General features: G+C 35.3%; 4 protein-coding genes across 5 annotated transcripts; 3 read left to right on the top strand and 1 right to left on the bottom strand.

Moving 5' to 3' along the window:
- The first annotated feature begins 3,021 nt into the window (after nucleotides 1–3,021).
- Nucleotides 3,022–10,075, top strand: LOC114274110 (DNA topoisomerase 1 alpha). Of its 2 annotated transcripts, XM_082883804.1 has the most exons (6): nucleotides 3,022–3,261; nucleotides 3,808–3,963; nucleotides 4,702–5,622; nucleotides 7,865–8,002; nucleotides 9,475–9,567; nucleotides 9,795–10,075. In XM_082883804.1, the coding sequence occupies exons 3-6, from the start codon at nucleotides 5,437–5,439 to the stop codon at nucleotides 9,816–9,818; spliced, it is 441 nt and encodes a 146-aa protein (XP_082739930.1). In that variant the 5' UTR covers nucleotides 3,022–3,261; nucleotides 3,808–3,963; nucleotides 4,702–5,436; the 3' UTR covers nucleotides 9,819–10,075. The 2 variants fall into 2 exon arrangements, with proteins under 2 accessions (XP_082739930.1, XP_028071773.2); XM_028215972.2 differs by lacking the exons at nucleotides 3,022–3,261; nucleotides 3,808–3,963 and adding an exon at nucleotides 6,576–6,715 and having other exon boundaries at nucleotides 4,866–5,622.
- A 26,243-nt stretch (nucleotides 10,076–36,318) lies between these two features.
- LOC114274046 (ethylene-responsive transcription factor ERF054) lies at nucleotides 36,319–39,065 on the top strand. The gene has a single exon (XM_028215907.2). It carries the CDS (start codon nucleotides 36,893–36,895, stop codon nucleotides 38,234–38,236), a length of 1,344 nt encoding a protein of 447 aa, XP_028071708.1. The 5' UTR covers nucleotides 36,319–36,892; the 3' UTR covers nucleotides 38,237–39,065.
- An 8,189-nt stretch (nucleotides 39,066–47,254) lies between these two features.
- Nucleotides 47,255–53,116, top strand: LOC114274045 (protochlorophyllide reductase). The gene is made up of 5 exons (XM_028215906.2): nucleotides 47,255–47,532; nucleotides 47,622–47,720; nucleotides 49,988–50,519; nucleotides 52,316–52,674; nucleotides 52,760–53,116. Exons 1-5 carry the CDS (start codon nucleotides 47,479–47,481, stop codon nucleotides 52,913–52,915), a joined length of 1,200 nt encoding a protein of 399 aa, XP_028071707.2. The 5' UTR covers nucleotides 47,255–47,478; the 3' UTR covers nucleotides 52,916–53,116.
- Nucleotides 53,117–58,317: 5,201 nt separating this feature from the next.
- On the bottom strand, nucleotides 58,318–61,819 carry EMB2770 (pre-mRNA splicing factor-like protein). The gene has a single exon (XM_028215905.2). It carries the CDS (start codon nucleotides 61,611–61,613, stop codon nucleotides 58,542–58,544), a length of 3,072 nt encoding a protein of 1,023 aa, XP_028071706.2. The 5' UTR covers nucleotides 61,614–61,819; the 3' UTR covers nucleotides 58,318–58,541.
- Nucleotides 61,820–72,089: the final 10,270 nt, after the last annotated feature.

Here is a 72,089-nt window from a genome sequence, read left to right as displayed (position 1 = left end):
TTTATCACTCCATTCAAACAAAGATGATTAATGTGTTGTGACAAATAGATTTGAAAGAGGCTCGCATGCAACTATGTGACTTATTCATGCATTTTGTTATCATTGACTAATGTGTAAGAGAGATGCCAAACGGAGTTGTTGAGTAAAATATGGTGGAAGGGTCAAAAACAATGACTCCGATGACTTTGTCACCATGCAATTGATTGGCATCATAAGCGTGAAGTTTTTTAAAATATATACATGTCTGTTACGATGAGGTTGAGCTCATGTAATTATTGTTGAGCATATATATTTTTCAAATGATTTCTTTTTTGGCAATAAAATATTACAAGAAAGGAAAAAAAAAAAAAAAAAAAAAAAAAAAAAAAACCACGAATATGCATCAATTAAGGAAAGTCAAAAAGCTTTTATACCCAATGCGATGCGTGGAACATGCTCATGCTATAGAGCAGTTAGTACTAAGAAACCAACCAACAAAAGCAAAACTCCCAAAATAGCATAAACTCATAAGCCAAAAATTCATTCGACAATGCTAGGTAACTCAAATTTTTGTGGCTCAAATGGCTCAAATCTGTCAAAACGACGTCGTTTTGACAGATTTTGAGTGTAAAACGACGTCGTTTTGATAGATTTGAGCCATTTGAGCCACAAAAATTTGAGCTACCAAACATTTTCCAAATTCATTTATGCTGTGTTTAGTTGTGTTTGGTTGGGGAATTTGAGGAGGAATTTGGAAAGAAAAATAGAAAAGGTAGGTGAAATGTGAATAAAATATACTTATATTTCACTTACTTTCACACACCTTTTTCCTTTCCCTTTCCAAATCCCTCTCCAAATCTCCCAACCAAACACAACGTCAGATTCTTTTTTCCAAAACATATTTAAGCTTTGTTTGGCATTGACTAATATAGTCAATTTTTTTGTGTTGGAACTTTTTTAGTCTGACTTTTTTAGTCTCTTTTGGTTTGAATTTTTTGACTTTTTAAACTGTTGCGAGAGAAAAGTATAATGATTATAGGTTAGATGTGATATTTTGTCTTATTAACTTATTTTGTCATTTTGTACTTTTTTAACCCCAAAATAATAGCTAAGCCGGAGCTTAGATTCTTCAAAACACTTGCACTTGAAAGAGAAAATTTGAAATAATTGCGCCTGTAAATGGAAATGGAAAAACATATGTCCTTTTACCATCAGGTTAATTTGGTTCAGCTAACTCACTACAAGAATTTACATATTTTGCGACCACTTTTGCCGACCAAAAAAATTTTAATCACAAAAAAATGACATTTGGCGACCAAATATTAATTAGTCGCGAATGATCATTATTTTTGGCGACCAAATATTATTGGTCGCAGAAAGTTATATTTTGGCGACCAAAAAATGAGTTGGTCGCAGAAATTGGTATACTTTTGCCGACCAACTACAAATTTGGTCGCGAAAGGTCACATATTTTTTGGCGACCAAAAATTTGATCGCCAAACACTTATTTTCAGCAACCAAAAAAAATTAGTCGCCAAATTAGTACTTTTAGCGACTAATATTTTAGTCGCCGTTGATTGAGATTTGGCGACTAAAAAGTTTGTCGGCGAAGGTACCTTTTTTGCGACTAATCTGGTCATTTGGTCGCGAAAAATTTGGGAGGGAAATTTGAAACATGAGGAGGAAAATGAATACCAATTCGTAAGAAATGAGATTATCCATTCCCGCCACTGCCATACGGGAATGAGATTATACATTTAACTCTTGGGCTTTTTATAATCAAAAGAACTAGGGTTCGTCAAAAGGCACATAAAAGAGAGAGAGAGAGAGAGAGAGAGAGAGAGAGAGGGGTGGAGGGGAGAGGGAGAGTGGCTGACCATAACCCTTGCTCCACCATTATTGCTCTTTCTGTAGTAAGAAACAAAGGCAAAGGCAAAATCAAAAGCCCCATCACTATTTTGAACCATTGAATTGCCTTCCTCTAAATCCCTCAAATGCGTCCATCAATCACTTACTCTGCAATTTTTCCAGTCGACAAGACGACCGAATCGACATGTCGAAGTATCGAGAAGCTTTCGCGAAGAGGATAGCCACAGCTGGTCTCAAACCTCATCCCCGTATCGGTCTCTCTCACCATACTCTCCTTTATTCGTTTGAGTAAATATTTGAATTTGTTGAGTTTATTTGTTTTCGTTTTCATGGATGAATTGGATTCTGGACTGTTAAATTTCACCAATCGTTGGGCTTAGGGCTACGGCTACAGTTTCTCTGTTGTTGTATCTGTGTTGTCTAGGCTGTCTCCGCACTGTGCTGCCTCTGTGTTTGTTGAATTGGCCTTTTGTGGCTTGTTTCTCTCATTTGCTGGTTGCAGTTTTCTTTTTGTTGTTGGCTTTTTTGTGTAAGACCCCTATCCTCTACTGGACATGGTTCTTGAACAATATTTTGTTCGGTTTGCTCTGTGTGGTGCCTATGCTCAATGAAGATGGTTGAAGGCAGGTTTTGTTAGTTAGTTTGTTAATTTTTTTTCCTTCTTTTAGATGTTTTTTTTGTTGGCTGTTGTTGTGTGGCTTTGCTTCAGTGGTTTCGTTACATGTGGCTTCTTAGCTGTTGTGTTGTGTGGGTAGGGCCTAGGGCATGCCCCCTATAAACTTGTAAATTTTTTTGTTCTATTTTATGTCTTATTCACCCAAAAAAAAAAAATCACCAACCGAAGCCAATTAGTTGTTCGCATTAGGCAATACCAGTGAGATTTTACTTCATTCTTTCCAAATGACCTAAATTTGAGCAAATATCAAAATGAGGAATCATTAAAAAGTGAGTATTTTCCTTAGCTACTTTATTTGGTAATTGGGAAACAGAGGATAGTCTATAAAAACCAAATCTTGAATCTTTTTTTTCTTCTATATTTTCTGAAATAATTTTTAGCTTTCACTCTGAATATTTCTTCTCCTCCTAAGTAGTTGCAACCTGCAAGGCAGTTCTATTATATTGAACAATTCTTAACCAAGATGAAATCATATTTTCAAATTCTAACTGCTCTAAATTTTTCTTGTTAGGTGAATATGAGCATTGCAATACTTCCATTTTCACAAGAGTTTAACTGGAACGGTGCAACAGCTGGTCTCATTTAGTCTTCCTTTCTGGGGCTATCTCCCCACTCAGCTTGACTCAAACATTGGCAGTTTTACTGCAATACTTCCAATGTCACAAGAGTTTAACTAGAACAGTGCAACAGTTGGTCTCATTCACTTTTCCTTTTTCTGGGGCTATCTCCTCACTCGGGTTGACTCAAACAATGGCAGTTTTTGCTTTTTAGAAAAGGCAATTTTAGAATTTATGTAAAACTCCATAAAAGTGCTTTTTCTGACTTCCACCACCCGCATATATGGTTCTAAGGGGTTTAAAATTGTTTTTTTTTTTTTTCACTAACTCAGAACTAGCAATTGGTTCTAATCTTCAAATGTCATTTATATGTTGTATCAACCCTAATACTTGGACTTTTAGAATTGTAATGCAAATATATCTAGCGTGCACACACATACTCACACAACCCTTCTTGTTTATCACCTGTAGTGGGTCTTGGTCCTTTTATCTGGAAACAATTAACAGTCACGATTTTGAATCTGTATGTCTCTGGCTGTCATCATCTAAGCCAGTGGTTGAAATTGTAATCCACATACTTTGGTGATTGTACATTTGAAATAGTGATCAACTCTTCATTGCTCTTGATGAGATATTGTCCTTCCATGTAATTTTTTTTTTTATTGAATAATTCTTGCCATCCTTCTTTACTAACTAGATTTTTTTTTATATTTCTTTAGCAAATAGATTCTTGGAGGTATCTGGGCAAATAAAATTAGTGGGAAACTAGTATTGGGTTTTGGAGTGATCTGGTCGTCAGCTACAACAGTTTTGACACCTATTGCTGCCAAAGTTGGGCTTCCTTTCTTGATTGTCATGTGTGCCTTTATGGGGATTGGTGAGGTTAGCCTATTCTTATGCTCCTTTGAGGTGCTTTTATGGTTTACTGAACTAGATGGATTTACCTTATGAAATTATTTGATGATTCATTTTTTTCTTTATTTTTTGAAATTCAGAAATAATATTGCCCATATCCAATTTGAATCTAGTCTACCTTTAGAGGGTGTTAATTGTTGTAGTTTGGCTTCTAAAATGAATAATGAAAACTACACTTGGTTTCCCTATGAAATGGGGCATCCAAATGATAAAACACCAGCGAGGTATACATAAAAGGTTTGCGCATATTATATTAAGGACTATTAAGTTTGATTGTGTTAAGTAGCACATTGTTTTCAGTGGTCACACCAATCCCCTGAACCTAGACAAGAAACAAAGAAAATTAAAATTTTGATAAAATGAAAACCAATTTAAAATAAATAAATAAATAACAATCATAAAATGCACCTTTTATTAATTGAGAATCAAATTATAGAATTTGATACGGAGGATCCCAATATGTAAGCTTTATTTAGTTCACCATCTACCAAGAGCTGCTCAAGAATTGAACCCTTTGCTGAAAGTAGACATGTATAATTTCCTACTCTGAGTTTGAGAATAGCTGCGTTTCAAAAAATGTAATTTCTTGTAGTGAGTGCCCTCACTTCCAATCGTACGCACCACCACTTCACGTCTCTATTTCTCTACACTTGTCAACTCTCTCAGCATCTCATTACAATGACGACTATCACTTTGTTTTTGCAGATGTTCTGGTTGCACTCAAGAGTACAATCTCCACCGTCCGATCATCCTCGACGAGGCCACCGACTTCTTCAACAAACACGGCGTATCTGACTTCACCTTCGATACTTGTAGACTCGTATGTCCTCCTCCTTGTTTACTTTCTCAATTGGGTTTTTTCGTAATTAGGGTTTTGATAACATTTTCGCCCTTTACAATGGGGATGGAGGTGTCGTGCAAAACTCGCAGTTCAGGGCTCATCCACCGACCCTCTCATTGGGCTCTATCAAGAGGGTACTCATAATGTAGTTGATATTCCTGATTGTAAACGTCCGATACTCGAGTTTTTATGTGATTGTGTACTGAAATGTTTTTTGGTTTGTCTTTGAATTATATTCTAAGGTTCGTGTTCTTGGCTGTACAACTCACCATCCAAACAAAAAATATGTTTTGAGAGGAGATATTGGGTAATTCGGTTAACTGGGTTTTGATTTCGTCTTTTCATAACAACTAAATGATTTGGGGTTTTACGATGGTTTTAGGATTTATGTATATATATATATATATGTATGTTTTGTATTGCAGCAATAGGTTTCTCTCTTTCTTAATCTTTTCTGACTCTTAATCGTAATGTATAGCTTATTTGTTTCTATTCATTAATTCAGTTTTCACTGTTATTGCATTCATTTTGGAAGTTCTCTTCCTCATAGTTATCCACATTGTCTGTTTTATTTATGAATTTTTTTGCAGGTTGCAACAATGTATGTAGTGATGTTAGATACTGATTATATGAACAAACCTACATTCAAAGAGAATTTTATGAATGACTGGAGAAAAATACTTGGGAAAAACCATGTAATTCAGAAGTTGGAAGATTACGATTTCACCCCAATATATGAATGGCATCAAAGGGAAAAGGAGAAGAAGAAGCAAATGAGTTCAGAAGTAAGTTTATTGCCTACAAACTTTCTGGCTTTGTGATGCAAATTGATACTGGAACTCTAGAGGCTTGATGAGTTTATAAATCTTTAACCAAACAATATTCCCTTACTTTTACTCTGTTTTTGTTTCCAAAAGTTACCATTAACCAATTCTGTTTTTGAATCCATATAATTTTGCTGCCTCTTGTGCTGATTATTATTATTTTTTCTTTCTAATATATATTCCTGTATAAACATAATCGTGACTTTTTAGTTTCTTATCCCATTGTATAAATTATATGAATACATGCATATTGTTATTACTCATGTAATGGCCAAATGTTACTGTCTTGTACTTTATGATTGATATACGTAGATATAGATACCCTTTCCCGAGGCCCTGAATAAATTGAAAAGATATGATCTTAATATAAATAAGTTTGGGCCCTCTGTTTGCACAACTACTAGTGGTGGTTGGGGTTGAGCAGTTGAACTTTGCTATGAATATTGCTCAACCCATATTTAGATTTCACCACTTGAGCTATGAATCTAGATCACATTGGCCATCCAAATATACCCTCATAACTCCAAATTCAATTCATCAAAAACTGCCGACGGTTTTGCTTTCATCACTTATCCTTATAAAACACCTTGTATGTTGTGTTTCTGGTTCGTAGGACAGTGACTAAGCCACAGTAGTTAATATGTACCATATAAGAATAGAAGAGAATGGTTGTGTGACATGGACACCAGCTCAACTCAGTATTGGATACTGTTGTAACTTTAAACCATGAATTAGTAGCATCTAGTTTTTGTGGAAATCTTATTTTGTATAATCTACCACAATAGTTTATTTATCCTAAAACTTTGGGACTTTCATCCTTTTATGAAAGTAACAATCAATTTCTGTTATCCATCCATGTTGAAAAGTTAGCATCTGGTCACAGACATGAAACTGATCCTTTCTTCTGTCCTAAGTATATGATGGTAAGGGGACCCTTGAGGAAGGGGAAACAGCCAAAGCTCGATTCATCAAGATTCAAGCAGCTTATGAACTGCTCATGAATGTGGAGAAGCGAAGGCAATATGATATTGATAATCGAGTCAACCCCATGAAGGTGAAATTTTGATTATTTTAACAGTTAATATCATATTTTATTATGAGTTGCAAAGTTTCGATTTTGAATTTTGTTGGGGAAAATGTAGGGATTTTTTGACACTAGCCGTTTGTGTCTATTTGTGAAAATTGTATGCCAAAATAAAAAATGAAATTGAAAAAGGAATAAGACGAAATGAAGCATGACACAAAGGGTGCTGCAAAATCAATTCTCACTTTGAAAATCTTTATATACCATCCACTCTATGATAATATTTTTTCTTTGGTACGAAAGGATATCAACTACCTCTATATTAACATGGACAAAAAAATAAACAAATAAACAAAAACAAGACGAACAAAGAATGACCAACAAATAAATGGAACAACAAGAAATGCCAATGATTTTCTCAAATAGATTTATGATGCGAAATATGAGATTTTCTCTGGCAACTCATACTAATTCAAAATGTGTATAAAGATCAAATTTATGCCAAAACCTTAATTACTCAAAGACAAAGTCCACAGTGTGCTTGTAAAATTCCTAATTTGTTCCTTTTGTGTTGCAAAGCTTTCCGTAAATAGGTGTTTGTGCTTTGATATAATTAAATGCAAGATGCAGCATCTTCCATTTGGTGTCATCTGTACAAATTCTTTCTTCATGTTCTTTTTAATTTCAAGTTCTTGATGGTTGTGTTCTCTGAATATTATGGTGGCATGTTTTCAATTGAAACAGTTGCTGCTTTCAATATTTTATTTGATTCACTTTAAGCTGTGAGATTATTATGGAGCTGGGAGTCGTGATGCAAGGCCCTGTCATAGTTTGTTATCTTATTTCTTTCTCCTCTAGGCACCTCACTTCACATAGATCTGGTATTGCTTGAAGGTCATATGATAAGTTGAGATCTTGACTGAAGTGATTTGAGTTATTTATTTTTACACTGAACCTGTACATTTAGTTTTTCTTTGTTGCCTCTATTTAGTCAAAAGTTTGTTGATTTCAGATCATAATTTTAAGTTTAACAAAACACATACGTCTAACTCCCACACATTTGAAGTGTAGATTCTTTGGAGGAATGAATTTCTTCTTGTAGAAAACTTTCTTAAATTAAATGTTCCTTCATCTCTTAGTAGTTTCTCATTTTGTTGTGTTTATGGCTATGTTTGTCAGGCATCTCAAGCATGGATGGAGTGGCTTATGAAAAAGCGCAAAGCTTTTGACCAGCGGGGTGATATGGTTGTTGCAGCTTGGGCTGCGCAGCAGCAGCGTGAGATGAATCTCCGTGTGCGCCATCTTTCTCGTTCAAAGGTGTTGAATTATTCTCAATATTTCTACAATGATTCGTATATTGCTCTTCAACTCTATAATGATCAATGGAAAGTCCATTACCTAATATAATCCGACTCATTGTGCATAATTATTTTCCAGAATTTGTATATACTGAAATTATGACATAATACAGATAGACTGGGTCCATTACCTAATATAGAGTGATAGTAATCACTCTGTTTGATTAAGTTTTCATTTTTTTGAAATTAAAAAAAAAATGTTCCATTTTTTATTTTTGTTTTCGGAAAACAAAGGTGGGTTGTTTTAAGAAAATTTTCTTGAAAACAATTTTAAGTAACAATTTTCAAATGTTTATTTTAAACATGGTTTCTTGAATGTTGAGTCATTCAGTGGTTCTTGGGTGAATCTGCTTACTGATGATGATTAACTAGTGAGCAACTGCTTTCTGCTTGGCCGTTTCACTACTGGCCTCAAGCCTTTGAGTTCGTTCCTTCAATTCAAGCACAGTATCTAATATTTGGGTTATTTTTCAAGTGATACCTATATTTTAGCATTTTGTGGTTTATGGTAGGATACTATTGAACTTGTTAAGAATTCAAAAGCTAATTACTGTTAGTTTTTCTGTCCATAACAAAAAGAATTGTAGGAATTTGTAAATTAGCAAACTAGTTGCAACCTTGCAATTCTACCAATGTAAATCATCTGTTCCTGTCAAAATGAAATTTGTTGACTCTTTTTTTTTTACAAGACTAATGGAATGTAGCATTTGAAGAGTCTGAAGAAGCTTCAGTAGTAGTCCAGATAGTAACATTGGGAAGCAATCCAAAATTGGGAAGTCAATTTGATCTATCAAACCTTAGTCAGAAGCTCGAGTTTTCCCCCCTATGAAATCCCAATACTGTAACTGATATATGTAACTTGTTGTCATAGTCTGATTCCACTGTGCAATTCACTGCATTGTGTAACAAATTTGATGACATAAGAAAGGGTAGCTTGGATCTATTTAAAATTTTGTTCTCTATTTTTTCTGCTGCTGTTAACAATTTTCAACGGACTTCTCGCACATGCTTGGCTCACAGGCTTGTGAAACTATGAATATTGTGTATACCACTTTATATTCTTTTTTTGATAAGTAATCTCTCTTTTATGTTCATACACAAGATGATCCATTCTTGATGTGCTATTGCATTTTTTTTACAAGTAAAAACTATTATATAAAAAGGCACCAAGGGGGCACCACCCAATTCTTGATGTGCTACTGCATTATGAGAAGTTTAATTTCTAGCAAGTGATCAAGTTTGATCATAAACTTTTTAAGCATAATTTTTTTAAACCAAGTTATAGAGAAATTCCTGTCATTATTCTTTTTCTTTTATTGAAAACTATTAGTCTATTATATTTCTACGCATCCTTGATCATGTTAAATTTATTTCCTCATCTTCAAATTCTTCAAATTCCTCACTAGCTTTTGGCCTTTTATCATTCTGCAGGTTACAAACAGTCGACGAGATGTTCTCCAATGTAGTCATTACATGCCTATTGTTCGTCCAGAAGGAAAGGCTTTGCCTTGTGTATTAATACAGGTTAGAAAATAAATGTAGATGAGTAGAGATTGTTCTTATAGAAAAAGTAAGGATAGTATATGGAATATCAAAGGTCTGTCTAATAATTTTTCTAAAAATATAGGTCCTTCACTTGCTTTCTGCCATAGTATGGATGAGTATTAAGCTGGTAGATAATTGAATTAGCTTTAACAAATTCATTCTATAAATCTGTTTTACTAACAAGTTGTCTGTATTGATTTTACCAGTGGATGCAGGGCAGATGCCAGTGAAGCGGCTATAATATTGTTGCCTTCAAACATTACTGTTTTCACCCTTGATTTCTCAGGGTCTGGACTATCTGGAGGAGAGCATGTCATATTAGGGTGGAATGAAGTAAATGGCTGAGCAAACTTAGAATAGTTAGAATGAAGTAAATGGCTGAGCATGTCACAAGTTATGTTTCAAATTGTTATGCTAGATGGATGTGACTTGTGAATGAAAACTTAGAATAGTTGTATTGTGTCGAATGTTAATGAATTATGTATTGTGTCGATTGTTAATGATTCAGTTAATTTGAATGATGCTTTAAAATTTTAGGTTTATTATGGATTGAATGAATTATTAGGAATTACAGGTGTATTGTTTTCCTGCTTTGGCGATCAATTTATTAGTCGCAACATCCAAAATAATTTTTTTTCACAAAAAATGACAATTGCCGACCAAGAGTTTTGGTCGCAAAAAACACATCTATTGCCGACCAAAATAGTTCTTGGTCGTGGAAACTCACTTTTGCCGACCAAAAGTTTTGGTCGCGAAAAATAACAAATGGCGACCACCTTTTTTGGTCGTGGAATGTCACAATTGGCGACCAAACTTTTTGGTCGTTGAATGTGATAATTGGCGATCAAACTTTTTGGTCGCGAAATGTGTCAATTGGCGACTAAGATATTTGGTCGGGAAAATATCACTTTTCGCGACCAAAGTGTTTTAGCGACAAAATGAATTAGTCGCGGTAATTAAATATTTAGCGATCAAAAATTTAGTCGGCAAATCTAACTTTTGCCGACCAACCAAAATTTTGGCCGCGAATTACTTTTGCCGACCCTCAATTGGCGACCAAAGTAGCGACCAAAAAAATTGGTCGCGGATAACTTTTGCCGACCAAAAATAGACTTTTAGCGACCAATTTTTTTGTTGCCAAAAGTGTTAATTATTGTAGTGACTCCATCAAATTGAAGGGGGGGAAATATATATATATATATATATATATGTATAATGTATTTATAAATTTTAGGTAAAATTTCTTGTGTGACCCTATCGAACTGAACAAACATATATATATAAAAAGTAAGTCTTTGGAATGAGGTTAATGTAATCTTTTTGTTTCTTAGTTTAGGTCAATCTATTTTTTGGTTACTAATTTGGAGTCAATATATTAAACAAACAAACAAAATTACAAATTAAATTTGGAGAAATTGAATCAAGTTGCCATTAATCAGTTTATATATATATAGATATATATAAATCATTTAGTAGAAGTTGGTTTGATGTAATTTAATTTGCGGAAAAAATTAATGACCGTGTTGATAATTAATTTGTGAAAGACCTATTTGTATAATTTTTTGATTGAAGATATTTGTATAAGCTTCAATTGCTTCCCTAGTCCAGAGGTCTCCTATGTGAACCATTAAATCTATATTCATAGGGTTTTTTTCTGATAATTTTTGCAAAAGCTTTAAATCACTTCCCTGGTCTAGAGGACCCCATGTAAACCATCAGCGAAATTGAGCCTTTATCGATTGGAATATGGTGAAAAAACAAAAAAAAAAAAAAAAAAAAAAAAAAAAAAAAAAAAAAAAAACTTTTAGCAAGAAGGGATGTGTTAAATACACTTAGAAATTTCCCGTAAAAAGAAATTTCTTTCATTAAAAAAATTATTAAAAAAAAAAACCTCAATATATATGTAAGATTGTTTAGCATAAGATTGGCATCATTGGAAACTTACCCTTTTTTTTTTCTTTTTTTTTTTTGTTACAAGAAAATCCTCCTTACCCTCCCGCAGGTCCAAGGCAGCGCCACTTACAGAGATCACCAGGCAGCGCCACTTACAGAGATCACCAGGGTGTCCTGTTAGCCGTTCCGAGCGAGAAGACTATAACATGAGGACTTGCCTCGACCTCCTAAGACAAGTTCCGCTTAAGTCAGAACTCGTACAGCGGGGGAATATTGAACCCACACCAAGTGTTGATTAAACAACTTGAGGTCTAACCTCCTAACCAACTGTACTTCACCCAGAAAATTGGCCTAAAATAAAGGAAATTGAACCTATAACCTTAAAATTTAAACCCCAAATCTTAACTACAATGCCACCTAACCCTGAATTGGAAACTTACCTCTTGCCATAGGGATATCTATAAAAGCAACTAGAATGCAAGGATTGAGGACAAGTGTCTACCAAAAAGTGAGAGAGGAAGTTGTTGATGTGCGATATTTGTTGACAAAAGTTATACATTAGCGTCTTAATTGGACTTTTTTTTTTTTCCTTGGCACAGCTTCGTAAGGCTTTGAACTTACATAAATATTAATAATGATTGGACCCTCACAAAATATCAATACTTATAAAAGCAACTGGAATGCAGGGATGGAGGACAAGTGTCTACCAAAAAGTGAGAGAGGAAGTTGTTGATGTGTGATATTTGTTGACAAAAGTTATACATTAGCGTCTTAATTGGACTTTTTTTTTCCCTTGGTACAACTTCGTAGGACTTTGAAACCATATAAATATCAATAATGATTCAGATTCTCACAAAATATTATTTTTATAATCTTTATTTACTTATGATTGATCTAAATAAAATAAAAAAAAAATACAAATACATTATTAATCCACATAATTGTAGGGGTAGTGGGGATCTCTCCAAAAAGAAGTCCCAAATATTATTCTATAAATATATGGGCGGCAGAGATTCTCAAGTTCACAAAGTAAATTAGATGGTATTGTTTGGATTCATAAGGTTTATGACAAATTTTAATTTAGTAATTTGAACGTTTATTTTTTAAATCCCAATACATAAATTATTCATAAAAAATTCAGATCAATTTAATGATTATAACTATGTTAATTAATGATATTTATTTGTAAAAAAAAAATATGTATATATATATATATATCTAAATAATGATGCGGTTGAAGGTGACCCCTTCTGTTGTGGACCACCGACTCGTGCCGATTTTCACCGACCTTTTCTACCAACACCGTTTTGCTGTTGACTTTTTCTTCCAACGACCCCAACAACAACAATAATATATGTGACTATTTTTAATTTCTCCACCGAAAGTGCTACTCCATCCATGATACTTCACGTTGGATCTCGAATTTGTAGTAATTATCTCGTCTTACAGTAATACATCAGCGTTTTATAACAAAAAATTACATGAATAGATGACACTCAAAACAAAAACATATTAGATAAATTATAAATTATTATTGAATAAGTATATAGACACGTAATGTTCTAAAGTTACTAGATAATTTCTGCTTATTATAACTGTTTCATTGATATTTGATTAAAGATTAAATAATGATGAAAATATTATAATTTTAATATATTGAAATACATTTTTTTATATATATTAACATATGAAAAGTGTTAGGGACACTAATACATTTACTAACAATTTTACTAACACACTCACAAATTAATATGGGTCTCATACCAAATAATAGTTGATTGATCTTATCAAAATGTGTTAGTAAGATTGTTAGTAAATGTGTTAGTATCGAAAAACTATTTAATGTTTTTGGAGCACCACATATTCATACTCTTTCACTAGTCATCATATACCATGTTCCTCATATTTCTTAATCACCCGATACAAAATCATAATCATACCTTATTCACCAATCACAATACCTTAAAATATCACGTGGTCGTACTCTAAAAGCATGTAATAACCACTCGTATCCCTAGCATTGTTGTTCACATATATTATCACCAAACATTTTCCTTTTTCAAAAATTATTTACTAAATCTGATTTATACAACTGTCATTTTTTTGTGAATATAAGATTATATTGCTTTTATTTATGAACAAGATGCTAAATGATGTGCTATATAATATAATGGGTATATAGTAATGTCAAACTTTATTCTATATTTGGTATAAGGTTTGGTATTGGAAATTTTTTTAACTCACACACTTCCTTTCTATTTTACGTATGGCATTTGTATTTAAAATTAGGATTTTGCCTTTTTTCCGCCTTATCATCTCAATTTGAGAGATCTTTGGTTTTGTAAGTCAGTTCTGAGACCGATTTCAGTGATACAAACCATTCATTTTTTAAAAATTATTGAATTAAATATTACTATTAAACAAATAAGATGATTGGATATTAGTAACTATATATTTAAATCATATTTGTTTTAAAAAATAAACAACAAATATAATTTGAATAATAGCCATCTATTTTTTGTAATACATATCTAATTCAAATATATAACTATCAATATTTGATCATCTTAATTTTTTACATGAATATTTTACATAATGAGTTCTAAAAGTTCCCAATTGAAATTACTGAAATTGGTTTTAAAATAGATCTATCAAGCCTAAACGTTCTCTCAACTTGAGAGAAGTCGAACCCTTAAAATTATTTATGGAAAAATAGAAAATACGACATTATTGGAATAACATTGTTAAATTTTAACATTTTGTCAAATAACAATATTAGAGATCTCAAAAAATTATAATTAAAAAAAAATGAAACACATAAACCAAATTCATTTTCAATGTAACCCTATTGTATTAAGTTTGAGTTTATGGTGTGAGAGGGTAATTTTTGTGAAAGTTGGGCCGAGCTATGAGATGGTCATTATGGCCCAAAGTATGAAGGGCTGGGTAAAAAGGTCGTAAAGTTACTCCGGCCTAAAAGAGGTACAGAATTACTCCGGCTCGAGATGAATGCAATGTTACTCCGGTCTGGAAGCTGCTTGGAGTTAGGCCGGTCACAGAAGTTAGTCCGGTCATGGCATGTTGTGGTTAGAACGGTCAGAACCTTGTGTCACGAACCAAACCCGGCCCTATGGGTTTAGCACCGTAACCGGCCAGTAATCCGAGATTACCGAAGGCCTGCCTAACAGTAATCCAGTAAAACAGAGTACAGGGCCTGGCGGAAGCCAATACAGTAAATAAACAATGTCCAATGAGCTGTGACAGTCTACACATACAAGTACAATCATTCAGAACAGGGATCTAATCCCTAATAAACGGTACAGTAATAGTCTATACAGTCTATACAGTAACAAAACAGTTACAGGGACAGACGGGGAATATTAAAACACCCCAAAGCCGAAGCTTGAACGGCTTAGAACCTCACAGTGAGGCACAGTGGTTGGCTGACAAAACAAAAGCTTGCCTGACGCTCCTAGCAGCGGTCCAGTGCCTGAACACCTACATATATATATGAGCAGTGAGCTAAAGCCCAGTGAATAACATAATGCGTAAAGAGGTTTAGGATGAATGTCTTTTCAAAATTTAAACAGTTCATTGATTCAGTATATCGGTCAGTCAGTTTGTGGCTCATATTGATGCCGTAACAGTCATTTAGAAATCATAGTAATCGTACATGGCACATCCGTTAGCAGTACAGTAGCAGTAACGGTAACAGTACAGTAGCAGTACAGTAGCAGTAACAGTAACAGTACAGTAGCAGTAACAGTAACAGTAACAGTAACAGTACAGTAGCAGTAACAGTAACAGTACAGTAACAGTAACAGTAACAGTACAGTAACATTTCAGAAAACAGTACAGTTCTTATGAACTCAAGAGGTGTCTCGCACAGATTCTAGAGGTGGCTCACTCTGTAGCACTTAGTTCCGTGCAGCACTTTGCTCCAAGTTTCACAGATTATAACAGTCATATGTGGTACATCCAGTAGCTAAACAGTACAGTAGGTCTTAATAGACCGGGTCTTAATGGACCAAACAGTGAATGATGGCCATCATATCAGTAAATAGTAGTGGTTCCAACATGGGAACCGACAGAGATCTCTGTAACAGTAACAGTAAACAGTAGGTGCTAAGGATGCCACAATACAGTTCAGAATATAGGTCATACATTCATTCATTCAGTTAGCAATACCGTTCAGAAACAGTTCAGTTTAATCGTTCAGAAGATAATCATTTTGAACATATCTTTACACAAATGTTACTCACAGAGTTCTGGGCTATAGTAAGCTAGAGCGTCTCCTCGGAAGTCAACCCTACACAATCAACAGATCGAACACACACTAAGCTACACAGTTGGGAAAGATAATAACTTAACCCCTAATTTGCCTTGGTGTGTTCTACATCTATGTCCTCATTAAGATGTCTTAAACTGGGCCTAAGAATGCCTAGAATGGGAAGAGGATGCAAAGATGCACATTTAAAAGCATTTTCAGGAAAACAGAGTCCCGTTCGAGCGCAAGTTTCCCCGCTCGAGCGGTCATACAACAAAGGTACACGCTCGAGCGTAAACTTTCCCGCTCGAGCGTACTGTAAAAGTACTGGATGGGTGAAATCTCCGCTCGACGCCCGCTCGAGCTTGAGACATGACTCCGCTCGAGCGCCCAGTTCTCCGCTCGAGCGGACTGTAAAACAGTGCAGGAAGATGCTGGATGCACGGATTCCACGCTCGAGCGGCATTTCCCCCGCTCGAGCGGAAGTGCAGAATCTGGAAATTCCAAATTGCACCTCCAAGCTCAAAACCAAGTTGTTAACAACTCAAAACCGATCCTCTTGGGCTCATTTTCTGGAAAACTCTTATAAACACATGGAATAATATGATTCAAAGCTCAATTTTGAGAAATCAAGGCCCAAGGGTGGTTAATTCAAATCCAATTTCAAACCATTTTCCAAGAACATGGAGAACATGCAAACATGCATGATCTTAAATCATTTTCAAAGCTTTAATGCTGTTTCAAAAGAGCTCAAACCTTCAAAAACAAGATGAACTCATGGAGTATGACCAAAAGATGGACATGCATGTGAGGAAACATGGATTACAACCTCAAAACTTCAATATATGTACATGCATGCAACAATTAAGCCACAATTCAACATCTAAACCATGTTTTGGCTCTACACTCCATCAATATGACATGAACCATGCAAGAATCAACTTAAAACATGAACAAGAAGACAATGGAGCTACCTTTAGTCGTGTAGTTCAAGAAGGGAGCTCAAATATGCAATCTACCCTTCAAATCTTCAAGTTCTCTAAGCCAATTCACAATGAAATCAAGTTATCTCCTCTCTCTCTCTCTCTCTCTCTCTAGTTCGGTTATGCTCTCAAAAATGAGCTGAGGAAATGTTTTGAATGAAGTGTAATATGATTCAAAGATGGTCCATATAGTGGGCCACTAAGTGGTAGAATAGTAAATAAGTCCAACTCTTGTAATTGACCACTATTTAATCTAATTTAGTCATACTAAATCACATTTTAGATAAATATGCCAAAAAAATCATATAAATTCCAATGGTCACAAACATCAATTAATTTCAGATTCGGCCGCCGATAAGGCCTTCAATCTGTAGTTTAATGCATATGACATAAACAGATAATTTGGCAGTCAAACAGATAGACAATGCTTTTAAACAGATACAGTCAGTCAGTTAGTTCTGGATTTCAGTCAGTTCGATTACCAATAGTAATCAGTCTCAGTTTAGCAATAATCAGCGGCTAATCAGTAGTCAGTGACGAGGGTTGTTACAGTCTCCCCTCCTTACAAAGAGTTTGGTCCTCCAAACTCGAATTAACATATGACAACAGAGATGATGCCTATCATAAAGGTAACTTTCGCTCTATAACAGGAGCATATGACCCAATCTCAATCTCGACAATGCACAGAAGCAGGATCATAAATCATATACAGAGATTAGGGTCTGCATTAAAACAAAGTCTTATACCTAGTCAGATTTTAGAGTCAGGAACAGATTCAGATACATGTTCATTTTTATATTCTTGTCTAGATCGTACATAGATGCCACAATCCTTACTTAAGCATACATGGTACATTCATTAGCACTACCAAAGCAATTATAGAACAGATACTGACATGGCAAATATAGTACAGATACAGATAGTTACAAATATAGCAGACATAGTACATATACAGATGTGGCAGATACAGAACAGATACATGATGGCCATGAATGACCAGTTCCATAAAGGAATCCCAAATCCGAGTAACAGAACAGAACAGATGCTGAGCCCCCATGACAAGGCCTCCAGTATGGGTAACAGAGTGCAGACAGATATAAGTTCCATAAGGAACCTCCAATACCGGGCAGCTAACATATACCTCATAATATTAAGAGTCACGGATAGATATCAGGAATCAAACAATCATTCAGTAAACAGCATATAGCATTTCCGAGACAAAACTTATTTCATGACACAGAACATGAATACGGTTGCACACAACTTTACTGTGGTAGTAATCACACTACTTATACCAAGTACTTATCGGGGTTATAGATTGCACTGGCCTCATTTCATAAGTAATTTCCCCCGTTAAGTTACAGAGATTCGATTCATTCACTTCTGAGTCATTCATCTGGTCTTTGTTCAATTTGTCCTTAATTCGGTAATCCATCACAGTCCGTCCAGTTCATTCGGGAGTTATTGGAAACATAAGGCGAATTTGTACATTACTTCCATAGCAGTAGGCAGAGTTCTGAAGTAATCATTCACGTACTATTCATCAGTTTCAGTCCTTACAGATTCGATCATACGACGTATCAATACGGAAGCAGTCATACTGACTACATATACTTCCAGATAGTGAGGGTTCATAATCAAAACCAGTCTGTTGTCAATAAATCCCATCAGTTCTGAAGCACGGTAATCACCAAAACAATCATTCCCTAGTCAAACAAGTTCATAATCATAACGGTAATACCGGGTAAGTAATCACATGTCATGTACCCAGTTTCCCCATATTGTAAGTAAATCAGGTAATAGCTCTCAATAAGAGTTTTCTCAAGTCAAATCGATGAAAGTTAGACTAGGTCATTTCAGATGCCGGTTCTGCCCAATCATAATAAGTAAGAGTTCGAAGCACAAGCATCAAACAGAAGTTCTATTAGTTACACAAAGGGTTTCATCAACCCATGGTTCTATCAGATCAGATCAGGTAGCAGTTTCATACTCCAGTCATTTCAGTACATAGTCAGTAGTTTCGTAATTAGTCTGAGTCCATTTATTGTCAAACTTACATCAGGGTCTGGTATCATTATAATTCATATCGAAGCAGTACAGATCACATACAACGTGTTCCTCCCATTAAGTTTACAGGCAATGCAGTTATTCACATCGAGGGGTAAACATCACAGTTAGTATAGCAACTTCCAAATAAATCTTTCATATAGGCATATAGCATACAGTAATACATTACGCGAGATTCTCGGACACATAATAGGGAGTTGCCCTACGAGGGTTCCAAATCAGTCATACAGTCACTAGAGCATAGGCTCGCAGGTCTATTCAAACAGTCATGTCAATTTTCCACGATCACGATTCACAGTCAAGAGTTTATTAGTCGGGGTCTTTATTCAGTCACACAATTCTGGAGTCATAGTCCCAACGGTTAAGTTATCAACAAATTATATACCAATCAGTCCGAGCAAAGGTACAGTCATATATGTGCACTCTCAGAGTCCACTAATATTCCCAATACGGATGCATAAGTTTAATGTACAATACAAAATAGTTTTCCCTAGATACGATAGTTAAGGTAGCAAGTCATGAGTCTACCCAGTCTAGCAACATCCTTAAGCAAAAGTATACGAACATGTACATGAGTCCAAACAGTTTTCATAGCATAGGTAATTGTTAACATAAGGCGTTACGGTGTTGTACATAGTCCGCATCAAATAGTAAATCTCGAAGGATTCATTAACCACAGTCCATACCTGACAGTCCTAATAGTATTACAAGCATGGGAACATATGTACAGGTGTGAGTCTAAAATCAATTAGCATGTGAGCATTCGTTCGCAAATTCATACGCAGTAGTTCATCTTTACAAGCTAATATGGGTTCTTAATTTCAGAAGTCCCACACACAAACAGTTCACGTATATAATTCGAGTTCAAGGGTCCGATCATTTAATGATGTCCGTCAATATATAATAGTTCAGTCCGAATCATAGCTGCACAGATTTCTCGAATTACAGTCAGTCATAAGGTGTTCCCACGTTCAACAGTTCTAGCACAGTTCAAAAGGTCATGCTTAATAGTTCACATTCAGTTGTTGCAATACGATACAAGGACCTAACTCAGCAAGTTCTCGTTGTTCACAAGTCCTAACAATTCTCATAGCATAGGGTTCATAATTTCAGTAATTCAGTTGGTTCCGTCAGTATGTTCACAGTCTTATCGGATTAAGGAATGTACGATTCCCACACAAATGTTCGTATAGGCAATTACACATAGTTAAGGTAATACCCGCGTCAGTCATTTCAGTGTTCCGAGCATTCTCTGGAGCTAGGGTCTAGATTTAGACTTAATGTCGTTCGGTTGAGTTCGTGGGCAAGATTTAGGCAAGTGTCCTTCCTGTCCACGTCTAAAACGAGTTTTAGACAGGCGGTGGCAACGCCCCAATGTTATTTCCCACAATCGGTACAGATAGGTGTATCATTGGTCAAGGCTATTGCCCGGGGTTTTCCATTCGCAGTGGTCATTTTCACTTTCTGTTACTTCCGTTTCATTCTTTCTGATTCGGTTGACGATGTTGATTTGGATATTTCAATGCTGCTACGTTGTCTCAGGCATTAATACTCTATCCAGGACATCTACATGCTTTGTTGGGTTTTAGCACGTCAATTCAGTCAAACACATCTAGGTCACGCCCACCTTCAATTCTTTTGTAGACAGTATCTAACATGTGGGGTGCCTATCGAATTAGCTGGGTAAATTTTACCTTGTATTCGACCACAGTCTTATCACCTTACTCGAGTTGTTCAACTCGGATACTTCCCTATCTTGGATGCATTGGGGGAAAGTATTTTTCGAAGAACACTTCACCTATTTTCTTAGTTACTGAACCCAAGCCTCAGTTTTTAGTGGTTCAGTACTTCCCAGAAATTCCGGTGGTTTCAGTTTGTTGGGTTTCTGTATCAGTGTCATCAGTTCATATTCAGTTGGTTCAGGCACGTATGTCTGCCTTTATTATCTCAGATTTTCGATTAAGCCTTCAATCATTCATTCTAGCCTATTAATCCTCGGACCAGAAGATTCAGTTTCGTTCACAATCCTCGCCCTTTCCCTTGTTTACTCACAACGGGGTGATTATCAATCCAGGAGAGGTTCTTACTGATTTCACGTTTTATTTCATATCAGACGTGTGTATGCTTTCAATTCAACTCAGGTACGGTCACATGACCCTTTACTACCACGCGTCCATAATCACATAGATTCCATATTCGGCATTAACATTCACATTACATGTTATACCACTTAACTTCTTTAAGTATGCATATAGGTTGCGTTCATTTCACCATAGACAGTACAGTAATCATAAGCGTAGACAGTTGCATACTTAAACACATTAACACATTTATTCAAATCATGGCCACACACACTGCTCAAGTTCATGCAATGCCCTAATTACTTTTCTAGGACATCCAATAGCTCATTTGGACACATGTGTGCAGTATAACTCGTGGTTAAGTATCGCTCTGATACCACTCTGTCACGACCCAAACCCGGCCCTATGGGTTTAGCACCGTAACCGGCCAGTAATCCGAGATTACCGAAGGCCTGCCTAACAGTAATCCAGTAAAACAGAGTACAGGGCCTGGCGGAAGCCAATACAGTAAATAAACAATGTCCAATGAGCTGTGACAGTCTACACATACAAGTACAATCATTCAGAACAGGGATCTAATCCCTAATAAACGGTACAGTAATAGTCTATACAGTCTATACAGTAACAAAACAGTTACAGGGACAGACGGGGAATATTAAAACACCCCAAAGCCGAAGCTTGAACGGCTTAGAACCTCACAATGAGGCACAGTGGTTGGCTGACAAAACAAAAGCTTGCCTGACGCTCCAAGCAGCGGTCCAGTGCCTGAACACCTACATATATATATGAGCAGTGAGCTAAAGCCCAGTGAATAACATAATGCGTAAAGAGGTTTAGGATGAATGTCTTTTCAAAATTTAAACAGTTCATTGATTCAGTATATCGGTCAGTCAGTTTGTGGCTCATATTGATGCTGTAACAGTCATTTAGAAATCATAGTAATCGTACGTGGCACATCCGTTAGCAGTACTAGTAGCAGTGTCAGTACAGTAGCAGTAACGGTAACAGTAACAGTACAGTAGCAGTAACAGTAACAGTAACAGTACATTAGCAGTAACAGTAACAGTAACAGTACAGTAGCAGTAACAGTAACAGTACAGTAGCAGTAACAGTAACAGTAACAGTAACAGTAACAGTACAGTAGCAGTAACAGTAACAGTACAGTAGCAGTAACAGTAACAGTAACAGTAACAGTACAGTAACATTTCAGAAAATAGTACAGTTCTTATGGACTCAAGAGGTGTCTCGCACAGATTCTAGAGGTGGCTCACTCTGTAGCACTTAGTTCCGTGCAGCACTTTGCTCCAAGTTTCATAGATTATAACAGTCATATGTGGTACATCCAGTAGCTAAACAGTACAGTAGGTCTTAATAGACCGGGTCTTAATGGACCAAAACAGTGAATGATGGCCATCATATCAGTAAACAGTAGTGGTTCCAACATGGGAACCGACAGAGATCTCTGTAACAGTAACAGTAAACAGTAGGTGCTAAGGATGCCACAATACAATTCAGAATATAGGTCATACATTCATTCATTCAGTTAGCAATACCGTTCAGAAACAGTTCAGTTTAATCGTTCAGAAGATAATCATTTTGAACATATCTTTACACAAATGTTACTCACAGAGTTCTGGGCTATAGTAAGCTAGAGCGTCTCCTCGGAAGTCAACCCTACACAATCAACAGATCGAACACACACTAAGTTACACAGTTGGGAAAGATAATAACTTAACCCCTAATTTGCCTTGGTGTGTTCTACATCTATGTCCTCATTAAGATGTCTTAAACTAGGCCTAAAAATGCCTAGAATGGGAAGAGGATGCAAAGATGCACATTTAAAAGCATTTTCAGGAAAACAGAGTCCCGCTCGAGCGCAAGTTTCCCCGCTCGAGCGGTCATACAACAAAGGTACACGCTCGAGCGTAAACTTTCCCGCTCGAGCGTACTGTAAAAGTACTGGATGGGTGAAATCTCCGCTCGACGCCCGCTCGAGCTTGAGACATGACTCCGCTCGAGCGCCCAGTTCTCCGCTCGAGCGGACTGTAAAACAGTGCAGGAAGATACTGGATGCTCGGATTCCACGCTCGAGCGGCATTTCCCCTGCTCAAGCGGAAGTGCAGAATCTGGAAATTCCAGATTGCACCTCCAAGCTCAAAACCAAGTTGTTAACAACTCAAAACCGATCCTCTTGGGCTCATTTTCTGGAAAACTCTTATAAACACATGGAATAATATGATTCAAAGCTCAATTTTGAGAAATCAAGGCCCAAGGGTGGTTAATTCAAATCCAATTTCAAACCATTTTCCAAGAACATGAAGAACATGCAAACATGCATGATCTTAAATCATTTTCAAAGCTTTAATGCTGTTTCAAAAGAGCTCAAACCTTCAAAAACAAGATGAACTCATGGAGTATGACCAAAAGATGGACATGCATGTGAGGAAACATGGATTACAACCTCAAAACTTCATTATATGTACATGCATGCAACAATTAAGCCACAATTCAACATCTAAACCATGTTTTGGCTCTACACTCCATCAATATGACATGAACCATGCAAGAATCAACTTAAAACATGAACAAGAAGACAATGGAGCTACCTTTAGTCGTGTAGTTCAAGAAGGGAGCTCAAATATGCAATCTACCCTTCAAATCTTCAAGTTCTCTAAGCCAATTCACAATGAAATCAAGTTATCTCCTCTCTCTCTCTCTCTCTCTCTCTCTCTAGTTCGGTTATGCTCTCAAAAATGAGCTGAGGAAATGTTTTGAATGAAGTGTAATATGATTCAAAGATGGTCCATATAGTGGGCCACTAAGTGGTAGAATAGTAAATAAGTCCAACTCTTGTAATTGACCACTATTTAATCTAATTTAGTCATACTAAATCACATTTTAGATAAATATGCCAAAAAATCATATAAATTCCAATGGTCACAAACATCAATTAATTTCAGATTCGGCCGCCGATAAGGCCTTCAATCTGTAGTTTAATGCATATGACATAAACAGATAATTTGGCAGTCAAACAGATAAACAATGCTTTTAAACAGATACAGTCAGTCAGTTAGTTCTGGATTTCAGTCAGTTCGATTACCAATAGTAATCAGTCTCAGTTTAGCAGTAATCAGCGGCTAATCAGTAGTCAGTGACGAGGGTTGTTACACCTTGCTACTCGGTAGCTCGGTCTAAACACACCATGATTTGTACATGAGAGAACCGAGATAAGGAGGAGTAAAAGGAAGAACCGAACCAAGGATAGTTCGGCCTACTCTGTGGCTCAGCATAGCCATGATTACTTCGGTCATGTTGGAGTTCGGCCATGATAAAAACCATCTCACTTGGTTTAAGCAGTGAGGGGGGTGTTGAAGGATAAACATTATCTTTTAGGAGTATGAATCCTAAGAGGACTCTGCATGGAGGAGTAGAAGTCCTACGATGATTATGCCACACGAAACCTATAAAAGCTCATAAACATCACCTTTGGAGAGGTAACACACATAATTTTGCTTTCTGAATACACAGAGCTTTGTCTATTTGTTAAGCTTACTGACTTAGGCATCGGAGAGGTTTCCGGCACACACCCGCCGGCTAGCTCACGTTTGTGTTTTCAGGTGATAAAGCGACGACGTACGGAGGAGAGTAAACTTGGTTAACAGGATTATACGAGAAGGTTTATTTCTTTTCCGTACATGGTGGATGAATTTGAGTACGTATTTAGCTTTAATATTAGAGAAAAACTATGATAGGATGGAGATCACATACTATGGGTCCTCCTTGTTGCAATTTTGTGATTAGAAATATATCTTTTACATTATTTTTTAGGATCTACTCACAATGAGGATAGGACCCGCACAATATAAAAGTATGTGTTCACTCCTATTGTGAGTAGACAATAAAAACTACTGTGTTCATAACAGGATTGTATTTGTAAGCCTACACGCCATTAATTGTTCAGCTAAAATGAAAGCTAAAAAAATTATAAGAATTAATAATTTGAGTCCCACAATGACATAATAAGAGAGTTCAACCTTACCTGATTGAAATTATGACAAGTCAAAATTTAATACACAACTTGGCATTAGGGGTGCAACTTGAGCAGGCTCAATCCGAATAACCGGAACTCAACCCGAATTCTTTTAGGACTTGGACAAGATATTTTCAAATTCAATACAGATTTGGACAAAAATTCAGAAACCTGAATTAAATTTGGACGGGCTTAGGCAATGACATCAAATAACCTGAGCAACCCGAAACCCGAATTATACATATATGTATAAATTATTAGTTATTACATGATATTAAAGTAATTTAAATTATTAAATCATATTGAATATATATTATATATACAAAGAACATAAAATCTTACTCTTTTTTAAAAAAAAAATTCACTCAGAAATTGTAAAGACTACTATAGCGGTATCTCTCTTACATTATATAAATTATTTGTTTTGATGGTATTAATGATTTTCTATATATAAAAAAAATGTAAATAGAGTCAAATTTTAATAATTTGTTTGGAATGTTCTAAATAAGTGCACTTTTTGATTTTTTATAAAATATGAGTTGAGTTTGAAGTGATGTGGTAGAGAGGTGATGTGACTTAAATAAGATGATGTGACTTAAATAGGATATTGACTTTTGGCTTTTAGAAGGGATGCCAAACCTAGCCTTAATAATGTAGCTGCAAAAAAAAATAAAAATAAAAATAAAAATTACAATTCGGGCAATTCGAGTTTAACTCGGGTCGAGCTTGGGCAGACAATCTCGAGTTATAATTCGGACTTGGACGAGCCTAGGCGGATCTCAACACAACTTAAATTAAGCTTAGACCACCTCTTAACCTGACCGAACCCATCCTAATTGCACCCTAGGTGTCATATCATTGTGGATTTCAATCTTTTTCCTTGTTTTCATTTATGCAAAGGGAGTTCAGTCCATTTTTTATTATTATCTTTTTTTGCATTCCACTCTGAATATTTTTTTGTATATATTTCTTCGGTAGGGGAATCCAGTTCTGGTATATAACGATGGATGCTTTGATTCTCATTGCAACATCTCCTTTGTTAAAATAATATGAGAGAGAGAGAGAGAGAAATTTGATAAGAAAATTGTGACGAAATAGAGAGCTAAACTACTCATGCACCTCCGGTCGTAGCTTGTCCATGGCTGGAACGGTTGATGAGTTTTACTGGTGCCTTGGTGATAGGTCCCTTTCTATGGGTTAAATTAAACCAGACCTGCAACTGATTATCCCAGGATCTGGGCCTGAGGAGGTCGTGATGCCCTCACAGAACCTCCTTCTTCTGTGTTCAAAAAAAAAAAAAAAAACTACTCATGCACCTGCTTTAACATTTCACAAATAATTTTGGCTTATCATGTGCGTTGGTCACATGGCCTTAGGTGAAATCTCAATGACATCACTTTTTACTCTTAAATAATATTTTGTAACTTTTATATTACAATTTTATAATGTATTATTCATTTTTGTCTTCTATTCTTATAATTAAGATTCAGGTTTTTCATAACTTTTAGTATTTGGACTTTTAGGAAAAAGAACCCTTTTTTTATTACAAAGAAAAATGGGTCTTTGCATAAAGAAATTTATGGGTTTTTCTTAATTTTTTGCATAAAGAATAAATAAAGACAAAAAAAAGGGGGTCTTTGCATAAATAAATTTTGTTTTTAATGGATTTTTGGAGGGGTTTGTTTTTGTTACTTTTAACAAAGATTTTACTAGATGTTTTATTTATTTTTATTTTTTTTGGCCCGATATATTTAGACTAGTAACTTAAAAATTTAGGTCTTTTGAAAATTTTAGACTTTAAGCAACCACCTAAATAGCATAGTTGGGGGAAGCACCAGTTATGGCAATGGGTTTAGTGCTGCTTTTTATTATTGTTATGATTATTATTATTATTTCTTCCCCTTGTAACTAGAAAAGGGAACAACAACCTATACATGTTGCTCAGTAGGAGTGTAAAAATATCTTGCAGTTCGTAGGCAGTCCAAAATCCAACTGCAGCCTAGGAATGGGCCTGGCCCATTTAGGCCTGGGCCCGAGCCTAGTCTAAGACCCTAGGCTAGGGCTTAGGCCATCATTTTGAAACCCGACCCGACCCCGTTAGCCTAGCCCGCCTGTCCCGGCCCGTGACTCGACCCATCGACCAACTTAAGGCCCACTCAAGGCTCGGCCCGCATGAGACTCAGTGTTGTTTTTAATGAAAAAAAATAAAATTTTAATAGAAAAAATAAAAAAAAAAAATTTGTTCAGGCCCGTCCGAGCTTGCCCTAAGCCCGAGCCCAGACCCAGGCCCACTAACCCACCCAAGGCCCGAATACCCTTGGGTCTGGGCCTGAGCCTAATTTTCTAGGCCATGGGGCGGCTCAGCCCGGCCCGAATTTTGGCGAGAACCCACGAGACCCGACATGGGTCAGGCCGAGCCGAGCTAAATTTACACCCCTATCGCTCAGTGATTAAGCAAACTGATAACGAGTTGTAAATTCAAACATTATGAATTGATTATTATTGATGTCTTTCGAGCTTGAGTGTTACTTGTACTTTGTTGTGATTCCTTAGAACTGATAACAAGTTGTAAATTCAAACATTATGAATTGATTATTATTGATGTCTTTCGAGCTTGAGTGTTACTTGTACTTTGTTGTGATTCCTTAGAAAGGTTCTCAGCCGTAGAAATAAAAGCAATAAGAAGTTTGATAACACCTATCATTACTCTTTTTGTGCAAAAATTGTTTTCAATAGTTAAGAAAATGTTAAAATGTTCTGCTTTCATAAAATCAAAAAACAATTTTTACAATATAAGTATTTTCAATAAATTTTAGAGAAAATTAATCTAAGTTCCCTCTCTTATTTTTAATAATAAAAGAGATCCACAATATTTTTTATGATGTCTAAGATCCCACAACCTCCGGCACCCATATCACCGAGAAATTTTGGTTGCGTTTGGTAAAATTTTCTAAATATGATTTGAGAATAGAGTTGTATTTTGAATTTGTGAGTTTTGGAATTATGATTTGAGTGTGAAAAATTTGTTTTGTGAATGAGTTTTGAAAAGAGTTTTTGGGAAATTTTTAATATGACATATGATATTTGATACAAAAACTTACAACTTATAAACAAACACACAACTCAAAATTCTATTCAAAGCTCATAAAAAAAATTTAAAAATTTTGATTTTTTTTTATTTAAAATATAAAAAATAATAGATGACATTTGTATTAAAAAAAAATGCACTGTTCCAGTCAACCGGCCAGACGTTCGGGAGGACGACCGATTAACCCAAATTTTTCCGCATTGGACAGAGTTTTCAAAAGTAAGTGTGGAATTAATTTTTGAAAATCGTAAACAAACACCACACTCAAATATAATGGTAGAATTAAGTTTAGAGAGCTCTACCCAACAGAGCCTTTGTCCCCTCAAATCATCTCTCTCTCTTTCTTTCTTTTTCTCTCTCTCTCTCTCTCTCTCTCTCTCTCTCAAAATGGACATTGTTCCTATAACATATGTTGAAAACATCAAGAGCTACTGGAGGAAAAGGAGCTACCAACAACTCGACGAAGGAACTCATAGCAAAAGGAATCTGAATAACAAAAGGCTTGGCAGCAAAACTTGTCGGGCTTGGAAGATCAGCCGAAAAGTCCCAAAACTCCGATTGAAGATTGTTTCGCCAATAAAGCTTCTGGCAAAGTTTCACGATGCTTATCTCTATATGATGATTTGTTTTGTTTGGGATCATTACACGTCCCCGAACGCAAACAAAAGTACTCTCTCTTTCTCCTTCTCTCTCTCTCTCTCTCTCTCTCTCTCTCTCTCTCTCTCTCTCTTAATTCATACATACAAACATCTATATATATAATATGAAGTTAAATTGTTTGACAAAATGTTTCTTAGAACTCCAAAACACATAACTGAGAGATTTGATTTGACAAAACTCTTCTTAGAACTGTAAAACATATAGCTTTGAGCTTTGAAACTAACCTGATTGATAAAATGTTTCTTAGAAAAATAATCACAATTTTCTCTGGTTTGTTTAAGACACAGAGAAAATTGTGATTGTTTTTTGGTTTCTAAGTAGCCCAATTTTCTCTGAGTTGTTCAAAACACAAAGAAAATTGTGATTATTTTTTGGTTTCTTAGTAGCCCAATTTTCTTTGATTTGTTTAAAACACAGAGAAAATTGCGATTGTTTTTAGTTTCTAAGTAGGCCAATTTTCTTTAGTTTGTTCACCCAAAGACTTTGGAGTTTATGCAAATTATATGCGAATTTTCTCTAAATTTAGTCACTGTATGAATTTTCTCTGGTTTTGGTTGTTATGTGAATTTTCTCTAGTTTTGGTTGTTATGTGAATTTTCTCTGGATTTTGGCCACTGTGTGAATTTTCTCTAGATATAGCCACTGTATGAATTTTCTGTGGATTTTGGCCACTGTGTGAATTTTCTCTAGATATAGCCACTGTATGAATTTTCTGTGGATTTTGGCCACTGTGTGAATTTTCTCTGGTTGTTCACTGTGAATTTTTTCTAGAAAAGAGAGAGAGTTTGGAGATGATGAGAGTAGTGATTGTTCACTCAAAGGCTCTGGGGTTTATGCAGATTATATGTGAATTTTCTCTAGATTTAGTTACTGTGTGAATTTTCTCTGAATTTTGGCCATTGTGTGAATTTTCTTTGGTTATTCACTATGAATTTTTTTCTGGAAAACTCAGGGATATGTTGGTTCCTTTTTGATATTTGGTTGCTTCAGTTTCTCTATTAATTTGTTTACTTGCTTAGATATTGAAAGGAAAAAAAATGAAAAATGTGATTTTGAATGGGTTTTCTCTGGTTTGATGATGATTAAGTATATATTGATCTTGAGGTTTCTTTTTGATCAATTTTCTCTGGTTGAGTCAAAACACAATTTTATTTGATTTGACCAAAACACGGAGAAAATTATAAGCAAACCAGAGAATTTGGGAAGATGAGGAATGAAGTTAGACGAGAAGAGAGAACTGCCACTTAACACTCTCGTGTGTGTAATTTTCTTTAACAATTTTACGTTTCTTTGCCATGTGTTATTTCTCTAGCATGTTTAATTTTCTTTGCCTTTTTTAATTTTCTCTATGATGTTTAATTTTCTCTGCATTTCTCTTATTTAACGAGGTAAACCTCATTTGCTCTATTTGTATGTGCAAAAATTGATGTTTACACTAGAAGCAAGATCTCTTTGATCAACATTGGTGCACATGTTGTTTGAATGTCTTACAGTCCAGAGAAATTGGTCAAAATCGTGGTTATTCAATTTTTTCTGATTTGTTGTTGTCTAAATGGCTTACAGTCTGGTTTGATAAAAAAACACAGAGAAAATTATGAGCAAACCAGAAAAAATTGGTTAAAAACACAGAGAAATTCTCTGGGAAGTCTAGAGAAATTAGAATTTCTCTAAAGAGAAATTAGAATTTCTCTAAAGAGAAAATCTCTGAGAGGTCCAGAGAAATTCGCTGGGAAGTGCAAAGAAATTTCCAGAATTTCTCTGCAGATAAAATCTCTGGAAAGTCCAGAGAAATTCTCTGGGAAGTGCAGAGAGAATTTATCTAGAGAGAAAATCTCTGGAAAGTCCAAGAGAGATTTTCTCTGGAGAGAAAATCTTTAGAAAGTCTAGAGAAATTCTCTGGGTCGAATTTTCTCTAGATCGATGTTGAGGGATCTTAGACATTATGAAAATATTAAGTGTCTTTTATGCTATAAAATCTTCAAACCAAGGACCTTAAAAAAAAATTCCCTAAATTTTACCATAAATAAATTTTAAAAAAATAGTTTACCAAACAAATTTTATGTCCTAGTTTTCATTTTTTTTCTATTTATAAAAAACAAAAATAAAAATTAAGAAGAAGAATAAACGAAAATGATAGCAAACATAATCTACATTCTACAAATCCTATAGAATTACTCAATATATATATATATAAACAATAACATAAGACAATGGTGTGTGAACCCAATAGAGGGATGGATAGCAATACTCAAAACTTTAGGATTTATTTTCTAAAAATTTAAAATTTTTTATTTTCTATATTTTTTTGTTTCACTGAATTTTTAATATTTTAAGTAATTTTTTAAATTTTTAGATACACCTTACATAAATACACTTAAAAAGTACAATATTTGTAAAAAAAAAAATTAAAAATTCACTAAATAACAAAAATATAAAAATTTAATACATTTTTGTATTCTTGTATATTTATTGATTTTTTACAAATATTTTACATTTTTATATTCTTGTATACATTTTTGTATTCTTGTATATTTATTAATTTTTTACAAAAAAAATTCACTAAATAACAAAAATATAAAAAAATTAAAATTTTAAAAATATTCACTAAAAATAAAAAAATATGAAAAAAAAAACTTAATTTTCAAAAAATTAAATTCAAAAAATTAAAATTAAACACAGTGACTATTTTTTAGTTGGGGCAACTACATTAATTTTTTTTAAAGAAAAATTAAGATAAATTACATTAATAATCATCCTTGAAATCATAGACCTATCATGTGATTTATAAAATGCGACTAGTAACTCTCCCCATCAATCTTGTTAGATTGGCGTTGTGAATATAACTTGCTTTTTACCAATTTACCCTTACTTAAAGTCAAACACAAATCGTAAATTAGACTCACATCTGTTTAAGCTTTTTATAATTATCTTTTAAAAAATGTGAGTCATACTACACTACATCAATATCCTTTCAAAAATGTTAGTCATACTACACTACATCAATGTTAAGTATTATCAAGAAAAAATTATTTTGTTAAAGTAAAACATAATTGACGGAAATAGAATATGAAATGGACAACCAAATCAAATAGGAAGTTAGTGCCAATTTAAAATCATAACAAAATTTCATTAAACCTATAAATAAATAAAAAAGAGTCGATATAATTTACCTTACAACTTGTATGTTGTAGGGCGAATTCCACTAATAGGTTTGGGATTTATGTTACTTTAGTTTTTGATTTTTCAATTATAATATATTTGATCATAAATTTTGAATCTCATTCTAAATAAGAATAATTTAAGACAATGTTGCTCAATTTCAAGAGTAAAGTTGTCAATTTGATAAAATATAAACTAATTTAACAAAAATAAATGTCAAAAATTTATTTTTGAATTTTTAAAAATTATTTTTACCCACCAAAGATAAAATTATATAAAAATGATAAATTTTTTACTTTTTTATTTTTTTTTATTTTTTTACCAAATTAATTTTTAGTATGTGTTTAAATGATGATAATGTAATGAGTTGTTATTTATGTTAATATTTTTGGATGATTATCATGTAATCGATAGATGTATTGTGTTAAGAGATATTTTTGGATAATTATCATGTAATAGATGGTTAATATTATTTTTAATGTGTAATCAATATATTTAATATATGAATTATTTTTAGTTTTAGATTTTTTGATTTAATGGATTGGTTTAATATTATCATCAAAATTGTTGCCATGTTTGATTTTTGAAAAAATAGAAATTAATTTAACAAAAATAAATATCAAAAAAATTATTTTAAAAAATTATTTTCACCCTCCCAAAAGATAAAATTATATAAAATGATGTGTTTTTAAGTTTTTTTCACCAATTTAATTTGTAGTTTCTTAGAAAAAATTTCTGAAAATAAATTCTAAAAACCAAACCAAACAGAACTTTATGACCAAGAAAATTTTAACATTATTCATTAAAAAGGCCATTATATTTCAAATAACATACAAGTTAACTAATACAAAATAAGTGGTATGACGACTTTGCCCTTAAAATGGATCATTTACAAAAGAAATATTTTTTATTGTCTTTATTTAAAACAAGATTAAAAATTCAAAATTAAATGTATTTTAATTAAAAAATCAAGAATTAAAGTGATATAAATCTCAAATTGTAAGAAATGTTAGTATAATTCACCCTATACTGTAAGTAACAATTTTGTGTGTTTGGTTTCAGTTTTTTGAATTCAGTTTTTTGAAAATTGAGTTTTTTATTTTTCATATTTTTTTGTTTTTAGTAAATATTTTAAAATTTTAAGTATTTTTTTAAAACTTTTTTAGATGCACCTTACTTAAAAAGTAAAATATTTGTGAAAAAATATTTCAAAAAATTAATAAATACACAAAATATTTAAAAAAAATACTGAATTTTCATTTTTTTTATGTATTTTTTGGTATTTACTGAATTTTTTAAAGATTTTTTTCACGAAAATTATAATTTTTAAGTGTATTTATGTTAGGTGTGTCTAAAAATTAAAAAAAAATCTCAAAATATTTTAAAAATTCAATAAAAATAAAAAAAAATACAAAAAATAAGAAAATAATTTTTTTAAAAAAAACCCAAACTAAGCAAAGTTTACTTGGTTCATTTCAATTCACACCACACATCTATCAGTGAACTCAACTTCCCTATACGTGTAAACATATAACTTTGAATAAACATATATGTGTTCCAATCTTCCAAACTTTTTATTAAAGAAATGTTTCAACTCTGATTCATGAGACTCATCACAAATTTGATTTTTTTATCTAAGTCATTTATTTTCTAAAATTTTCGTATATATCATTTGTAATTAAGTTAAGTTGACAATTAAATTTTTTTATTTTTTTTATATTTATCTCTGAAAAAATAATTTTTTTTTTTAAATTTTAAATAAACCACCCAAGTAATAACTTAACAAGTGCTTGGTACAACAAATAAGGGAGGTGCACTATTCATTAGTTTAAAGTGCTTTTTATTGATTTTAATTTTTTAAAACTTCCTTGTTTATTTTCAAAATACATTTACCTTAGTTTCAATACTAATAAGAGGAAGTTAGTGCCATTTCAAAAATCATAAGAAAATTTTATATAATTTCATTAAACCTATAAATAATTTTTTTTTAAAAAAAAGTCAATATAATTTACCCTATAACTTTTGTATGTTGTAAGTAAGAAACATTTATTTTACCTGGTTGAATTCACACCACACATCTACAAGTGAAGTCACCTTCCATATACGTGTAAAAATATAACTCCTTCCATATACGTGTAAAAATATAACTTTGAATAAACCTATGTGTTCCGATCCTCCAGCTTATTAAAGAAATGGTTCTAACTTCTTTTAAATTTAAATTTATAAAAATTGTTCGGATTTATGGAGCACACTATAAATTTTATTTTTTTATATGAATAATTCATTTTGTAAGATTTTTTGTATATATATCATCTATAATTGAGTTGATTCAATAATTATAAATTTTTGATTTTATTATATTTGTCTCTGAAAAAATTGAACAAGTATTTTTTTTAAATAAAAAAAAAACCCCAAGGGAGGGACTATTTATTAGTTTTAAATTACTTTCTGTTGATTTTAATTTTTAAAACTCCCTATTTATTTTCAAAATATTTTTATCTTAATTTCAATACTAAAAATGTATTAAAAACATTAATTAACATTTGACTAAAAAATGTAAACTACAATAATGATTGTTTTACCTCACCAATAAATGGTTAGGATTCTTAAGTTTTCATCTCAATTTAAGAGAATATTTAGGTTTGGTAGGTTCATTTTGAAATTAATTTCGATAATCTAAACCATTCTTTTTCAGGACTCTTAGAGTAAAATATACATGCAAAAAAATAAGATAATTGAATATTGATAGCTATATGTTTGAATCATATTTATTTTTAAAAAATAGATTATGAATATAATTTCAAGAATAGTCATTCATTTTTTATAATACAAATTTGATTCAAACATACAACGATCAATGTCCAATCATCTTAATTTTTTATATAAATACTATACTCAGGCCTTGTTTAGAAACATGCTATTTTAATAAATTTTTGACTTTTTGACTAAAATATAAGGTAAAAAAATTAATATATTTGGGATGATTTTTTAATTTTTTACGAAAAGATATGCAAAAGTAGAAGAAAAATGAATTTTTAACTTTTTAGTATAGATTGTTTGCCTTTTGATTTTTTTTAGTGACTTTTTAACTTTTAGACTAAAATATTGATAGGTGATTTGAGAAATTAGTTAAAAGCTGACTTTTTAGTTTTTTATTATTTTTTTTGTCATTTTGTATGTAAAAAATATAAGAGGTAATATGATCCAAAATGACTTAAAAGCTAAAAATTAACTTGCCAAATTGCCCTTGAGTTGCCAAACGAAGTCTCAATCAGTCCTTAAAAAAATAATTGATTTATATCGTGAAAATTAATTTCAAATAGATATATCAAATTCAAATGCTTTCATAAATTAAAATGAGTCTCTCAAAGTGAAATAACAGAAGCCAAACCCACCATGAAATGAAAGTATACAATTTGATATATATATATATATATATATATATTTTGTTTTTTTTTTATCCAAAGAACTCATACAATTTGATGAGATCCTGAGGGGTAATATTCGAAATATTAAATTTTTAATTAAATAAATAATTGAATGTTTCACGTCTATATAAGATATTTCATCATTGGTTTAATAAAAAATTTAACACCTATAACATTTTTCTTTTAGAATATCGAACTGAAGAAGCCAATCACCATTTGCCATGTCATCGTTACGGATAAATTACTGACACCAATTGTAAATTAGAGACAGACAGAGAGGAGTCCGGATTCTCGGCCGCCCTTTCCGGCGGCCGAGGCAGCAGCCCCCTAAAACGACGTCGTTTTGGGGGTTTTTTGAATTTTTTTTTTTTTTTTTTTTTTTTTTCCTGGACAACCCCCAAAACGACGTCGTTTTGGGGGGCTGCTGGGAAGGGCCGCCCAAAAGGGCGGCCGAGGATCCAAATTCGACAGAGAGAGAGAAACATAAAAATATATAAATTTCAGGGAGAGAAATGTAGTGAAGGCCAGAAAGAGGGGATTTTTTGGATTGGAGTGGAAGCGACGGAAGGGAAAGAAAGAAGAAGCCGCGTGGGACCAACCCAATATAGCACAGACCAATCAAGATTCTTCCCACACACTCTCTATTTATCTTTCTGTTTCTCTCTCTAGAAATAAAAATCAAAGAATATTATTATATGTATTAATTAATATATTAATTAATAATATGATATAATTTAAGAAATTTTTAATATTTATAATTTATATAATAAGTGGAATTAATAATAATATCATAACTAGTACTGATACGTTAATAATATACTAATTAAATAATATTACATGTATCAATTCATGTACACATTAATATATTAATAGATAATATAACATTATTTAGATAATTTTAAGTATTTATAATTTATATAATAAATATAATCAATAATAATATTATAATATTAATTAATATAATAATATATACATTAATTAGTGTACGTGTCACCGATACTAATTGGTACAGCTAGATAACCCAAAAGAAAGAAAAGTCTCACTCAAATCTTTTTCTTGGCTTCGGACTAAAAAAAAAAAAAAAAATCTTTTTCCGGGCTCTTATAAAGCCACCTCCTCTCGCCACTCCCACACAAAACAATCCTCTGCTTTTTCAGCTTCTGGTTCCCACACACCACACCAAACAATAAACAAACAACCATAGCATCAACTAGTTGGATTCTCTCTGTTCCTCCTCAAAGCCGCTCGCTCTCTCTCTCTTCTATCCCAATCATCTCTCTCAATTTCAGAGATTTGGGATGGGTTACTCTCAAATTAATTGCTTTTTGTGTTCTGTTCTGTTTTGGTTTAAAGATATTAGAAATTGAAATCAAACCCAGATTTCAAAATTGGGTCTTGTAATTTTTTTATTTTATTTTTATTACTACATACTTTCTGACCAAAATCAGGATCTGGGCTTTTAAAATTTTACTTGTTTTTCAATTGGGTTTTCAAATTTTTTGCCTTCTTTTGATTTGGTGACCCATCTCAAATTTCTCTCAAACCCCTGTTTTTTTGAACTATCAGGGTAGTTTTTCATTTCAGTATCGAGAGAGCGGGCGGCTAGAGTTTTCGAGCTTTGGTTGTTGAATTTGGTGGTTGTGTGTCAATGGATCAATCTGGGAATAGTGGCAAATCAAAAAAAGTTATTGAAGAAACTGAGAAGATGGCCCAGATGGAATGGGTGAGAGACCAAACTAAGGACTTCGACATCGGCTTCGAGAGGCCACAATGGAAGCCAGTTTTTGAAGAAGCTTCCATGTCAAGTAGGCCTCTCAAGAAGGTCAAAAGTCCTGAACGCCAAGACCCATTTCAATCCTCTGTTTCTTCAGCTCAACAAACTCCTTCTCTGTCTCTCTCATCCTCTGTTCCTTACACTACTACAGCACCCATAGCTTTCCCTCCATCATCATCTTCAAGGCTTGTATTTCCTTTTGCCTTGGATAATTCTCAACAATCCATGGAAAATCTACACCAATTCCAAACCAACCCGCCTCCTCTGTTCCTTCAACCGCCACAAAATCAACAGCAAATGATTTCCTTTGCTCCTCAGAACCAAAGCCTAGGCTTCCCACCATACTTTGCCGGAGACTCGGCTCCATCACAGCAGCAATTACTGCAGTACTGGAGTGATGCACTGAATTTGAGTCCAAGAGGAAGGATGATGATGATGAACAGGTTGGGACAGGATGGTCGGGGCTTGTTTAGGCCTCCAGTGCCCCCTATTTCACCTACCAAGCTCTACAGAGGAGTGAGGCAGAGACATTGGGGCAAATGGGTAGCTGAAATTCGTCTCCCTCGAAACAGGACTCGCCTCTGGCTCGGCACCTTTGACACAGCAGAGGACGCCGCCTTAGCCTATGATCGCGAGGCCTTTAAGTTGAGGGGAGAGAATGCACGGCTCAATTTCCCCGAACTCTTCCTCAATAAAGACAGAGCAGCTTCGTCAGCGCCCGGTTCATCTTCATCGTCTCCTCCTACTCCCCATGGAAATTTGGCTCCTAGCCGGTACTCGAAACAACCTCAGGAAGCTTCAGAAGGCCCAAATTTGGAGGTTTCAAGTATGGAAATGCCACCACCAGAGTGGCCCAAACCTCAAGAAGATAACCCAGATGAGGATTCGGGATTGGGGTCGAGCGAGGTCACAGTTGCAGGGGGTTCTGGAGCAGGGGAAGGTATTTTGGAGTCATCGGAATTGGTTTGGGGTGACATGGCAGAGGCTTGGATGAATGCAATTCCAGCTGGTTGGGGTCCAGGTAGTCCAGTTTGGGATGATTTGGACACAACCAATAATCTTCTGTTGCCTTCAAATCTTCCTTTTGCCAATGTTCATCAGCAGGACTTGAGTGGTTCTAATCCTCAAAAACAGGAACAGAACATCGCCCCGGCTGATTCATCGTCTTCTTCTTCTTCATGCCCTATGAAGCCCTTCTTTTGGAAGGATCAGGACTGAATATTCACACACAAGACCTCTTCCCCCCCCCCCCCCTCTCTCTCTCTCTCTCTCTCTCAGTTGGAGAAAAGATTTTAGACAATCTCCTCAGATATCTTCACCAGGTTGCATATTTTTCCACAGAAACAGCCTGTGATTTCATTACTTTTACTTCTCTTTCTTTTACTTTATTATTGAACCCAATCCTCAGTCCTCCCTCCCCTTCCTTCCTTCCTTCCTCGCCTCTCTCACTGGTTGCTGATTTTTGACAAAACAACCTGTGATATTTTTCTATGGAGCATTGTTACCTCTCTTTTCCATTGAGTTCTTCAAACCTGCTCAGTAACCTTTTACTTCCTTTTCACAAACACAGAAACTGTCATAGAACCCGACACAGGTTTTTACACTAAAAAAAAATTAATCTATTCATATACATTCTGTGTCCTGTGGCAGGTTTGTGCTTGTTATTCTTTTACAAAAGCCTAAGGACGCTTCTAGATCCTCCCCTCCTACCCCATCTGCTACACAACGGCTGCATATTTTTAGGCCTTTTGACAGTGGCAGTTCACTACATGCATTTTCAGTAGTAGTAGTAGTAGTAATAACTAGCTAGAAACTATTATGTATTTGGGCTGTTGATAATGTTTCATGTAGAATAGGACAAGCTTAGAAGGAGACAGTTTTGTGATCTCCTCCATTGAACCATCCATTGCAAGCTCTGTTTTTCCAGCTTTGAGGATGGGAACAAGCTATATAGTTTTCTACATTGTTAGTTTTTATCTTACTATTGTAATGTTATCATGTTCCATTTAGCAAATAGAATCAATCAGTTCAAACATTTTTACACCCACATTGTTTGTGAAGTACCTTTATTTGAAGTGCTTGTATTTTAATTGGTTGTGGTGATATGGGATGACCAGGATCAAGATCTTTGCCATGATTTTCCAGTCGCTTTTTTTTTTTTTTTTTTTTTTTTTTTTTTTTTTTTTAAAACACAATAACAATACACTTGTAACAAATGATACAATCAAATGACCCAAGTTTAAATCTGAGTGAAATGGCATCAAAATAGACACTCCAAAACAACAAGTTTTTTTTTTAACTTCAAACTTATGACGTTGAATTATCACAATAAGATTATAACAGGGCATGGTTAATGTTTTGAAGCATTATTAAGGATCCAACCATGAAGCCATCCCATCCACTCTATTGGATTAGGAATTGAAACTCTATCATAATGTTTAGTTCACTAAAATGAAATGGTCAAGTTTTAACTTCCCCATAGACTAATGTGTTCACTTGCCATGGTGCATGCTTGTTCAATTTACAATACATTTTTCCTTGTTTTTTTTTTTTTTGGGTGAGTCAAACATAAGAATAGACATTCTAATTAAATGATCATTCCATTCTACTTTCTTTCCAATAAATCGAACACTAGATACCTACAATAAATAGGAAATGTTCTAATGCCTTCCTTGAGTTCATTAAAAAAAAAAATGCTTTGGAATATCTTATGAGTTGTGGAGTTGTTAATCAACATCAAGGATAGACTTAAGGAGGAAGGATAGAATAAAGGAAAAGGAAATTAAGCACAAAATGGGCAATGCACTAAAGAAGGAGGAAGGATAGAATAAAGAAAAAGGAAATTAAGCACAAAATGGGCAATGCATTAACCCCAATTTAATCTCCTAAGTTAGGTCATTAAATGGTGGGCCTAGTTGCCGGCCCATGAGATCATCTTTTAATTTCTTATTTGCTACGGCAGGATACAGACACCATGGTTGATGAGAAAATGATATGATTAAAAAAACATTTGGTCAATAAAAATATGAAATGAAATAATTTCTTGAGGATATTTAGAGAAGCCACTGTACCATTCTTTAAACCAAACCCCAACATAATTGATGGCTGCTTGCATTGCCTTCTGCATAAAACAAATAGTTTGATCAATTATTAACTCATGAAATCTACTTACTTCATAGCCAGGGAAGTTTTTTTTTAATTCACATGTCAAGAAAAATATGAATTTATTATAATCTTACAGATATATTTGGATCATAAATTTGAATAGAAATTTTTAAAAAAAAAAGAAGAGAAAATATGAGAAAAATATGGATGAAATATAAGTTAAATTTTTCCACAATTTTCCTTTTTTCTTTCTAAATTTTTATTCAAATTCATAATTCAAACACAATGTAAGATTTAGTCTATTGACAAGTTAAGGCATCATAAGCATCTCAAGAAGCATAAATTACAAGTTAATATATGTCATGGAGCGTTTGACCATTAGAACCATTCCCAGAGTTTGTGCCCAGTATTACCAATAGGAGCAAAACCACAGATATCCTTGGTATGGATGCATACATAAAGTTCAAGGTGATTTAGAAGAACTGGAGAGAGAGAGAGAGATAGAATTTTCTCTTCCGCTTTTCTGAAAAAAAAAATAGAAAAAAAAAATCAGTTATTCAAATACTTGGAAAAGAATCAGAATATAAAAAAACTTAAAGAAGAATTAAAATATTTGATATTTTCAATTTTTTATTAGCTTGCAAATGAAAGGAATTATTTGGGTGGAAAATGAGCAGTTAATCAAAAAATACAATGAAATCTGAAAAATCTAATTACATAATATAGAAAGGCTGAAATGATTGTAAAATTTTACAGGTTATGTGACTTTCGGCAGAAAGACAAGTTGCTGAGAAACTTGAAATGTAACTCTTTTGATCAAAACCAAACCTGAAGAAAAACTCCAAATTTTCTAACTGTAAAATTTATAAATGGACAAGTAAGCTTATTTCTGATTCGATTTTTATACCCCAAAAAAAAAAATGGTCCATCACAATTCACAAATATTTATAAGAAAATATATAAAACAAAGAAAATAAATTTTGCCATGTCCATTTTTATGATCAAACCACATAAAATTTAGAGCTAAGGGTGTCAAATAACATAGTGAAAGTCATGAAATTCCAATTTTATTCTCATTCTTAACATCTCAAACCTTAATTCTAACCACCACCCACCACCACCAACTCCAGCCACCCTCACTCTCCCACTCTCTCTCTCTCTCTCTCTCTCTCTCTCTCTCTCTCTCTCTCTCTCTCTCTATTTGTCGATGTAAAATATATTGAGAGAGTTGTAAAATATATTGAGAGAGTGATATTGAAAGAGTAAGTAAACTCTGTGATTCAATATATAAAAACTGTAAGAAGAGGCTCCATTATATAAGAGCTGCTATGCAACATCATCATGAGAGTAAAACATTTAAAAGAGAAAGGGGCCGAAAGCAGCCGAAAGCAACTGAAAGAAGAATCATATGCTCTGTCCTATAGCTAGCTGTATGGCTGTAGTGATTGCATTAATATATTATACATTAATATATACATTATACATTAGCAGCCCCCCTCAAACTCAAGGAGGACAAACATCAACCAACTGGAGTTTGGAGACAAGGTCAATGAAGCGGCCAGGAGAATGAGCTTTGGTGAAGAGATCAGCAGGTTGATCAATAGAAGAGATCGGATGGAGATGGACAGTACCATGAGTGACGTGTTGACGAATAAAATGGCAATCAATCTCAATGTGCTTGGTGCGATCATGAAAAACATCATTGTGAGCAATTTGAAGAGCACTGTGATTGTCACAAAAGAGGTCAGTAGCACCAGAGGGGGTAACACCCATGTCAACAAGAAGCCAACGAAGCCAGAGAAGCTCCTGAGTAGTATCAGCAAGAGCACGGTATTCGGCCTCGGTACTGGAACGAGCAATAAGAGATTGTTTCTTGTTGCGCCAAGAAATAAGAGAATCACCCAGAAAAAAGCAGAACCCAGTAGTAGAGCGACGGTCAGTAGGATCTCCAGCCCAATCAGCATCGGAAAAAGCACGAAGCTAGAGAGATGAGCGGGCGGAATAATGAAGATCATGAAACATGGTGCCTTTGAGATACCGAAGGATACGAACCAAAGCAGCATAATGAGGGGTACGAGGAGCCGACATAAACTGGCTGACAATATGAACGGCATAGGCAATATCAGGACGAGTAATAGTGAGATAGACAAGACTGTCAACCAGCTGACGATATAGGGTAGCATCAGAGAGAAGAGTGCCATCAAGAGGTGGAAGACGACTTTGAGGCTCCAGGGGAGTGGAAGCAATCTTGCAATCCGTAAGACCAGCACGTGTGAGAAGATCAGAGGTATACTTAGCCTGAGAGAGAAAAGAACAGTAGAATCATGAAAGATTTCAAGACCAAGAAAAAGCTGAGAGGACCAAGGTCTTTCATCTCGAAATGATGACTAAGAAACTGTTTAAGGTGAAGAATACCATCGATATCATCACCGGTGATAATCATGTCATCCACATAAAGCAAAAGTAGGGTGGTCCCTTGAGCTGTTTTTCGGATAAAAAGAGCAGTATCATAAGAGTTGGAGGTAAAACCACATTCATGAATGGTAGAGCTGAACTTGGCAAACCAAGCGCGTGGAGCTTGTTTTAGACCATATAAAGCACACTGAAGTTTGCAGACTTTATGAGGTGGATAAGTAGACCCAGGGGGAGGTTGCATGTAGACCTCCTCGAGAAGAACACCATTGAGGAAAGCATTTTCCACGTCCAGTTGATAAAGATCCCATTGTCGGGTGGTAGCAACAGCAATCAAGCTGCGAACAGAAGTGAGACGAGCAACAGGAGCAAAAGTCTCCTCATAGTCAATACCATATTCTTGGTTGAAGCTTTTGGCAACAAGGCGGGCTTTGTAGCGCTCAATAGATCCATCAAAATAGGTCTTGATTTTGTATACCCATTTGCAGCCAATGGCAGCCTTGCCAGGAGGAAGATCAACAATGTCCCAAGCATGAGTTTTGTCTAAAGCCTGCAATTTATCAGTCATAGCATGCTGCCAAAGAGGATTAGAGCGAGCCTCACGATAAGAGATCGGTTCATAAGTAGAAAAAGCAGTAGAACCAACAATAAAGTCACGAAGATAAGTAGAAGGTTAGGTTACCCGGTGTGGTCGAGCAGAGGGAGGAGGAGCCAGAGGAAGAGACTCAGCAGGAAAGGAGGATCCCGAGAGAGCAAGAGTAGGACCATCAGAGCAAGCAGGTGCATAAGGCAGACCAATAGGCAAGGCGACCTCGAGAGAGGCTGGCAGGGGCAGTGGAGTAAGCGTATCAGAAAACTCAAGAGAGGCTGGCAGGGGCGGAGTAGTAAGTGCATCAGAAAATAGATCTGTGGAAGGGTCAGTAAAAAACAGAAAGGGTGAGGGAACGGACAAACGGAAAAGAGAGAGAGAGGAAAACATTTTGTGTTCCCAAAAGACCACAAAATGTGATGAGAGATACAAAGTCGCTGGGAGAGAGGATCCCAACAACGATACCCCTTATGTTCAATACCATACCCCAAGAAGCAACAAAGGCGGGAACGGGGTTCAAGTTTGGTACGTTCATGAGGTTGGAGAAGAACAAAACAGGCAAATCCAAAGACCCTAAGGTTGGTGTAAGGGGGACGGGTGCCATGCAGACGCTCATAAGGAGTGTGATTATGAATGACAGGTGTAGGGATACAATTGATAGTGTAAGCAGCAGTGAGAGCTGCCTCTCCCCAAAAATGTTGCGGACAAGAGGAAGACAGAAGGAAAACGCGAGTAGTGTCGAGAATATGCCGATGTTTCTGTTTAGCATGTCCATTTTGTTGAGACGTGCCGGGACATGAACGATGAGATTGAGTACCATGACTCTGAAGGAAGGAAAGAAAGAAAGTCAAAATCTTTATATTCCATGGCATTGTTAGAGTGAAAAAGCTTAATAGTTTAAGGAAATTGTGTTTTAACCATTGCAGCAAAATTATAATAAAGTTGTTTGAGCTCAAAGCGATTTTTCATAAGAAACAACCATGTAAAACGGGAAAAATCATCTATAAAACCAACAAAATAGCGTGCGCCGCCCATAATGGGAGTAAGAGAGGGTCCCCAAATATCAGAATGGATGAGATCAAATGGTGCAAGAGAAACAGAGTCACTTTTATTAAACGACAAAGCAGGTTGTTTGGCAAGTTGACAGGACACACAATCTAAAGCATCAGAACTTACAAGACCTAAATGACCGCTAGAAATTAAAGATTTTAAAGGACCAACAGAAAGATGGCCTAAACGACAGTGCCAAAGCTGAAAAGGAGATAAAGAGGAGCAGTGGTAGCAGTGGTAGGAGCTGTGATCTGAGAAGAATCCGGAACATGAAGATGGATGAGTTCGTAGAGACGTCCATGCTTACGGCCTATCCCAAGAGTTTGCCCCGTCCGAGGGTCCTGTACCAAACAACCAGTATGGGAAAAGGTAACAGTTAGACCATGCTCACATAATTGACTAATGGAGATAAGATTTAAAGTAAGAGCAGGCATAAGATATACATGGGATAAAGATAAGTGAGAGGTGGAAACAGAACCAACATGACTTATAGACAGAAGAGACCCATCAGCAGTATGGATAAAAGGAACATGAGGAGTAGAAGAGAGAGGAGTAAAAATAATAAGGTCAAAGGTCATGTGATTACAACAAGCGGAGTCAAAGTACCAGGAAGTGTTACCTGCGGTGAAAGACAAAGCAGTAGATGGAGGAGTACCGGAATGCTGCCAAAAATGTTGAAACATGGCTTTGACATCTGTGTGAGAGAAGACTGGAGTGGAAGGAACTATAGGGACAGAGGAAGGTAAATCCTCTGAGGCAGCAGCAGCAGTGCGTTGAGCAGTCATGGGTTTAAACGGAGTCCCAGAACGGTGAGAGGTGCTGCGGGAAAAATTCCCGGTAGAAGGACCATTGCGAGAGGCACGGGTAGGATTGTGGAAACAATCTTGCTGGAGATGACCAGGACCAGTCTTGTTGCAAAACCGACAAAGACGAACTGGACAATTAACCAGAAGATGAGTCGACGGAAGACTGCAGTTTTGACAGTAGTTGCAAATAGTTGACCTCTGTAGTGAAGGTGGTGAAGGAGAACTCCGAATCTGGGGAGTAGTAAGAACAGAGTCCACAGGGTGCGGATGGAGAGTACCAAACCTGGTTTCCTCTGACAGTAGTTCAGAAATTGCTTGCTCAAGAGTGGGTAAAGGAGTGCGATGAAGGAGAGATGCGCGTACGGGCTCAAAACGGGGAGTGAGAGCCATGAGAAACTGAGCCAAACGCTGTTGGTCATGGTAATTAGTAAACAAGGCAGCATCCTTAGTACAATCCCATGGAGGTTCAGAAAGAGCGAGTTGATCCCAAACATAATACATTTGGGAGAGGAAATCATTAATGTTCTGAGTTGTATCTTGGCGCATACGGTGAAGATGACTCAGAAGCTGATATTGGTGAGCAAGGCCAGTAGTCTGATAGCGTTCTTGTTAAAAATCCCAGATGGCCTTGGCTGGAGAGGAAGCAGAGTCAAGTTGGAACCGACCAAACTGAAGGCTGATAGATGTAATAGAAGTATTGTGAAGCCAAGTGATGATCTGATAGTTTTTACTATCCCAATCCTCCAGACGGTCGACAAATTTGGCAGCGGATTATGTGGTGGCAGCAGATTCCGTGGTTGCTTGGATGGGTTTGCACACATCCCCAGTGATGATGCACCAAAGTTTCTTTCCTTTAAGGAACCCAGACATAGCTTGTGCCCATAAGACATAGTTAGTCCCATCAAGAACAACGAAAATAGGGTGGTTAAAGGAGTCCGGGCGATCCATGAGGGAAAAGCAATACTATTGAGGTAGAATCTGAAAAATTCGAGGGCACCAGTGAATGCAGAAGGTCCAAATTAGTGAGGGACCGGGCTGAACCAGCCAGAAAAGTCCAAAAATAGGGGTGAATCGGCCTGGGAAAGGGGTTGAGCCGGTTTGAGCTGGACCGGCTGGAGCCGAAGGCAAAGGCGTGTGCAAGTGGCGCGAGCCGAAGACGAAAGCGGCGCGAGGCGTGTGCGGCACGAGCGAGTGACGCGTGCGGGAGAGACGGCTCAAGCGGACGGCTTAAGCGGCTTACGGACGCGTGTAGCGCGTGAGATGTGGAGAGAGGTAGCTTAAGCGACTGGGGGACGCGTGGAGCGCGTGGGACGTTGAAGGCGAAAGCGGGTGACACGCCGGTGACAAATATGGCGCGTGAGACGTCAGATGTTAATGAATCTGGTGGCGTTGGATTCGTAGTGAAGAGGCGAAGGTTCTGTGTTGTCCAATCTGTAATTTAGATAGGGACGAGATATACAACAATCTGCCAAACAGAAAATGTGATGCAGACAAGATACACAGCAATCTGCCAAGAAGAGACTAAGAAAAACACCTGTGCTCTGATACCATGTAAAATATATTGAGAGAGTTGTAAAATATATTGAGAGAGTGATATTGAAAGAGTAAGTAAGCTCTGTGATTCAATATATAGAAACTGTAAGAAGAGGCTCCATTATATAGGAGCTGCTATACAACATCATCATGAGAGTAAAACATATAAAAGAGAAAGGGGCCGAAAGCAACCGAAAGAAGAATCCTATAGCTAGCTGTATGGCTGTAGTGATTGCATTAATATATTATACATTAATATATACATTATACATTAACAGTCGAAGTGGTAGCGGAGGCTAAGAAGGGGAATGTTGTGGGGAGTGGCAATTGAGGGCGGGGAGCCTGTAAATGAAGCTGCCAGAGGTGAGGGTGGCGTAAGAAGGTAAGGCTGGGAAGGGAGTTGCCAGAGGAAAGGAGTGACGGGATAGGGGTTCAAAGAAATAGGGGTATAATTGAGATTAAGGTGGGTTCTCAAAAAGAAATGGGGATAAATTCAGATAGGTGAGGTCCAAAGAAGTGGGTGATCCGAAAAGAAAAAATGGGAGTTATTTAGCGGTACTTTTTCATTCACACAATTGACATTATAATTGCTAAGACAACTAGTGCTAACTGACATATCCTTTCAGCCCAACCCAAATTCATTTTTCTAGAAAGCCCAACCCATTACCATACGTAGGAAGTGTAGACGGCTCTGGACAGCAAACCATATGGCATACAAACACAACATTACACATATCAGTGGGAATCCAAAACTCAAACACTGATTGGCTAATGAGAAGCTGACATGGCATATCCATTAATAGCCCTAATAACTATCTTATCCTTCCTACCCATATGATGAAATACACACTTCCACTTTCCACATATTTACTTCAAATCTCTCCATTAAAACAAACAGCATTCCACTTGACACAGACAAAGCTTAAAGAAAAGCATAGTGAAATTACCTCGAAAGTTTAAAAGCCATGGCTCTCCAAGCAACTTCTTTACTTCCATCTGCTATCTCAGTCTGCAAAGAGGTATGCTGCTAATAAAGCTGTTTCAATTTCATTCCATTTCTGTGCTTCTAATATATGTGTGTATTGAACTTGTACCATATGTTTGACAGGGGAAGCCCAACGCTTGTTCTCTGAAGGACACAAGTCTCTATGGAGTTTCAGTCTACAACGTCAAAGCTGAATTCAAGCCATGCCCCATTACAAGCCAGGTAACATACTGATACCCTTTCTCTTTCTTTTTCCTCCACAATTCTGACAGCCAAAAAAAGATTGGCAAGTTAGAAACATTTTCCTGAAAAACAATAGAATATAATATGACAGAAGCTTCATAGATGACACCTATTTTTCACTGATAATGTGCATGTGAAAAAAATACATGGGCTCGAGGGAAAAAAAAAAAAATCAAACTATTTTTTTCGAGAAAGACTTTGTCCAGAAAAACACAGAAGGAAAACATCAAAATAAATCAAAAGGGCAGTCCCAGGTGCACAGCACAAGGGCTCCCACCATTGCAGGATCTGTTGAGTTTCAGATGTAACCTTATACCGCATTCAGGAAAAGGTTTTTTCTGTGGATTAAACTCATGACACCCAGGTTGCAATGGAGCAACCTTACCATTACGCCAACCCTAAATACATCAAAATAAATTGAAAAAAAAAAAAAAAAAAAAAAAAAAAAACTGAACAAGTTTCTAGCTTCCATCACGCAGACTTAAAATCTGGTTACAACCTAAGAAGCACGGACATAGACACGTGACACGACACGGACATGTGGACACATAAGTTTTCAAAAAATGCAAGACACGACACGTTGGGGACACATTCAAAACATATATTTTTATTGTAAGTATATTTTTAAATATTTAATATGTATTTTATGTCAAATATTTAATTTTATCAAATTTATCAACCTTGGGCATGTTATTTTAGCAAAAAAATATATTTTTTTTTTTTTGTGAAAAAAATAGTACTCAGCATGTCCTTAACATGTCCCTAACATGTTCTCAGCATGTCCCCTGCGTGTCCTAACGTGTCTGCAACGTGTCCAAAGTATCCCAGCATGTCCGACACGTGTCTGGTGCATGTCCATGTTGGACACGTGTCAAACCTCTGTACGCGACCTCCGGAGAGGTGTCTATGCTTCATAGGTTGCAAAACAAGTTAACCAACTGAAGCAGAAATTTCAAAGCATAATGTTTGAAAACCAAATTGTGCCTGGACAACAAAAATAGGAGTCTAGAATTCAGCAAACCTTGGTTAACTTGGAAACAGGAGTATAATTTTACAAGGGGCTTTAATTAATTAAAATTGAAGTTGTTAATTCCTTTCTTGTTCAGCATCTGAAAACACAGTATCTCTTTCAGCATGAATGTGAAGAAATATATATGAATGGAATATCAAATATAATAACGGAGAATTTGTAAATGTTGTGACTAGTAAAAGTTCTCAAGTCAAAAGTTCAACAATGTAGAGCATCTACAGCCTAATTTAGGTGAGGAGTAGAAAAGATCCTCCACCTTTTCTTATGGTTGGACTAGTCCTTCTGGAGTGGGATGGATTTGATCCTAGGAATTGTAAGCCATGCCAGATTGAAAGCTCTAATTTTGAAATTTTAAGGAGAACTTTAGTGATGTAACAAGGAGTAGGACCCACATGTGATATGATGTGTATGTCTATATTTTTGTTTTTTTGTATTTTTTTTCTGCTTTTGCCACATTATTAGAGTTCTCTTTAGAGTTTCAAAATTAGAGCTCTCTATTATTGTTGTCATCTTTTTAGGCTCCATTGGTTCTAGGAAAGAACAAGGGGAAAGGAAAGTTCAACAAATGGCTTCCTTTTTTTTTTTTTTTAACCCAACAAATGGCTTCCTTGTTAAACACCTCTAAGCATATGTCTCTCACTCTTTTCACAGAAACACAAACAACAATAAAATCATTACACAACACAACAGCAGCTAATAGTAGAAAGTACAGAAGTAGTTTCATGGTATCCCTAAAACATGCAGGATACACATGTTTCAAAATGACATAGAGAAGGAACATACTTCATTAGAATTCTGACTGCACAAAAACCAACTATTATTTGCTTCAAAGTGAATAAGATAAATACTGACTTAATGCAAATGCTATGTGATACACACTGGAAATGAGCTTTTACTGAACTGGACTTCATATCTGCCCTTGAAACTATGAAACACTGAAGCTTCTTAAACGCTAAAGCTGTGCTTGGTTAGAGGATTTGGGAAGAGATTTGGAAATGGAAAGGGGAAGGGGAAGGGAAAAGGTACGTGAAATGTGAATAAAATATATTTACATTTCACCTAATTTCACACATTTTTTTCTTTTCTTTTTCTAAATCATTTCCCAAATCTCCCAACTAAACACAGCGTAAGAGTTGCAAAACTGATCACTTGGATACAATCAGACTGTCAATCTTGATTAGGCGTTCATATTTTTGCTGTGCTTCATGACTTGCAGGAATTCAAACGAAAAATCTCTGTTAAACCTATTGTAGTCCAAACAGTCACTACTACTCCAGAAATCAACCAGGCTGCACCAGAAGCAAAGAAAACTTTGAGAAAGGGCAATGTTATAATCACTGGAGCCTCCTCTGGGCTAGGTCTAGCCACAGCAAAGGCTTTAGCTGAAACAGAAAAATGGCACATCATTATGGCCTGTAGAAACTTTCTCAAGGCCGAAAGGGCTGCTAAATCAGCTGGCATTGCAAAGGAGAACTACACCATTATGCATCTGGAACTTGCTTCCCTTGACAGTGTCCGCCAATTTGTAGATAACTTCCACCGTTCAGGAAGGCCACTCGATGTGCTGGTTTGCAATGCTGCGGTCTACTTGCCTACTGCAAAGGAGCCGACTTTCACCGCTGAAGGGTTTGAACTCAGTGTTGGCACAAACCATCTTGGACACTTCCTCCTGTCAAGGTTACTGCTTGATGACATGAACAAATCAGACTACCCATCAAAGCGTCTAGTCATTGTTGGCTCCATAACAGGTATACTAACTTGGATTCAGAATCTTGATGCTTCTAACTGGTCAAGTCGTCACTCAAGTGATGAATTACAAATTTGGGATGTGGAGGGAAGACGTCCAGAAGAAGAATCATAAAGCTCGTTCAGTAACAAAATCCGGTAACAATAGTCAAAATACTATAGCAATAAAAATGAAAATAAAGTTAGCTAAGCAAGTTCAAAAAAAGAGAAACTTGTAAGTACATGATACAATTAGATGAGAAGCCCTTAAGTGTAGTTAAAAGACTAGCATAAGTTATCTAGAGTAAGACTTCCCTTCTGTGAGAAAGTTTAAGGCTGTGTAACGTTCCAGAGCTAATTTAAACAGGGCGTTTATTTACAAATTTCTAAAATTAATTTTACACCTACCTTTGAAAACGCGGTTGAAGGCGGGAAAATTTAGGCTAACCGGTCGTCCCACCAAACGTCCTATTGGACGTCCCACAGGTCGTCCGGTCAGTTGACCGGAACAGTGCAAATTTATTTTTATTTATTTTTTTTATTTTTATATGCAATTGACACGTGTTAATTTTTATATATTCAATAAAACATATTTTTCGAATTTTTTAAAAAATTTTATAAGTTTTAATAGAATTTTGAGTTGTGTTTACTTATGAGTTGTAAGTTTTTATATCAAATATCATATGTTAGATTAAAAATTCTCCACTCAATTGAAAACTCTTTTCAAAACTCTTTCTAAAATTTATTCACCAAACAAATTTTCCACAGTCAAATCATAATTCCAAAACTCACAAAATCAAAATACAACTCCATTCTCCAATCATATTTAAAAAACTCTACCAAACACAACCTGAGATTCTTGCGGAATTTGCAGTATAGGCTGACACCAAAGCGTAATAATCTGTCACTTTCTCCCTATAGGTCCTCTAATTAACATTGGAAACTTCTTATAGAGAGGAGTCACTGCTTTCCTTCCCTAACAGTAAAAACTGACTAAAATGATAACGTTTATGCATAGTTCCCGAATTTTAAATATGAATAAAATTTTGAGAAAGTGAAAACAAATTAACTATAAGCAGGATGACGTGGTTCTAAACCTCTATTGCATTCATGGATTTAATGAGATAAAAGAAAACACAATGCAAAGAAAGATCATTTTCGCTCATTTGCATACCATTGAGGAGAGCAGAGGAGAAAACTCTAAAATTAAATGCAAGTTTTTTTCCCCTCCCGTTGTTGATGTCTTACCATTTCTGAAAGTCTTTGGCTGCGTTTAGAAGGATTTCCAAATTATAAATCTACCCAAACATTCTAATATCATGTTTGGATGGGTTTTCAAACTATATTTTTGCAACAAACAAAAAACTTTGCAAAAAACTCTGTATCAGGCGAGATTTTCAAAAAAAAATTTGAAATTTGGCCAAACTGATCGTCCGGCCGGTTGATCGGAACAGTGCAAATTTTTATTTTTACTTTTTTATTTTTTTTTTCAATTGACACATGTTAATTTTTATATATTTAAAAAAAATATTTTCTGAATTTTTAAAAAAAAAAAATTATGAGCTTTAATAGAATTTTGAGTTGTGTGTTTGGTTATAAGTTGTAAGTTTTTGTATCAAACATCATATGTCACATCAAAAATTTCCCACTCAATTCAAAACTCTTTTCAAAACTCATTCACTAAACAAATTTTCTACACTCAAATCATAATTCCAAAACTCACAAACTCAAAATACAACTCTTATTCTCAAATCATATTTAGAAAACTCTGCCAAACGCTACCTTTAATTTTTAATTTTTAATTTTTCTGGAATTTCAGGAAACACAAACACCTTGGCTGGGAATGTGCCTCCAAAGGCTAACCTCGGGGATCTGAGGGGACTTGCAGGAGGCTTGAATGCGATAAATGGCTCGCCCATGATAGATGGGGGTGATTTCGATGGTGCCAAGGCCTACAAAGACAGCAAAGTATGCAACATGCTAACAATGCAAGAGTTTCACAGACGTTACCATGAGGAGACAGGAATAACTTTTGCTTCCCTCTACCCTGGTTGCATTGCTACGACAGGCTTGTTTAGGGAACACGTCCCCTTGTTCAGGCTACTATTTCCACCCTTCCAAAAGTACATCACCAAGGGTTACGTCTCTGAAGAAGAAGCTGGAAAAAGACTTGCACAGGTCAGTTAAAAAACACATTATAAAACTAAATGTACTTATTTTCATTCTAACCTGTGCGCCAACCTGACTACCCTCTCTGATCCAGGTGGTAAGTGAGCCAAGCTTAACAAAATCGGGAGTATACTGGAGCTGGAATAAGAATTCTGCCTCATTTGAAAACCAGCTTTCTCAAGAAGCCAGTGACGCAGAGAAGGCACGTAAAGTATGGGAGATCAGTGAGAAGCTTGTCGGATTGGCTTAACAAGGAGTTACAGACACAGAATTCAGTAATAAATTTCAGACCTATGAGAAATATTACTGAGAAACTGATCTGTAAAGTACTCAATGATTGTAATCAGTTTTCTCCTGTTATACAGAAACTTTACTAGAAACATGACACAGTAGTGTTTTTTTGATCAATTTCAGACCTATGAGAAATACTACTGAGAAAGTTATCTGTGAAGTACTCAATGATTGTAATCAGTTTTCTCCTATTATACAGAGACTTCACTAAAAACATGACACAATAGTGTTTTTTTGATCAACAACATGACACAGTAGTGTTATTCATTACTTTGTCAAATTGTTTTAAAAATACAAACTAAGAAAATGGCAACTTACAGCAAATCAGAACAGTTTTAACCCGAGAACCTTCCTACAAAATGATCCAAACCTGAACGATTAGAATCCTCAACCTGGATGTGACCAATAGACTTTTGAACATGCACCACAAATGGAAACTTAGGCACCAATTCTTTTGTATTAGATATGAACAAACTAGCTCATGGAAGTTGTTTCTTGCACATGTGAAATAAGATATTTGTTTATCTCTATCTTCTTTGTGGAACTCTTTTCCTCATAAATGGCAAAATGTGAAAAATGTGAGAGAGGATTGGGGGGGGGTGGAGGGTGGACATAACCTCAATAAACAATTTCATCAATCTTTAACAAACGTCAAAAACCAGACAAAGCAGCAAAATAGAAGTGTCAAAGGTTTATGGAATGAAAAGAAATTCCCAACAAAAACCAACTTAATTGTGAGCAATTTTGACTTCATCATCTCATGAGAAACGTGTGTAACAGCAGAACTAATTCCTGCCCCGCCCAGTGGCTCTCAGTTTGCTCTACTTTGCAACATCAGTTGAATGCACAAAAACAAGCCTTCTACTTGGCATAATCTGATTGTGCACTAATCAAGTGAAAAACATGGCAAAAAGATCAGACAGAAATATGGGAACCACATTTATTTTGTTTCATACCATTGAAAGAGGACCTATCATTTGAAATGAAACAGTTTGCTGAAGATCTGAATGAGCTGAAACACCTTGTAAACAGATCAAGTGAGGATTATTCAATAATTAACCTTACATTCACAACATACAAAAGTTATAGCAATACCAAACCTACAAAAATTCTATCCACGCTCCACATTATCATCAATGTGCAGTTAAGGGGATGCCTAAAATGACTAGATAACATTCCAAAAAACCGTACAAAACAAATAATAAATGATAAAATAACATAAAATAATTTTATAAAATAAATAAATTTGAGCATAACTTTAAATATATATATATATATACACATATAAAGCCAGAGAAACTAATGACGGACATCAAATGATAGATTACAATGGTAAGTTAAGAATTGTTCGATCTTCCACAGGAGAATAAGACAAACAGATTTCAGCAGGCCAGGGAAAAGCACACAATAATGTGTGCTCCTCATCTTAGGAACATGATGAGATAAACATTTCAAAAGTGTGCCTGAGCATATACCTATTAACCCATTCAACCATATGTAGTATGTTAATTGCAGGGACCTCTTACGGGGTTGACGAATGCACTCCAGAACCACGATTTCGCGATTCAACGAAAACATCTAGTTAGAAGTGTGTCCCTGTCATGAAGAAACCATATTCCCTAGGATGAAACCTCTCAAGAACTGGTGCAAGTGCCAGAGGAAACCCAAGACCTTGGCATTGGGACTCATCAGAGACCACAAATGCGTGGCTACCAATGGAAGCTGCAGAAGTGTTCCAAGTTTCTTGACTGAACTGAATTTGCATTAAGGGCCAAGGACAATCTGTCAAAGAGGCATAGGAGCAAATACCCAAAGTCATGGTAGGGACTGATTCAACACTAGCCATAGAGCCAATCAAGGAGAGCAAAAGCGGGGATCAACCCCAAAGAGCACTCAACAGAAATGCAGGTTCCTCATGCAGAAAAATGATTACAAGATCATACATACCCTCAACACAGGAAATTTGTAACGCTCTCAAAATAATAACATTAAAACCCATTAACATAGACATGCATTGGTATAAAAGCTAAATATTCTTCTATTGATCAGAGTAGTTCCTTACAAAAGTATTACATGTTAACGACAAAAGCAAATGCCCTACGGGCTTACAGCTTTCCAAGTTAACACTTGGTTACAAAAAGAAGAGTGCTAACTCAATACATATAAAGCCCTTGACTTGAATTTACATGTAATACACCAAAAGAAAATAAACAAAACAATCCGCCGGCCTCTAACCTCCCAAGCTATGTCCTTGGAGGTGGCATGCTACCTGTACCTGAAAATGATGTCCCATAAAGGGTGAGCCACAGCCCAGTAGAAATACACTAAACCAACCATGAACAATGACTAACAGATTAGCAGTTGATAGATGGTCAACACAGATACATCCACTTACATTACATTCGATTTCATGACATTAAGTTCATGTTACATTTCATTTCCCACGCCCTTTCAAATTTTGATTTTTGAAAACAAGGCTCAACACCTCAACACTTAGCCAAATAACTTAATGAGGTTTAGACTCATCTTTAAAACACTTTCAAAATTTATGAGGGATACACATTTTAATGCTGTATCAATAACACATAAACCATTCCCACACTTTGAGAAAGATACACATTTCGGTACTGTATCAACATAACATAGAATCACTTCTATACTTTACAATTGATAACGATATACATTTTAGTGCTATATCAAATCAATTCAACACTCCCATAATCAACACTTGATACACATTGTAGTGTTGTATCAATGTCACACAAAATCCGATTTAGAGGTCCATTTCCTATCTTCCCTTAAACCGTGGAGTACATCCCCTATCTCCTCCCACACAACACATGTATATAAACATAGGTCATATACATTCAATCAATACATATAATTAATGTATTATTCCAGTTGCCATATTTAATAGCATACTCAATCGATTAGTTTTAGTTTGTCTAATCATCATGCAGTGTCTACAACAATCAAGACTATCCTCCACCGATAGCCCAAAGCAGTTATTTCTATACTGAAAATAAATGCACCAAATGGATATATAATTAACATTTCAACTAGGTGAGCTATGAACGAATCAAACTACACCCTTTAATCCCATACACATCCAATTCCAACATTCTCAATTTAATTCTTATTTCCTTCAAATTAATTATCCCAATTAATTTATCAATGTAATTAGAGCATTTCCCATAATTAACATCACAGCCCCAAGGTTCCATTTTTACCAGTAAACCAATATTGATCTCATTTCTCTATGCCAAACATGCATACAAGTTTATATAAACAAAATCCCAACTTTTGTAAAATTTCACAAAGGCCCAAACTTTCTCAAAATTACCCAATAACCCCCAACTCATCAAAATGCTAAAATTCAAAGACAAAACTCGTGAGAAGGAGTAGGATATCCCTACCTCGAAGTTAGAGCTCAAATGGGAAAGGAGAAGAAAGTGAAAATGCTCCAAACACCACGATTCTCGGATCAAAACGAAGCCCTTGACGATCAACACACTTTTTATAAAGGCCGGAGGATAGAAAGACACTCTAACTAGATCAAACCCTAGAGAGAAGGGAGTTTCTAGAGAGAGGAGCTCTCAAAATAGCTTTTTAGAAAGTAAGAGAGAGAGAGAATGTAAAAAGTGATTTTAAAATGCCCAACTGCCAACTGATATATAATATTCCCGCTCGAGCGGAGAACACAACGCTCGAGCGTCAAGAACAAAAAACTAGGTACGCTCGAGCGCAAAAAGGCCCGCTCGAGCGCCAAGACACAAGAATAAAGTACATCCGCTCAAGCGCGAAAACCAGTCCGCTCGAGCGTAGATTTCTCCCTTCCAGAACTTACACCAAAAAGTACTACCCGCTCGAGCGCCAAAGCCCCCGCTCGAGCGCGCTACCGCTCGAGCGTAAAAATCACACCTGCAGAAGTTTTGCAGGGACACGAAAAACTGGGAGCGTGCAATCTCCGCTCGAGCGCAACAAGACCCGCTCGAGCGGAACGACCAAAAACCTGGCAACAAGATTTCAGACCAAGGTTCGACCCACCTGTTCGAAACACGCCCAACGCACCCTAAAACTCAAACAAATGAAATTAAAGGGCGACAACAAGATAGATACAACTACCAACTCTACGGAACCGAGTCCGGAATACAACAGAACAGTAAAAGGACAACCGGAATCGCTATAAAATTCCAGTGCTCACTATCTGGCAAATCAAGGTGCAGACCAGAAGATTTCCTTGGTGTTCCTAGGCACCTTGAATGGGGGTTTTACAAGGCACTTGATTGCAGTCCTGTATGGGCTTTCGAACACCCTCCTTGTTAGAGAGCTTCACCTCCTATCCATCTGACACCAACAAAATAAGAATAAAGCAAAAGTAGCAATGACCTTACACGCATATTTTTATCATAAATCACAAGAACTGAGTAATAACTGAACCATGCCAATGACTTGCCAGTATGTCCAGCACTGACTATAAACTTTTGTTTGTAAATCAAATTCTAAAGCTGAAGTGATCAACAATTACATCATTAGGGTGATTTAACCCTTTGCTTTTTGCAATTGATCTAGGCCTCCAAATTGCAAGTTGAAATTTGCTTCTGAGATTAAAAAAAAAAAAAAAAAAAAAAAAAAAAAAAAAAAAAAAAAAAAAAAGGCATTTTGAGCTATTTAGTTGCCACCTTGCACAGGTACAACATACATAGAACACCTCGTGGAAAAGTTATAAAGAAATTACCCATTTTCACTTAAAACACTAATGACATCACATGTTCTTTCACTTTCTCATCAAGCAGTGCAACTATGGGAGAACTCCTCAAAGACAGAAAAATATTCCAGCAGACTCAAGCAACCATGGCACATTCTCCCCAAATATATATCCAAAAAAATCCATAGAGCAAATGTGTAAACCAGAAATGAAAGCTACTGATTTCCCTTTTTTTTCTTACTGAGAAGTAAAGTGAAAGACACTGAGAACTTGGTTCATTATTTCTTTCACCTACCTACACCATAATTCCAGTCACAACAGATTCATTGAGCAACTCTTGAGGAAAGTATTGACACTTGATGATTAAAGTATATTTGTTTCTTCCATTTCAGACATCATGGTGATTATTTGTTTGAATTACTGCATTCAACCAACTGAAAACACAATCTCAGAAATTAAGTTTCAAGTTGTAGTTTCATTGAAATCACCACATTCCACATATACTCCTATGATGGATCATTAGGTACATGATAAGAATCATCCATAATTCTTCCTGCCAACAAATGCACATATGCATGTTACAACTTACAAGTAAAACAACAATTATCCATATTCATCATTTAAGATAAACAAACATAAAATGAAAACAAACATTTGTTTGAAGAAAAAAAGAGGGTCCACCATATAATTGTAATAAACCAACAGAAATTGCTTCAAAATAAGTTTAAGCTCTCAAGATAGTAACTAGAAGACACAAAATGATGTGAACAAACCTCCTAAATCACATGAAAATAGCAGCTAATGTAGGGTGGTTGCGTATTTCTACTTTTGCTCAATTACATAACCAGGATGCATGAAGCTTTAAAAGTATGGGCAACTAGTGTTTGCTATTCTCAGCAGAGCTCTCTTCCTTTCCAAGTGCAATAACTACTTTCTTCAAGATGGCTTCTGTTGGCTGGTGCGAATTCTCCACAGCCTTGGATATTGCCTGCCATTTCTCACCATGCTTTGGCTCTGCAGCAATGCATCTCTTCAATACATCCTTCTGGTTTTCCTCTGTTCCATGCTGAAGTTCAAATTTGTAGTACAATGCCCAATAATCCCCAATGTCTGGTGCAAGAGTCACTGCCCTGTTAAGCCAGTTCCTTGCTTTGTCTACCTTCCTATCGAGCCAAAATAGCTTAGCGACAGCAGCAATGACATGTGGATCCTGGTCCAATTTCTTGAGAGCATCCATGCTCTTGGTTTTACGTTGGGGACGGGGGACCATCTCAATTGAAGCTGCCCATAAAATACCACTATTAGAGCACTCCTGCAATGCCTTAGCCATCAGAATATCTGCTTCCTTCTTATAGCCATGCCTGGATTCAGCTCGTACTGCAGCAAGCCAGAGTTCAGGGTTCTGAGGATTCTTCTTCCTGGCCATGGTGAGAACTGCTCGAGCTTTACTCAATCCATTCATCTTCTCCTCAAGGTTAGCAAGCGAAAGCCAAAGGGGAATACAACTGGAGCAGTGCTTCAAACCTGACTCATAGGCTTCCTTAGCCCGTTCCAAGTTACCAAGCCGTTCCTCCAGCTGCCCAAGCATCAACCATAATTTGAAAAATGACAGGAAGAGTTTCAGCCCTTCGTCAAGTAACCTCCTCTCCTCGTTAGTGTTTCCCAATTCTCTCTCAACAATGGCAGATTTCATCCATACCCTTTCTGTACCTCCTCTTTCTCGAGCTTTAGCAAGAAGCATTCTTGCCCTCTCAGGTTCATGGTTCTCAAATTCAAGTTTGAATGCAGCAAGCCAAATCTCCTCAGAGTTGGGAATAGCAGCATAAGCTTCCTGAAGAATTGCTCGGGCTGCAGGCACATCGCCAGCAAGCCACTTCTCTTTGGCACCCATTAACCATAGAACTTCAGCCTGCGGCCTGTAAGTTACTGCTTTACGAAGTAGAGCATCAAGAGATTCCCTGGTCCCATGGCTTTTTTCAAGCTGTGCTGCTTTGAGCCAAATACTCTTCTTAGTTAAGAAAACTGTAAGAGCATGAGCATAGATAGCTCTGGCTGTCTCAATAGAACCCCTTTTCTTGCACTCTTCCGCATCAGCAACCCACGTCCTTTTCCGATCTTCTTCCTCCACTCCAATCCCAATCGTATTGTGAATGATAGCCTGGCAAGTGGCAACAGACCCTGCTCGTTCAGCAGCCTCAGCCTCTTTCATCCAAGCTTCTCTGTCAATAACCACTCCTTCCCTTTGCAAGGCCCTAATACCCCTTTCTATAATCTTTCCAACCATGGCAGTATTTCCATTAGCTTCTTCCAATTTTGCAGCAGTAATCCAGATAGCTGGCTCCTTGGATAGCCTCTCCCTTGCCTTATTGAGAACCTTTTTCGCATTGTCATAAGTTTCCAACCTTGCAAGAGCAAGCCACAACTCCACATGCAAAGGACAGCATTCGACAGCTCTCTGCAGCAAAAGCCTTGCATCCTCCTCATTTGCAAGCTCCACAACAGCCTTCCAGAGCCTCACAGAATCAGGTATGTGCTCAAGTCCTTTCCTCAAGACCCTACTTTTATTTGCATCATCATGCTCTAATTTTGCAGCTTGCATCCACAACTTCACAGAGTTGGGAATTGCCTTCACTCCCTTGGCTATCACAGCCTTTGCTTCATCAGGGCTTGACAACCGACATGCCTCCAACCACACATCCTCATTCTTGGGACACTCCTCACAACCTTTCTTTATCAACTGCCTTGCCGCTGCAATCTTACCTGCAACTTCCTCCAACCTCGCAGCAGCGATCCAACCCGGTGGGTGTTTTGGATTTGTTTGGATAACTGACTTAAGCAACAATCTAGCCTTCTTGATATCAGATATCTCTGCATCACTAGTAATCTTCATACTCTTAAGATCAGTTAAATACCCCTTCGGATCAACGACAGTTAAACCAGACACAGAATCAGAAAGCCTATCCAACTTCAGTGACAGCACAGTCCCTCTTCCCTCACCCACTGCGGTCAAATCTGTAACCGGGGTCTGTGCCCAAGGGGTCTCCGTCCCTCCTGCTGCCCTACTCTTTGGATCCAACGCGGTAACATGTTCTTGTTCTTGCCTAGCCTTCTCAAGCAGCGTATCAGGAACTGGCACAAAACTCTCAAACCTCTTCTTCTTATTCCTCAACGAATAATCACCAATTTCTGGAATACTATCCCATTCATTTGCTGACATTGTATACAACTTCCTCTTCAAATCAGAAAACTGTTCAGTAATCTTTGGGTTAGAGGCACGGTACTTCTCAATCTCTTGCTTCAACCTAGCCTCCCTCCTATCCTTCCGCCTCAAATCCATTCTCTTATCAATCGCGTCCCACACCGCATCAGCCTCCCTATCTTCGTCATCATACTCGGCCGATGCAAACAACCCAACATCATTCCCTTCAAACTCATCAAATTTCTGATTCTCATCGTACCCTTTATCATCGGTCTCATCTTCTTCCTCCTCCTCACCAGCACCTTTCCCCCTCCCGCGGCCCACCCCAGCTGGACCCGCACCGCCAATCGTGGTGGCAGACCGGTCAGGGAGGTCAGGAGCGGCACGGGCAGGACCAATATCGGACCGGGTGGTGAACCCAGTGGCACCACGACCCAGCCCAGCCACATAATTAGGCGGAGGCTTGGTGTTGAGGAATTCTAACCTACTCTTAGGTACCACGGGGGCTTGCATACCTCCAAGGAGAGGGAAATATAGGGTTAGGGTTGAATTGAGCCCAACACCGAAGGCTGAAATGGTGGCGGTTCCATCGCCGCCGATTAATCGGCGGGAGGACAAGAATAGGCGTTGAAGGGTCACGGGAACACCTGATTTGCGCTCGATTTCGAGGTGTAGGGCTTGGAGAGAGGTCGTGGTGGGGTCTAGGTGTAGGGTTAGGGTTTTGTTGTCTGGGGATTTGAGGAAAACCATGTCGTGATGTGTTGTGATAGTGAGAAATGAATGAGATTTGGGTTTCAGAAGTACCTTGGGTATTGAAGACGAAGAAGGTGGTTGCGTTGCGTGATCTTCAAGTCCCCCAACGTTGAAGAGGTGAGGACGATTGTGATACTGTTACAGTAGTTAACAGCGAGTTTTTACACTACTGATTCGAGAGTCGGTGATTTGGATTAGGCAGTTGTTTTTAAGAAATAACAATTACACAGTAGTCATAAAAAATAAAAAAAATTAATTTTAATTATTAATATTTAGGGTCTAATATCTGAATTTATTATCTAATAAGTTTTATAATAATTAAATATATTTTTTATCAAATATTATTAAAAGGGTGAATTACACTAACTGTCGACACTTGTGCTGACTTTTTAATTATAAATTTTGAATTTTAAATGTTATTTCAAATAAACATATTATTGTTTAATTTTAAGGATAAAATCGTCAATTTGATAAAATATAAATTAATTTGTTAAAAATAAATTTCAAACAAATATTTTTTAAATTTTAAAAATTATTTCTACTTACTTAAGATAAAATTATGTAAAATTGATAAATTTGTTAGACATTTATTTATTTATTTATTTTATCAAATTAATTTTTATTTTATATTTGAATGATGATCATGTAATCGGTAGTTATTTTTATTTTTATTAAATTAATTTATATTTTTTCAAAAGTCAAATATAGCAATAATTTTAATATCATTATCAAATCAATCCATTAAGTAGATGTTTGGGATAATCTACAAAAGCCAAAAATTCAAAAAGTTGCTTAAAAAATATCAAAAATTTCATACTATTTTGGGGGAAGCTTTGCCCTTTGAATTCAAATATCCAAAAATCAAAAAGCTAAAAGTCAAAAAGTTTACAAGGGTAGAATGGTCATTTTGATTTTAGTATAATATTTTATTACATAACTTTTAGTAAAAAGTCAAAAAGTTATCCCAAACATATATTTTTTCCTCTATTTTTTTTAGCCAAAAAGTCAAAAAATGCACTTATATATATCATCCCAAACAAAACTTCAAAACTAAAAACAATTCATATATTAAATATATCGATTACACACTAAAATCCTAGCAACCACCTATTACATGATCATCATCCAAACACGTAATAAAAATTAATTTGGTAAAAAAAAAATAAATAAATGTCTAAAACATTTATCAATTTTACATAATTTTATTTTTGGTGGGTAAAAATAATTTTTAAAAATTTAAAATATTTTTTTGACATTTATTTTTATCAAATTAGTTTATATTTTATCAAATTGGCGATTTTGCCCATGAAATTAAGCAATGGGATCTTTAATTATCCTTATTTGGAATCAGATTTAAAATTCATGGTCAAATGTATCACAATTGAAAAGTCAAAGACCAAAATGACACGAGTATCAAACTATAGGGACTGTTAATGTAATTCAACCTTATTAAAAAAAGTTACTAATTATTAATTTTAAGCGACAGTTTGAAAATCATCACAAACAAATTCTCTAATTATAAGTTTTAGCGACAGTTTAAAAAAATTGTTATAAAAAAAGTCACTAATTTTTAACTTTCAGTGATAGTTTGAAAAATTCATCACAGAAAAAGTCACTAATTGTAAGTTTTAGCGACAATTTATAACAACCATAAAAAAAAAGTCACTACTTGTTAATTTTTTGCGACATATGTAGAAAATCGTTAGAAAATATTATCTTTAATAATGATTTTATTATGACTTATTTTCAATTAAGACCTATTGGTAATTATTTACTCTAATGTTTATAAATTTTATTATTAATTTATAACTATTTTTAAAAAATTATTATTTTTATATCTTTCTTTTATTTATGGAAACTACACATTTTCAAAACAAATTTCAAGTCATTGAAAAATTATATAAATATTAATAATTAAATTTATAAAAAAAATATAGATGCATTTACACATAAGTCCTAATTTATGAACTTATACTCTATTAAATCCTAATTAAGATTTTTTTAGACCTTCAAGTCCTATTAAATTTTTAATAATCAGAATTGCTCTTCAAATAATTATTGTTCATCATTTATGATTATTTATAAAGGAATATGATGATTTGACATTTATTTTGACTTTCAAAACTTTAAAACTTCAACTTTCAAATTGAAAAAACTAAAAAAAATTACGTGCACAAAAACAAAAACAAAAAAACTAATCAGCTTGTTTTGTTTGGCTTTTCAGGATTCACTTTTTAGAAAATTGAAATTTTTTATTTTTCTGTATTTTTTTATTTTTACTGAAATTTTTTTAATATTCTAAGTAATTTTTAAATTTTGAGATACGCTTAAAAAGTATAATATTTGTGAAAAAAATCTTTAAAAAATTCACTAAATACCAAAAAAAAAATTAAAAAAAAATAAGAATTCAGTACATTTTTCGTATTATTGTATATTTATTGATTTTTTAAAATAATTTTTTTATAAATATTTTACTTTTTAGATACATTTTAAGTAAAGTGCATCTAAAAAATATTAAAAAATTGTTTAAAATATTTATTAAAAACAAAAAAAATACGAAAAATAAAAATCTTAATTTCTAGAAAATTGAATCCAGAAAATTAAAAAGAAAACATTGAATATATTTTTTTTTAAATTGAAAAAACTAAATTATTTTTTTGTGCAAAACTGAAAATTTTGTATCTATAAAGGAGCGTAATGATAGAACATTGATTTGTAAAACTGAAAAAATAAAAAAATAAAAATAAAAACCTTTAAAAAAATTGATAATGTTCTCAATTTTAAAATTAGAAAAAACTGATAATATTCTAGGTTATATTGGATAGTTGAATCAAACAAATAAGTAGAATGGAAAAAAAATTTAATCTCATGCTCTGTTTTTTTTTTTATCAGTTAGTGAAACAATTATCTGGAACATTACAATGCAAACTCGATAATGTTATTAGTTTTAAAAATTAAAAAAACTGGTAATATTTTCAGTTTTACTAAATAGGTGTTATTGGTTCAAAAAATCCAAGATAAGACTTGAGCTACTATAACATTTGTAAATAAAACTTTTAAATAATTAACTCTAAATTTTATTAATATATAAATATTTTTCTAACTTTCCACTTGTATGTAATTTTCCCTTTATTTATTGCATGTTATTTAACCGGACCGCCGTCCTCTTCGAGTGGAATTTGGAACTTGATCATGAAATTTGGCAAATTTTATTTTAATCATTGTAATTTTAACTATTGTCTCAATTTAGTAAAATTAGTAATGTCATTTTTTAAATTAAACTAAAATTAAGGCCCCGTTTGTTTGGAAAGTTAGAGAGGAGATTAAGATTAGTAGTGAGGTGGGACCCACTAATATTGTGTTTATTTTGAGAGATATGAAGGGGTTGATAGTGAGCTCCGGATTAGGATGGGCCTCCCCAAGGTGATTCGGATGGGCCTTCAAGACTTAGTATTAGAAAAATAGTCCGGCGGATTAGAAATTTTTTATTTTTATTTTTTACATGTTGGGCATTTTTTTTAACATTAATATTTAATTTTTTATATTTTTTGTTAAGTAAAAATTATTATTTTATTTTTTTTATTTTTTCTAGAAATTTTTTATTTTATTTTTATTTTTTAAAATTTTTTTATATGTTGGGCATTTTTTTTAAACATTAATGTTCAATGTTTTTGTATTTTTTTATGGATTATTTACCAATAAATCCTATCTCAGAATCTGTTATACCAATCAGTCCTCACTTTATTTTGTTGTTCCGTTTAGTCCTGTTGGTGGGGAGATTTATTCATTTCTGATCCCATTTTCCTTGTTTGGAGTGGTTGAGTGGACGATTGTACCCTTTTTGTTTGTTTGGGACGTAAGTTGTGGGATCATTTCCGTTTTGATACGCTGTAGATTAAATGTGAGAAATTTAAATGATTCCTTGTTGTTCAATTCCATTTCTTTGTGGTCCCAACCTTTACTAAACCCTTCATGCAGTTTCTACTACCCACATGTGTGGGACAACAGACAATCCCAGCCACATTACACATCACCATTGTCAAACTACCCCAAACCCCACACCAATTTCGTAATCCACACATACACTCTACATTGTGCTTTACAAACCTTCCCCCCACAAACCCAACCCCACAACGAAACCCTACTACCAACCAACCAACCAACACACATCAACGTCCCCCCCCCCACACAACCGCCGCCCACACAAACCAACACTACAACCACACAACAAATCCACCACACAAAAACAACACACACTAACACACATGTTCGATTCAACAATACCAAAACAGCAACATATGTACTCGTAACGAAAACAAGAAATTCCCACCTACCACATTGTTACACAGTACAGAAAATACATATACACGGAACATAGCTTCTCCGGCCATAACTACAGTCTCAACAAACAATGACCACAAGTTGCGAACACAAGGGTTTCCAAGCCCGCAACGGAATTTACATGCCACCATTGCGCACCTTTGCAGTCAATATTCAGTACCGATCATCCCTTTCCCAAATCACGCAACGGCGTATATGCCAAAGCAAAATTTTCAAATTTTAGGAAATCGCAATATTAGGGTTCCTCACGTTACATAATACCCAATTGCAATGGGTATGGGATTTGTGTTTACACAACATGGGTTATCTTCACGGGTATGGGTTTGTGGGCATTTTGTGAACGGCGTTTTTGTTACCAATGTGTGGGAGGTTAGCAGCCTGTGTGGCATGTGCTAATTATGAATCCCACAATTAGATTACAAAACCCTATAGTGCACTTTGCCGGTGCGTGACACTCTTTTGTGTGACATGTGGCCCACCTTAACTGCAATCATTTCATATTACTTGACCAGTGCCACACGTGCCTCAACACCCCTTCCCTCACATACAGCTGTAACTCATACATTCATACACACATTAATGGCAATTACGTCCTTTCACACACAATGGGACTGAACAGATCATTAGAAAAAAAAATGGGACCAATTGGATCATAAGACTAACATATGGGATTTATGGGTAAATTTCCCTTTTTTTATTTGTTTTATTATTTGATATTTATTTTATATAAAAATAATTTAACAATCCCTACACTAATAACTGTCGTCAAAACAAACATAATTTTACTTAATTCTCTCACTATCAATTCCCTCACTAACAATCCCCTTACTATTAACCTCCTTACTATTAATCCCCTCAATTCTACCTCTGAAAACAAACGGGGCCTAAGAATGAAATTGTTTATTCAAAAGTGAATGGATCATTTCAAATTATATGTTTACCCTTTAACCACTTTTTGAGGAGAGTAAATAGACTATTTTTTCTTTAATTTTTATTCAATTTATTAATAGGCGTTAACAATTTAATTAAATTAATATAATGTGAAAATTTAAAAAGCAAAAGGTATGTAATTGGCACTATATGATCAAAGGAGAGAATGGAGTTTGAGAAGGTGATTGTGGCGAAGGAGAATGGTTGTGATGGTCAGACGTGGCAATCGTGAAGAGAGTTAGAAGGAAGTGGCAGTAGTGGAAGCAAGGACGGATTCATTGACCCTCCCTAACCAAGATCGGTGAGACACGAAATAACAAACAAAGAAGAAAAAACGAATCAAACAAATCACACACACAGGAACACAAGGATTTACGTGGTTCACCCCAGAATAGGGTTACGTCCACGGCTGTTGCGATTTTTCACTGTGATCAGAAAAATACAACTCTCTTTATTTTTTTCTCTCTAACCTAAAAGAGGTGCTCCCTCATCTATTTATAAGTATAGAATTAGGGTTACACTTAAATACATGGGAATTACGAAAGTACCCAAAAGTACTTATCAGGGTCCACCAACCCAACAATCTTCCACTTGGAACCTGATAACACAAGCTCTCCATCATCTTCATCACATAGAGGAACGCCGCAACAACTCTATCTTCCTTCATCAATCTTGAAGGCCAACTGATGTTGCACAAAACTAAAGTGTTGTCAATGGTGACTATCTTGGTTAACATGTCTACTGGATGCTTACTGCCTTGGATCTTCTCAAGAGACAAGATAAGTATATCATCAACATATAAGAGCAAAATAATATAATTTTTATCAAACCTCTTGAAATAACAACAATGATTTGCTTGACATCTTGTAAAATCGCTGTTACACATAAACCCATCAAACTTCTTGTACCACTACGTTGGGGACTGTTTCAAACCATACAAGCTTTTTCGAAGTTTACATACAAACTCCTTTTTGCCACATGTCAAGAAACCTTGTGGTTACTTCATGTAAATTTCCTCCTTCAAATCACCATGGAGAAAATTCGTCTTCACATCCATCTGCTCAAGATACAAATCTTCAGCAGCCACAATTCCCAACACTAATCTGATAGTGGTCAATTTCACAACTGGAGAGAAAGTTTCAGTGTAGTTAACCCCTTCCTTTTGCTGAAATCCCTTTGCAACCAATTTGGCCTTGTAGCGTTTACTTCCATTATGTTTCTGTTTGACCCTATAAACCCACTTGTTGTGCAAAGCTTTCTTACCCACTGGTAATTCAATCAACTACCATGTCTGGTTTGCCATGAGTGAATTCATTTCATCCTGCATAACTGACCCCCACTTAATCGAATCATCAACCTGCACAGCCTCATTATAACTTTTGGATTCACCCCCATTAGACAATAACAAATAATGCAAAGATGGAGACCAACGCTGTGTAGGTTTAGACTCTTTTTCTGACTGTCTCAACTTAGGAGTAGGAGTATGTGGCTCAGTTTGTGGAATAAGATTTTCAGGATTATTCTAAATCCTACTATTCAAATTATTCACACTAATCTCCTCTAACTTAACATGCTCATGACAAGTAATAGATTCAGATGCAGACTTATCTCTATCCGTGTACATTACTTTCTCATTAAATATGACATCTCTACTTCTAATTATTTTCCGATTTTTATCATCCAAAAACCAATAACCAAATTGATCAATGCCATACCCAATAAAAGTACATTTAACAAATTTCGGATCAAGTTTACTTCTATCAGCAGAATCTATATGCACATATGAAACACAACCAAATACCTTCAAAAAAGAAAGATTTACCTCTTTACCGCTCCAAGCTTCTTCTGCTAGCTCCCCATCCAATGGAACAGATGGACCATAGTTAATCAAATATGTTGCAGTGTTAACTTCATCTGCCCAAAACATCTTTGGTAATCCGGCATGTATCCTCGTACTTCTAGCACATTCATGTAGAGTTCTATTCATGCGTTCTATAACACCATCTGTTGAGGTGTCTTTCGAACAGTCTTCTCCATTTTAATTCCACTTTGTGCACAATATTTCTTGAACTTATTGTCCTCGTATTCCCCTCCATTATTTGATCTCAAGCACTTAATTTTTAGACATGTTTCAGTCTTCACCAAGGCTTTCTACTTCTTAAAAGTAGTATAAACTTCAGATTTATGTTTCAGAAAATAAATCCATACCTTTCTCGTTGAGTCGTCGATAAAGGTAACATAGTATAATGATCCTCCAAGAGATGAAACTGGTGCAGGTCCCCACATATCTGTATGAACCAAGTCCAACTTTTCTGACTTTGGTTTCCTGTCATCCTTTGAAAAACTGACCCTCTTTTGTTTGCCGAAGATGCAATCCTTACAAAGTCAATGTCCACCGATTTCAAATATGACAGTTTCCCCTTAGATGCAAGTAACTTCATCTCATTTTTGACTCATATGCCCAAGCCTTTGGTGCCACAGATTTGAGTCTTCCTTCTCACCAGCAACTGCTACTGCATCCCTGTTGTTCGTTGTCATGTAAATAGTGCATTTTTTTTTACCACGAGCAACAACCATGGCTCCTTTGGTGATTTTCCACAAACCACCCATGAAGGTTACAACATGACCTTCATCATCAAGTTGTCCAACAGAAATCAAGTTTCTTTTCAAACCAGGCACATGTCTAATATTTTGTATCTTCCAAATAGATCCGTTTGGCAACTTGATTGTTACATCCCTTTTACCCACAATCTTCAAAGGTTCATCATCAACCAAATGAACCTTCCTGAAATCACCATAAATATAATTTTCCATGATTTCCCTTTGTGAAGTAGAATGGAATGATGCCCCTAAATCTAAAATCCAAGATTCAAGAGGGACGTCAATACTCAAGATCAAAGCATTATAAATCTCCTCCGTTGCAGCATTAGCAGACTTCTGATTTTGATCACATTTGTTCTTATTCAATTTCGGACAATCTCCTTTTAGATGTCCCTTCTTTCCACAGTTCCAACAACTCCATCCCTCTCCAGTTCTTGACTTGCTTCTGTGTTTGGATTTTGATTTGTTTCGGCTAGGGTTTTTTCCTACTGATCTTCCTCTGGCTTCTGTATTCAGGGCAGAACCTGATATTTCTCCTAATTTCCTCCTGCGAATTTCCTCAGTCAAAATTAAATCTCGAATATCATTGTAATTCAACTTTTCTTTTCCCGAAGAATTACTCACTGCCGTTATAGTACCATTCCAACTTTCTGACAAACTAGATAGAAGAATCAAAGCCCTAACCTCATCATCAAATTCAATAGATACAAAACTCAATTGTGTTACCACAATGTTGAATTCGTTCAGATACTCAGCCGCCGAAGCACCTTCTATCATTCTCAGATTAAACAATCTACGCATCAAAAAAACTTTATTCAAGGAAGAGGGTTTTTCATACCTGTTTGAGAGTGCTGCCATGAGCCCCACTGTAGTCTTTTCCTTCGCTATGTTAAATGCAACGTTACGAGACAACGTTAGCCGAATAACACCTAGTGCTTGGCGATCAAGAAGAGTCCACTCATCATCCTTCATCTTTTTTGGTTTCATCCCTGAAAGGGGCTCATACAGGTTTTTCTGATACAGATAGTCTTCAATCTACATCTTCCAAAATTCGAAATCTGTGCCATTGAATTTATTGATTCTAACATTTTCGTCTAAAGCCATCGCTTCCACTCGAACCAATGCTCTGATACCAGTTGTTAAGAAATTGACCCTCCCTAACCAAGATTGGCAAGACATGAAATAACAAACAAAGAAGAAAAAACAAATCAAACAAATCACACACACAAGAACACAAGAATTTACGTGGTTCACCCCAGAATAAGGGTACGTCCATGGCTATTGCGATTTTTCACTATGATCAAAAAAATACAACTCTCTTTATTTTTTTCTCTCTAACCTAAAAGAGGTGCCCCCTCATCTATTTATAAGTATAGAATTAGGGTTACACTGAAACACATGGGAATTACGAAAATACCCAAAAGTATTTATCAGGGTCCACCAACCCAACACATAATTATCACTATGGGAATGTGAAAGTATACTTGGGAATACAAATCCTTATAATTTTAAATTATTTTAAAAAAATTAATATAATATATGATATTTTAAAATTATTAGGGAGTTACAGTCGCCCCATCCACACCCTCCTAGATCCATCATTGAGTATGGGGGCTCACTAGGAAAGTTGTGTGGGAGAGGAATTAAGGGTCAGTGGTCGAAGATTTTATTAGTGACTATTGAAGGTGATAGTAAAGGGTGAGTTTGGGTTAGGGTTTGAAAATGTGAGATTTGAAGATGCCAATATATTTGGTATTACAGAGAGTAAAAAAATAAAATTAAGGTAGTGTTTGGTAGAGTTTTCTAAATATGATTTGAGAATATAATTATATATTGAGTTTGTGAGTTTTGGAATTATGATTTGAGTGTGAAAAATTTGTTTGGTAAATGAGTTTTGAAAAGAATTTTGAATTGAGTGGGAAATTTTTGATGTGACATATGATATTTGATACAAAAACTTACAACTCATAACCAAACACACAACTTAAAATTCTATTCAAAGATCATAAATTTTTTAAAAAATTTCTGAATTTTTTTTATTTGAAATATAAAAAATAATAGGTGGCAATTGCAATAAAAAAAAATGCACTGTTTTAGTCAACCAGCCGTGTAAACCAAAGAGTGGAACTAAAGTTCCAAAGCTCTACCAAACAAAGTCTAAGAATTTGAACTTTTATGTGTGATGTAATTAAAAATTGAGTGTTATAAGGGAGCTTTTGTTGTGTAAATAGAATATGTATTTTGTTATTGTAAAAAATGAGAATGCATAAATCTGGACATGTTATTCTATCAAAATGTTATAATTTAATGAATTTATTTTAGTAGTTCAAAATATAATATATATTTCATGAAATGTCAAATGAAATACGATTTGTAAATCTCATCATGCGAGAGAGAGTTCTACCCAATTTTACACAAGTTTATTTACTCTTTAATATAAAAAAATATTATGATTTACAAATATCAAGATAATTATCTCAAATTGAATAATAAACCACTTTAAAAAGCCCAAACAATACATACCTAAAAGCTCAACAGCAAGAAGTACAACATAATACAATAAAAAAAAAATTAAAAAAAAAGTATTACTTACATAATAGA

Source organism: Camellia sinensis, chromosome 8, assembly GCF_055761805.1.
Source record: "Camellia sinensis isolate YWXY chromosome 8, ASM5576180v1, whole genome shotgun sequence".
NCBI classification, from domain to species: Eukaryota; Viridiplantae; Streptophyta; class Magnoliopsida; order Ericales; family Theaceae; genus Camellia; species Camellia sinensis.
Note: the sequence above shows the minus strand (reverse complement) of the source record. Positions and strands in the feature narration are given on the sequence as shown.

What these genes read in the sequence shown, in the direction of transcription:
- EMB2770 (XM_028215905.2), bottom strand. Translation starts at nt 61,613, where the DNA reads ATGGTTTTCCTCAAATCCCCAGACAACAAAACCCTAACCCTACACCTA.
- LOC114274110 (XM_082883804.1), top strand. Translation starts at nt 5,437, where the DNA reads ATGTATGTAGTGATGTTAGATACTGATTATATGAACAAACCTACATTC. An exon ending in GCCATCTTTCTCGTTCAAAG is followed by an intron (nt 8,003 to 9,474) that starts GTGTTGAATTAT and finishes ATCATTCTGCAG; the next exon opens with GTTACAAACAGTCGACGAGA. An exon ending in TGCCTTGTGTATTAATACAG is followed by an intron (nt 9,568 to 9,794) that starts GTTAGAAAATAA and finishes TGATTTTACCAG; the next exon opens with TGGATGCAGGGCAGATGCCA.
- LOC114274045 (XM_028215906.2), top strand. Translation starts at nt 47,479, where the DNA reads ATGGCTCTCCAAGCAACTTCTTTACTTCCATCTGCTATCTCAGTCTGC. An exon ending in CTATCTCAGTCTGCAAAGAG is followed by an intron (nt 47,533 to 47,621) that starts GTATGCTGCTAA and finishes TATGTTTGACAG; the next exon opens with GGGAAGCCCAACGCTTGTTC. An exon ending in CATGCCCCATTACAAGCCAG is followed by an intron (nt 47,721 to 49,987) that starts GTAACATACTGA and finishes CATGACTTGCAG; the next exon opens with GAATTCAAACGAAAAATCTC.
- LOC114274046 (XM_028215907.2), top strand. Translation starts at nt 36,893, where the DNA reads ATGGATCAATCTGGGAATAGTGGCAAATCAAAAAAAGTTATTGAAGAA.